This window comes from Ochotona curzoniae, unplaced genomic scaffold (assembly GCF_017591425.1).
Source record: "Ochotona curzoniae isolate NIBS_2020 unplaced genomic scaffold, NIBS_Ocur_1.0 scaffold_3171, whole genome shotgun sequence".
NCBI classification, from domain to species: domain Eukaryota; kingdom Metazoa; phylum Chordata; class Mammalia; order Lagomorpha; family Ochotonidae; genus Ochotona; species Ochotona curzoniae.
This window is the reverse complement of record NW_024467104.1, coordinates 2,435,556-2,488,056: the sequence shown is the minus strand read 5'-3', so window position 1 is coordinate 2,488,056 and position 52,501 is coordinate 2,435,556. Positions and strand designations below refer to the sequence as shown.

The 52,501-nt window shown below is 41.7% G+C and overlaps 2 protein-coding genes across 2 annotated transcripts; one reads left to right on the top strand and one right to left on the bottom strand.

Moving 5' to 3' along the window:
* Positions 1–1,219: 1,219 nt before the first annotated feature.
* Positions 1,220–2,161, bottom strand: LOC121172277 (olfactory receptor 9I1-like). Its single transcript, XM_041004128.1, has one exon. It carries the CDS (start codon positions 2,159–2,161, stop codon positions 1,220–1,222), a length of 942 nt encoding a protein of 313 aa, XP_040860062.1.
* A 21,750-nt stretch (positions 2,162–23,911) lies between these two features.
* On the top strand, positions 23,912–24,856 carry LOC121172368 (olfactory receptor 9I1). Its single transcript, XM_041004231.1, has one exon. The coding sequence runs from the start codon at positions 23,912–23,914 to the stop codon at positions 24,854–24,856; it is 945 nt and encodes a 314-aa protein (XP_040860165.1).
* Positions 24,857–52,501: the final 27,645 nt, after the last annotated feature.

The following is a 52,501-nucleotide window of genomic DNA, read 5'->3' as shown; positions in this document are numbered from 1 at the left end:
TGACAATGTGACAATATCCTGTGTTGTTTCTTTTGCTCCACTTGCCAAAATGTAAAATAAAATTAATTACCTGTGTAATGACTTAATATCTGTCTATTCTGCAGATCCAAATCCTTCTGTGTACCTGTGTTATTCTTACTTTTTCCTGTATTCTGAATTTCATATCTTGTCTAATACATACTGGATAGTCAATAAATATTTGGCTGACTTAATGGATAAGATTGTGGGTCTCCATGGAGATGTTTCTTTACCAATATTTCTTGCAAATGTGGAGGTCATAAAAGGTGACAGTAGATTCAGAACTATCTGCCTTCTGACAATAAAGTAAATTTCCTAGAGGAGATGAAAGAAGACAGAGGCTTTCATTACTGGAGAATAAGAAATAACTCGAGTGCTTGAGTTCACTCTGGCAGATGGTACAAGAGCAATGAATGCTTCAGAAATAAAATAGAGCTTCTGACCTTAGCTATGCAAGAAATATTACAAAGTAATATGTGGAATTCTGTTGAGCCCTACTTCAAGATCAAATTGTTTCCAATAATTCATGCAAACTATTTCATCTCCAATTTGTTCTACAGTATTTTGTTCCTTTGAGCCAACTGGGAGGTAACCTACGGTATTCTAATTGAACATTTTCCAATGCAGGTCTCCTTGCTCTATTTTTTTATCCATGTGTTCAACTAATGTATCTGTCCGTGACAAATTCCCAAATTGGTTATGACTTAAATTTTAAAATTTCCTTTGGTCAAGATCTTGATCCACTCCGCCATCCACAAGCAACAAATGTAGCTGTTCTTATTATGAAAACAGTGAGCTACTGGTTTATGACCATTATAGGGAATCAAAAGATGAGCTTAGCAGAAAAAATTCACATACCTGAGAAAATACTCAATAATATTCAGGACAAAGAAGAAAAATAAATGTTATACTTTACAACATATTACTATATACAAAGCTTTTTGTCACTCTGTCTCACTTGATCCTAGTTACTTGACCTTTAATCAAAACAAAGAAGAAATTTTTATTTACAAAACAATCGGGGGAGCATGCTTCTGATGCAAGGTCACAGAACTAAGAAAGAAGATATTGGAACCCAAATCCATGTGCTTCTGCCTCAATGTATCTTTGCAATGATGAAGTCTGGTTCATGTGTTAAGGGGACTAAGCAGGAGACCAGAGGATGGTTTGCAGCAACTCCTGTACTGACAGAGCACATTTCCTATTCTGCTTGGAAACCCCTCATCCTATGGAAAGCTTTCCTCAGGGCCTCCTGCACCTCCTTGTTTCTCAAGCTGTAAATCATTGGATTGAGCATGGGAATGACCACGGTGTAGAATACTGACACAATCTTGTCTTCCCAGAGGGATTTTCCCATGTTACCTTTCAGGTACATGAATATGAGTGTCCCAAAGAAAAGAGCCACCGCAGTCATATGAGAAGCACAAGTAGAGAAGGTCTTGGCTTTGCCACCTGCTGTACGAATCTTCAGAATAGCCCGAATGATGAATACGTAAGACATAGCAATCACCGAAATGCTGATTGTGATGACCAAGAAAGCCAAGAGGTAAATTACCTGCTCCCGTGGTCCAGTCTCACTACAGGCAAGTTTCAGCAGCGGTGGGAGATCGCAAAAAAAGAAATCCACCTGATTGGACTTACAGAAAGAGATAGAGAAGGTGCACCCTGTACGAACCACAGAATTGATCATGGCACCTGCGTAAGCTGCAGCCACCAGCCCCAGGCAGGTCTGGGTTGTCATGGCTGTAGCATAGAGGAGAGGGTTGCACACAGCCACGTAGCGGTCATAGGCCATCACTGCCAAAAGAAAACACTCTGTACTAGCATAGAGAGTGAAAAAGAAGAACTGAATGGCACAGCGCTCGTAGGTGATGACCATTTTATCAGTCCTCAAGGTCTCAAGCAACTGAGGGACAATAACGGAAGAGTAGCAAATATCCAGGAAGGAAAGGTGACTTAGGAAGAAGTACATGGGAGTGTGGAGCCTAGAGTCATTATGAATTAGCATGATCATGCCCAGGTTGCCCCCCATGGTAATGAGATAAAAAGCCAGAAATGCAAGAAAGAGACCTGTCTGAAGGTGCCCCTGAAGCTGGAATCCCATCAGAACAAAATCAGTCACCACGGTGCCATTCTCTGCCATGAAGCCACGGTCTCCTGCTGAAATAAAAGAAAGCAAAGTCTCATTGAAGACGAATTTAGGTGACCATGGTTTGATATGATCATGGTTCAGTAATGATAATGATGTTTCAGATTTACATTTTTTCACCAACTTTATCTCTGTTGATTCAGATATCCTTGGAAGCGCATATTGTCAATTTTGTTGCTACAGAAGAATATGAGGGACATAGAGGGAAAGTGACTAGTCCAAGATGTCGTGGTAAATAAGCAAGCAGAGCGAGGGGCAGCACTCCCTTGTAGGGACCTCCGAGCCTCTGACCAGTCCCACCTCGGAAAGCCACATCAGTCTCAGACAGAAAATGCTTTGTCGGGGAGACCTGGATGATACAGAACAACATGGTCTTTCAACTCAGATGTTTAGTATCTTTGCACCTTGAGAAAGTAAATCAATCTCAGCCTCTTTGATGATTAAATGAAAATTACAGTGCCAAAGTCACAAGATGCCTTGTAAAAGGTATCATTTACATACTGTGCATGTCATATAATTCAACTCACACACATAAAATTATTTTTAAATGTAGTAGTGCATTTGCAAAATAAACCGCTATCCAACCTTAAAAAGCAAGGAAATCTTGCCTTATATCTCATTTATGCATGTAATCTAAAACAATTGAATTAAGAAAAGCAGAGTTGCAAATGGTGAAAGGTAAAAGGGAGCATTAAGCTCAAAGATGTATTGCACGACATCGTGACTATAGTTAATAGCAGTGTGTTATGCAAAGAACTTCCAGTTTATGGAAAATGAAATCAAAAAACAAGGTTATTTTGGCACAATGAATGTATTTGGAAATTTCTAAGAGAATCAATTTTAAAAGTTCTCACCACCAAAAAAAAATAAACAAATAAAAGAATATGAGAATATGAATTAGCTTGATCCAATCATTCCACATTCCATAATGTACACATATTCCAAAACTTCAAGTGATAGACATTAAACATACACAATTTTTTATTTGCCTATTATTTTAAAAATGGTTAATCCATAAAAAAGTATTTTTTCCAATTGCTAGGAAAATGTGAAAGAGAGGCTTATGAGTCTTTATGGGCACTGGGGGCACTTTATCTCCAAGTCCACAGCCTCCTGAAGTGACAATATTAACTCTATCTTTCTTTGGGGTTTTCTCAGCGTGCCCGTGAGCACAGTGGATCTGGATGCTGTACGTGGAGTCATAAAGGACCAGCACTGTTAGAACCTCTGCAACCTATTACCTGCTGAGTCACTTCTTCTCTGTTCCTGCCAGGCCACACGGCCTGGTTTCCAGCATCTCTTGTTCCAGAGGATCTGCCCCATTTTTTAAATGCCAGATCATTATTAATCAGTGAGATGTGGAAATCAAAGCAATCTAGAATTAGCTTGCTAAGCTCATAAAGGGATAACACCACCATATTGAATCCCAAATTCTGGTACAGATGGGGCTCTAGCCAGGCAATAAGACAAGCCAGTCTCATGGCTTTTAGATGCTCACAATTTGGGTTAATAAAAATACCAAGCAGGGACTTCAAAGGTGATTCTTCTTGCCCACTCCATCCTTTAAAAAAAAAAAAAAAACTGAAAAGTCTTATAGAATTTGAAATAAAGTAAAATTTTGATCAATATTTGGGAAAAGCTAGTTTAATGATGGAATAAACATCAGTACGTGGTAGGGTTTCTTTTCCATTGAATTATTGATAGTGTAAATATTCAGATGTTTTTCCCATCTAGAGACAAATCTCATCCTGATACTCTCCCAAAACAATTGTTTACCATATTCTCAAGAATTTATAAGAATCATCTTGGCCAAAGGGGGAAAAAAGAGGATAAATTCAGTTTAATTATTTAGAAACAATTTACTGAGAACTTACCACGTACAAAATAACTTGTTTAATAATTTGGAACAAAGAAAACATCTCACTTTTAAGATTAGTTTTCTAGCAGAGGTAGACCTAGGCAATATATCTTTAAAAAAACAGAGATGTATTCTAAAGACCACAGTGAGTAATCAGCACTAGGACTTTTGCTTCCAAACTCACTGTGCCTTTCACCAGCCTGCACCATCACCGTCACCTCAGCCCCAAAAGTGGGATGCTTTTGCCAAGCTTTAGAAAGCACAGATCAGGAGACCCCCTTTGCTCCACTTCTTGCCTGAGAGAGGCTTTTAGGGCTCGGGGTAGCTGCCTAAGTAGCTCCCAATTTATTGGGAGAGGGTGGCATAGTGGGAACTCACAATTGGTCTTGATGAGCAGAAATAATTACGGTAGGAAGGCTGGGAACTACATCTAGAGAAGTGAGTTCAAGTCTGGGCTCCACTACTAAAACCAGAGACTCTAATCTGCAGGTCTGTGAAGTAAAGACTAAAGGGTCTCGGATTCTACACTCTGTTCTGTGCTATGAGGCTCTTTCTTCTACTCTTAATAGTCCAATTAAAAGAGTATCTGTTGGGCCCGGCACGGTGGCGCAGTGGCACAGTGGTTAAGGTCCTCGCCTTGCACGCCCAGGATCCCATATGGGCGCCGATTCTAATCCCGGCCACCCCGCTTCCCTTCCAGCTCCCTGCCTGTGGCCCAGGAAGGCAGCAGAGGACGGCCCAAAGCTTTGGGTCCCTGCACCCACGTGGGAGACCCGGAAGAGGCTCCTGGCTTCGGATTGGCATAGCATCGACCATTGCGTTCACTTGGGGAGTGAATCATCGGACGGAAGATCTTCCTCTCTGTCTCTCCTCTCTGTGTATCCGCCTTTCCAATAAAAAAATAATAATAATAAAAATAAATCTTTTTTAAAAAAAAAAGAGTATCTATTCATGTGAAATGAAAACTTATAGGAAGCCATTGGTTTGGCCTAAACTCCTGCACTAAGTACCGCAAATCAAATCTATATGGAATCACCCATGCCAAACCTCCAGGAAAACAAAAAAATAAGATGTTCATCTGACTTTCCAAGAAATCAAGAGAGATACAATATCATACACCCAAATAGGCCAGGTTCAACCAGCATGGTAACTTTTACAAGAAAATGACTCTGAAGTGACTATGCCACTTCTTTATCTTTTCTGCCTTTTTCAGATTTCTCTATCAAAACGTTTCCTCTGCTTAATTCATTGGAGCATTCCTGTTTCATAGAATAGGTTACTGCTCAATTCTAGAACTGCAACTGAAAACCAACTGAATCATCAAATGTATTGTGTCTTTGGCTGTATAAGTATTGTTCCAGGAACTTTATATAAATAGCCCACATGCCTCTCAAAATGACCAAATACAGGACTTGTTCTTATTATCCCCTTTCCTAGAGTAGAAAAGCAGGGGCTTGCAGAGATGGATTAACGTGTTTTGCATATACTGCTGAAGCTGAGATTTCAAGCGTGATCCGTTGGGTTCCAGTTGTGCTCCCATTGCTCATGAGTCTGGTGACAGCAAGAATCACCCTGCAGTAGCACCTTCCTTATGCCCAGGGCTTCTCTAACGGCTTTACATACATGGCCCTCTTCCACTTTGGCAAGAAGGAGAGTGACACAAATTAGATAAGTGATTTTGCCAAGAAACCTCAATTCTGAGTTGGAAACACTGCACATGTTTTCCTTTTTGTAGTATCACTTTATTCATCACATTGTATGTACAGAGATGACAGAGGAAAGAGATGCTCAAAGACACAATCACTCAACTTTAGTAAAGGTCTGTGCCCACCATCACATCGAGGCAGGATTGCACTTGCAAGACAAAAGTCATAGAAGCCAGCTATGCTCCTATCTTGAGTCTCCTTTTGCCCAAATCTTATTTCTCATTTTTACTTCATTTTATCTTACTGCATGTTATGCATGCTTGTAAGTCATTTTAAATCTCTTGGGGAGAGAAGTCTTGATTAGTACATAAATATAAAATAAGATTGACTGTTTGCTGGATGCCAAAATAGTCAGAATAATTAGCCCCATCAGCATCAGACCAGCAACAGGGTCAGCAAAGGACTTTGCCAAATGGGTTCTGGAAGCAAGGTGCACAAACAGTGGTTACAGAGAAAGGCAGGCACTATAGGGAGAAACTGGAAAAGCTCAGGGGAGACTCCAGGCCTGTGCTGTAATAACCATCTCCTGAAATTAAAATACCAAGATATCCTTCATCCTGAAACACAACAAAGCATGAAGACGCCTGGGAGAGGATATCCTAATCCACAGAGCCACGTAACATGGTCCCACTGAGCATCAGCCACATCCATTTCTCAATAGGTAAAGAAATTGCTGCTTTTTAAAGTAAGAGTATTTGCTTACTGCTGATCTTCAAAGAAGCTAGAAAAATCAGTTACCTCCAAAACTTTGTTTTTGGGTATTTAAATTCTTGAACTGATCTGGAATGAGTTATCACTCTAGATGGAACAACAGATCGATGTCCCTGTGACAAAGATTCTGAAACAAAAACAACATATCCACAAAAGTCTCCAAGCACATAGAACTATGAATCCAGGTGGCTTCAGGGGAAAATGTACTATGTCCCAGGCAGTTCAGATAAACTAAGTAGTTTGGAAGGTATGAAAAGAACCCTAAGGAATTGTTTCTTGATTTTGAAAACCATAAAGTAGTTGACATTATGGGCTATGAGAATATGGGAATAAAGAATCCTTAATGCTACCTGAAATCCAGCATACAACAAGATACTGACCAACAACAATATCACCTGTTATTGAATGTGAAGCAGGCACATAAACATTCCACTTCCAGAGAGACCTCTTCTGGTGAACTTATGGAACTCTAGATAACACTTCTCCAACATTAGTTATCTCTATCCAGGATTCAAAGACTTATATCATCCAATGGTAAGCACATCTGTGGTGTATAATACACATTCCAAAGGTAAAGGACAAAGACCTTGAGACCATGTGCTCTTAGAGATTGTTAAGCTCCCAAAACCTCCACTAAACCTCAGAAAACTGAAGGTTTCAGAAGAGAAAAAGACCAGTAGACTTTAATAGATCCCATCTGTCATCTTAGAGCAGAAAAAATCTGATGCAGGAACCCGGAGGCTTCTATGGACCAAATTAAAAGATGCATCTGAAGATGACTCTGAAAATAATTTAAAAAAAAAAGTTTGCACTAGGAAGGGATTGCTATAAGCGTACAGGGACAAACTTCATAATATCACATACTTCAGGAAATACAAAGCTATGGATCTAAAGAGCGTTTATGTAACTCATCAAAACTAATCCAGTTAGATCCTTGAAGCCAGGTTTAGAGTTATTTTTAAATGGTAAAGCATAAAGGTTATGTGGTATGCCCAGAGCTGTGCAGTCAGTGTTCCCAGCTGGAATTATGCAACAAAGATTTATAAAGCCTCTGCCCATTTACTCTGTGCCAGGAAGCATGCTGGACACTGGGAAGATCGTGATAAATATTCAGTCATAGATGACAGTAGTTCTCCTTCTGCCCCTATAATCAACTGGCATATTCCACCTGTGCTGACTTGAGGAGGAAAGAGGGGTCAAGTATAAAATGTTCTGACTGCTCTTGGTGAGTCATAGTGGACTTGGGTCTTGAGAATGCTCAAAAGATGAAAAATAATAAGAGCTCCTTCCACCTACATACACGCTGTATTCAAGTAGAGAGGCAGTCCAAGCTAGAGATGAAAACTATCTTTCAAGAACTGCCTCTTTCCTTCAGAAACTTATTTAAGAATAAAGCCCTAGCTGACCATTTTCTGCTTGACAAAAAGCTCTTACAGGCATAGGACAATCTCTTCTGGTGGTACATTTGAGTTAAAAATAGCAGAAGAGCAGAACCAACATGATGTCAGGGAAGTAGAATGCTTTGAAGTTTTTTGTCAAGTGAGGTCAAAGCCCAGCCGATCATCTACATAAAGTCCCTGGACTCCAGTTACTTGCTGTAGAAGAAGGGTGTGACACCACCAAACTCCCAAGAGTGCGTTGTGAGGATGAAATGAGATGACCGTTTGTGTGTTTAACAAAGTAGGTTCTGGTGCACATAACAGAGGTTGTGAATCTCCCCCTTCCCCAAACCACAAATTACTTCCATGATCTCTCACTTTAGAATCTTGTACTCATAAATGCAGCTGATTCTCACACAACCCATTTTCAGATGAGGAAGGCAGGATTCGGAGAAATCAACCAACACGCTCGGAGGCCACATAGCAGAAAGAAAAGCAGCCAGTATTGGACCTTAGGCTATTCCCACCATAGCACAAGACCACTCCCCAAGGTACCAAAGATGCAGCTGACTTATTTGAAAATGAAAGGTGGACAGAAAGCATGGAAAACTGAAAAGATTAAGGTGCTTACTCACTTTGTGTTCCTTAAATCAAGCCTCTACAATGGCGTATAAAGTCTATTCAAACACTGATGTGCTTATCTATTAACTTTTTCTTCCGCAAGGCCTGCCTGCTCACTCTGTCCATCTGCATCCCGGACTGAGTGTACAGAACCTTGTAACTGAAAAGAGTCTATAAAGGTCACGGATTCCTCCTGGCTTCTGTCTTCAGACACACAGCACCATCTATAGCCTGAATATAAAGAAGGAGAGGTCTTGAAACAAAGAAGGTCTTGCCCAGATACAATTCGCCAGTGAGAAGCTTGGGGAATAACGAAGCCTAGAGATCCTGCAGCCAGCAGAGACATTCTACTGCTTGGGCTCCATCTACTTTCAGAGTCTAAGTGCAGCTTTTCTGTTTCCCAGATCTACTCAGGCTCTCTGCTTACCAGTGTCAGGGGGAAACTGGGATGCCTGTCTTCCAAGAAGGATTGGCAAAGAGCCGTGATGAGGATTACCAGGAAGACAGATCCTTACAAAACTGAAATTTGGGCATCAAACTCACTCCCCAACATTCCAAAGGCAGCTGACCAGTTCCTGAAGGGAAGATCTGAATTCTCAATGCAGTAGGGGTGGCTCAGTCAAGCAACCACAGAAAAAAAAAAAAGCTTCCCAAATTATGAACTGGAAGGATCTGAGATATATCTGCCACCCAGAGCACAAATCCTTTCTCTGCCATCAGTGACAGCTGATTTCTGAGCTAAGTAGGAGTAACCCTTTCTCACCAACCACATTTATGTTACCAGAACATTGCCAAGGACAGAGAATCTACTCTCCCACTAACAACTTATTCTGTCACAGAGTCTACCTTCAGCTTCCATCTCTTTCTGCCATCTCAACGCCATCATGCCAAATCGTGCCTAATATTTCTCAGAATTTGGCAAGTTTTTTTTAGAATTTCAACAAGAGTTGTGACTTGTTCTTTCCACTGTATCAGTATTACCTCTTCCAGTTAAACAACCTTCCGAGTTTTCAACATGATCTCTCACCTGCCTTGTTTTTTCTGATTCTGAAAAACATGAGAAGTAGATGTGAGGGGCGTTATCAGTGCCAAGCTGAAGATGGGGAACCAGACTCAGAGATGCTAAGGATCTTGCATTACAGCAGGGAGAAATGAAAGAAATTATTCATATCGTGCTCACCAAATCACACTGAGCCTTGATGCTACTTTCTAAAGAAAGTTCCGATATAGCTGAGATGATACTAAGGTCCACTTTGTCAAGTACATTTCCAATCCTCTTCTGGTCTACTGTGGCCACACTCACCTGCAACAACTCCTATGGCCTACTCCCATCCAGAAGGCTGCGCTGAGTGCGGACAGAGAGTGGAAGCTACGCGGTGCTTTGGGGCATCACCAACATCTGCAACTCATGCAGCCAGCAGCCCCAGGAGTTTATCCATTAATATATACTGTTTCCTGCCCCATCCTGGGCTAGATCCTTCACCCCAGAAAGGCAATTAGAAGAATGAAGCAAAGGGATTTGCCATCGATTGGGGTAATCTAATCAGGCCCTAAGCTTCTAATTAAACTTCTCAAATTCCTAGAGGAAACAAACTTTCAGGAAAAGGCCATGCTGGCAACTCTGAATTCCCATCCATTCAACCATCGTCCTGTCTGGTGGCTTCCTCCACCACAATCCAACCTCATCACTGGGAATAAGACACACACACTGTTCTACTCTCTGAAAAAACTCTAATCAACCCAAAGATTAATCTCTTTCATGAAGCATCAGTGAAAAATGTGACCAGGTGAATTTCCAGCAGTCTGCGTATTCATTTATCCAATTAGTACTTCATTTGCTATGTTAAAAGTTCTCAAGCAGTGTCTGGCACACCATGCTAATATTCTCTAACCTGAGCCCATATCGGAGTAATAGTCATCTTATGACGTCTGTAGGATCATTGTCCTGCTTGTCAGTGAGGAACTTGAACCTGTAAGAGATGAAATAAGCACTGAAGCTCACTCAGGTAGTAACAGGAAGAACTGAGCTGGGAACCAGGGCAGGCTAGATCCACACTCCTGGCTTTTAGCCTCTATGCTGTGCTATCAGGCATCATTTAATTCTTTATAAATATGATCGGCTTATTACAGAAAAAAGGACATTGTTAAAAAAAATATATAAGGGTAGAAATTCAAACCACTAGGATCACACATTTCAATAAGCACTGCCAACAGTCGGAGAGAAATGCATTAGGGCATACTCAGTTAGCACGTGAGTTCTGCCAATAGACTGCTTTGAGTTCACATCCTCCCTGTGCCTCCCGAATTTAAGTGCGTTATGTCACTTCTTACACCCACCTCCCAGAGCGGTCATGGAAGTTAACAAGATGATGCATATAAAACACTCGCAACAGGGTCTGGTGCTATTAATATCCTTCCAGATTGTTTCCATACACACTCCATATTTTTCTAAATAGATATTGAAGTAGATGTGTTGGATTTACATTTAAGGTAATAAGATAAACTAGCATAATTTTATTTGAGTGGCAGTGACCTACCCCAGGGAACTATTCTGGAAAGTGTTAGACCCCCTCATTGGGCAGTTCATCAATGCTGGGATCACTGAACACTACACTCTGAAAGTTTGTATCCTAAAACTATATGACTCAGGGGCCTGGCATGGTGGCCTAGCAGATAAAGTTCTCACCTTTGAATGTGCTGGGATCCCATATGGGTGCTGGTTCTAATACCAGCAACCCCACTTTCCATCCAGCTCCCTGCTTGTGGCCTGGGAAAGCAGTTCAGGGCAGCCCAAAGCCTTGTGACCCTGCACCCATGTGGGAGACCCTGAGGAGGGTTCCTGACTTTGGATAGGAGCTCAGCTCCAACCATTGTGACCCTCTGGGAAGTGAACCAGTGGATGGGAGATCTTTCTTTCTGTCTCTCCTTCTTTCTGTAAATCTGACTTCCCTATGAAAATAATAAATTAATCCTTTAAAAAAAACTATATGAGACCACAAGAAAAGAAAAACACTGGGAATTGGCCAAAAATTGGTGACTGCCTTCTTCAAAGAATCACACACACACTTGTTCAAGCTAACAAGCACCTAAAGGCCACAGACACCTCCCCAAATACTATGAAATGTGAAAATTCTAAAAGATCTCAAGTAGAAGAGAGATACCCACAAAAAAGTTCTGCTTATGTAATATATATAATAGTTACAGAAACCACTTTTATACAATGTTACAACTTTATGTAAATATGATACATAAGCATTATACATAGAGAGGGACAGGAGATAGGTTTAAATAGGTAAAAGACAGATCACCGATAATGATGGTGACTGATTCCTTTGAGAAATGGAGAGACACAAAGAACTCCCATTGCTGGTAACCAAGGTTGGGGCTGATTGAAACTTGGGAGCCAGAAACTCTATCCAGATGTCCCCACAAGGGTGATAGGAATCAAACTACTTGTAGTCTTTGACAGATAGGGAATTTTAACATTTAGTTAGAAGACATATTAATGAAGACATGTGTTTTGTATCTGCACGTGTGGTAAAGAAAATGTATCCACCCAGAAATGTTTTGCCTTGTCTGATACCAACACGTCAGCACTATCTCCACTTGTGGAAACACGCCCACCAACAACACTCCTCCTTCCTTTAGGATGGATGCTCTGCAGGTCCACTCCCCCTTGGGTCGGCTCAGCACAGCTCACACCTTCAGTACTCTAGAGATCTGAGTTGGAATCCCTTCTCTCAGGAGAAATCCCCCAGCTTCCTGAATTCCACTTATGCAGCATTCGGGAACTGATAACAAATGTTTGTGGTGGGAGAGTCTTACAGCATTTGAATCTGAGATCTCTCACATCCAAAGCACCTTACTTACAGCAGGGAGGTGCTGTGGTACATGAGGTCAAGCCACAACGTGGGGCAACCACACCATGTGTTGGAGTGCTGGCTTGAGCCCTAGATGCTCTGCTTTTGTTTTCTCCTTCCCTTTTACATAAATCTTTACAAAATATTTACTATACCTAAATAATTTGAGATATTTTGATATTATGATTTTTTTCTAATTTCTTCATTTTTATTTGAAAGAGAAAGAGAGAAATGAGAAAGATCTTCCATCCCCTGGTTCATTTAAATGGCTGCAATGGCTGGAGCTAAGCCAGTCCAAATCCAGGAGCCAAGAGCTTCTTTTTGGGTCTCCCACATGGGTGCGGGGGCCCAAAGACTTGAACTATCCTCCGCTCCCATCCCAGTCCATAAGCAAGGAGTTGGATCAGAAGAGGAGAAGCTGGGACTAGAACTGGTACCGATACAGGATTCAGATGCTTAGCCTATTGAGCGACCATACCACTGTGATATTCTGAATTTTTATTAGAAAATAAAAGATCATGATGGCTTGTCTTTATGTTATTATTTCTTTAGTGTCATTTCTAAAAGGTTGAATTGTAGGGAAAAGGGCATCTTAATTTCTAAGAACTTTCATAAAAATTAGTAAACTGACTCAGGACATTCCTCCAGCACTCTGCTATACATGAAAGTGTTGGCTTCCCAGCACATTTATTAATAAGCAATAATTCACTTTTCTTTTAAATAATTGATGATTCTGAAGACAAACACAGTGACATAAATTTATAATTTTTACATCCTATGACATTAAAATTCCTGCATGTGTTTAGACATATTTATTTCTTTAATAAATTAAACATTCTTAGCTTTTGCCTGTTTTTTCTATGGGGGTTTTGATTTTTCTCTGAATCTGAGTGGTCTCGCACCTGTTTAATATATGTGTCCTACATGTCTGATACATTCTAAGAAATGCCCTAGGCATTGGAGGTGTGACAATGAACAAGACAAAATTCCTGTTCCCATAGAGTTTACTTTCCAATAGACAGAGATTTGTGTCACAATAAATAGAAAACTGATGTGATACAAATTGTTAGGGTAGCAGTAGCGAAAGGGAATTCCTGGAGGTCAGAAAAAAAAACCTCTCTGATGCAGTGCTGATTTCAACATCTGCATGGAAGGAAGCCATAAAGTACCCTTCATCTGAAAAGCATTTCAGACATGGGGAACAGCAAGCCAACACCCTGAGGCAGATTTGCTGATCTCTGTGGGGACAGATGGAGAAACAGTGAAGAAAAATAGTCAAGCTTGGGGGGCAGCATTTGGTCAAGCAGTTAACATCCCCACCTCCCCTATGCAAGGGCCTGGCTCACTTTCCCACTCCACCTCCAGATCCCTGCTCTCTGCCAATGCACCCCTGGGAGGTAAGCAGGTGATAGCACAAGTACCTGAGTCCTCGTCACCTATGTAGGAGATCTGAGCTTAGTATCTGGCTCCTTACTCTCAGCACAGTCTAGTCCTACCTGGCTGTTGCTGGCATTTGGGAAGAGAAATAGCCGATGAAAACAGTCATATTTATTCTCGTTCTCTCTCTCTCTCTCTCTCCCTTTAAAAAACAAAGAAGTGACATTTGTTCCTAAATGTGATAGGAAGCCATGGAAACTATTTAATATGGAAATTGTAGAATTTGGTGCTGATTTTCCATATTAGAAAATTGATTGTAGGGGAAGTAAAAGCAGGGAGACATTTGGAAGGCTTCTGTGGGAGTGAGAGTCCCAAGATGTAGGACTTGGCAGAAATAAAATCAGTATTCTACATCACAGAGAGAGAGAATACTACATGGTCCCTTGGTTTAATATGACTCTATGACTTTGAGCCAATCAGTACTATTGTGATGCTGAATGGACCATTGGCAAGCCTGGGTCCCTGAGCTGCTCTATTAAGTAAACCTGTAAGAGCCCTGTGCCAGGAGCAAGAAATAAATCTCAAGTGAATGGAACCACTGAGATTTTTGTTATTTCTATCTCCAGCATAACCTAAGTTATGCAGCAAGGAGTGCTAGAAAAGGACAATGGAATAAAATTGGGATGCTGGGAGGTGCATCAATTGGGATTTGTCTTCTGTATCGGAAATAGCCTTCAGTATACATTGTATAGTTTTACACAACATTTTTGACACATGGAATTTGTAGCATTTTACGTAGGCAAGCATATATGACATTTATGGTTTCTTTCTGTGTTTAAAGTTTCAAAAAGTATATTTCCACCCTAAGAGATGGAAAAATGACAAAGATGACCTAAATATCCTTTGTAACATTGGACACATCTGAAATTCGCTTTTATGTAAGCTATAAGACACCATTCAAATTTCTCCAAGTATTTAACCCATGATTTTATTCTCAGGGGTTCATTAAACTTTCTTTTCCCGGTGTTGTAAACTACTGGCTTTATTATACATCAGCATCTCCTGCACACTTTAATAGGCTTCTAAGCTTTGCAATTTTTCCTGCTGATAGATCTGCCAGTTTTTTTATGTCTGAAAAGCATTGGTTCAATTACTAGAACTTTGTAGAAAGCTTTTATGTCAGGTAGGTTGACTGTCCTCTCCATACTATATCCTGTTTTTTCCAGCTTTCGTAACTACCTCATCCTTTTACCCTTTCTGTTGTAAGTACTGAAATATTTCCTTTTCAGTAATATTATTTCTCTAATACATCCCCAAGCAAAGATGCTTAAAGTGGCTCTCTTCTCATGACATTTAGTGATACTCATTTTCTACAGTCTGACACAGATTTGTCTGTATATTCCAGTGACAATGTAGAGATTTAAAACAGTAAAATACCCCATAATTGGTATTAGGGCATTATTTAGCTGAGATTATCAGAAGCCCCCCAAAAAGTTAAACGTATCAGTCTTTGTAACTAAAAACAATGGATCTGGGTGTCTTCATGTATTATTTACTCCAGGAATTCCAATGCTCTCATTAAATCACAGTCTTTCTTGCTGCACCCCTTAACCTCCCTCTTGGCTATTTCCATTCACATAGTGGAATCAGAAGACTCAGCTATAAATATTCAAAAGTCTATCGGGGAGAAAAAAAGAACAAGTTTAGGTATCCTAGTTACCAGATCAGTACACCCACCTGCAGCTGCTGTGCTAACAGCTCACAGCTATATCCTTCACTAAGGGATACATGTTCTCCAGAAATTCCCAGGAAGCCACATCCCCATCCCTTGGGGACATCCTACAGTGCAGACCAAGCTAAGCTCCAGCTGAAACTGTGCCTTTTGTTCCCTATTTCTCACATCACTCACTTCCTTGCAGATTTCCTCTGTGCATGCTCCAACAGGAGAACCCTTACTCAAAAACCTCTCTCACTTGTCACTTTTTAAAGATTTATTTTTATTTGAAAGGTGGATTTACAGAGAGAAGGAGAGACAGAGATCTTCCATCTGCTGGTTTGCTCCCCAGATGACTGCAACAGCCAAAGCTGTGCTGAACCGAAACCAGGAACCAGGAGCTTCTTCCATGGTCTCCCAACGTGAGCACAGGGGCCCAAGGACTTGAACCATCCTCCACTACCATTCCAGGCCATAAGCAGAGAGTTGGATTGGAAGTGGAGCAACCAGGAAACAAACAGGTGCATATGAGATGCAGATGTTACAGGGGGAAGATTAGCATATACCACCACAATGTCAGTCCTGGTCAGTCTTATGAAATCTAACGTAAGGAATATCTCTTAGCAGTGTAAGTGCAATAGCATTTCAGGCTAATCCTTCACCATGTGGCGCCAGCAACTCATAAGGGTGCCAGCTCATGTTCCAACTGCTGCACTTCAGATCCAGGTCTGTGCTGATGACCTGGGAAAGCAGAAGAGAACAGCCCAAGTGCCTGGGCCTCTAAGTCCATGTTGGGAGACCAGGAAGAAGCTCCCGCTCCCTGGCTTCCAATCAGTTCATCTTGTCCATTGCAGCCATTTGAGGAGTGAACCAGCAGATGGAAGACTCTATCTCTCCTCTCTGTGCGAAATTTACCTTTCAAATAAAAATAAATGTCTTTTTAAAAATCAAAACTATTTTTTTAAAAATACATCTCTTCCCAAAAGTTTTCCCAATATTTCTGAGACTATTTAATATTGGTACTAACAGTAACAATAATGTGGATTACACCAAAGAACTCCGGACTATCAAAAGAAGCAAAATAATAAAACTCACTATGCAGTCACTCCTTTCCACAAGTTCCCTAGGTGGTGTTGAACAGAATATTCTCATTGCCAGCATATCTTCCTCTTTCCTTCTACATTGCTCAAATTGTTACTGTATCTTTTAAACCACTAAAGAAATCATCTGAATACAAAACCGCACATACTGTTATTCAAGAAAAGGAAACGATAATGTTGTCAGAAATGCACTGTGAGATAGAATTCACTGTAAGATAGAAGCTCTGATTTGTTGCTGCCTCCCTTCTTTGTAATATATTCTTGCACCATTTGGCACCTGCAGTGGCGAAACCTACACTGCTAGGCTGCATGCTAGGCTTGCTTGTTGTCAAAGGATTTTCTCCCAGCCATGTCACTAAGCTGTGAATGTGGCACCTGGCCTCTTTGAAGTGCATCCTGCTGGATGTGCTCTGTTCCTGTAATAATGAGCAGCTGAAAATGACCAGGACACAATGGTTCTACCGAAGCAGGACACAGCCATGAGCAGGAAGCAAAGTGCATTCTCCAGGAACCCAGCTCGTAACAGGAGAAATGAGACCAAGCCCCAAAATAATAATGAAGAACATGTAAGACAAGTGGGATAAACACCAAATGATGCTGTTCTAAGAAAAAGATTGTGGACTTCAGAGAATAGGATAGGGACGAGAGCTGGAGTGGCCAGAGAAAGCCACTCATAAAAATGGAGCTAATGGCTACTAAGTATGTAGAGATGGAAATGGTGCTTAGACCAGCCCAGAATCATTCCCTCCTGAGCCACTCATCAGTATGAAGCCTTGTGCATACAGCACCCTTGTTTTCAGCCTCTGAAAGAGGGCTTGCTGTTAGGACTAAGAAAATGTCGGAAGGTATCCTCAGATCTCGTTCCAGTACTGACATTTCCAGCGAGTAACCAGATGAAGGAGCACGAGTGCCAGTGACAAAGAACGAGTCCATTCCCTGCAGAACAGCCTGGAGACTAACGAGGCTTGTGCCATGAAATCCCACCTGGCTTGCTTCTATCCTGTCAGGTGTGTGCACAAGTTGAGATAATGAGCCTTCACTGGAGCGTGTTCTCCCAGGAGTTTTGAGGTTGTCCCAGGTGCTGACATGTGATTCAGGGAGTACTTTTGAGCTCAATGCTTCCAGCCCACGGAACCACCCCCAAAAGTCCTTTAAATGTCCTGTTGGTTTGGTTAGTAAGAAGGAAATCTTAAATCAGTCAGTTGTAGTCATCTATTTGTGGACTCCTAGCTGATTTCTACAGAATGTTTCAGCCACCTTAGCTTTGCTTAAATCCAAACCCAAGATTGATCTAACTGTTCCACCAGATAATTAAGAAATAATTATCACCCTGATAACCTTGGAAAGACATTGGCCTTGAAGCAGGGTCCATACAAACTAGGAAAAGTGAAACTTGGCAGAGAATCTGACCTTTGTTGTCAGAAATTACCATCTGATAAGACCATGTCTAGACAGGGATCTTGGTTCTAACACAAACTACATGGGCAAGACTCAAGCAATTGTTTTTTGAGATCTGCAACTTCAATATCTTTGGGCTTATGTGTTACCAGGTAAACTTTGGAAAATATGAATAGATTATGAGGGGGCTTTAACGAGAGATTTCCCTAAAAACTGCTGTACTTCCTATAATTGTTCTGGGAGTAATGTTAGATGAAGTATAGCTCTGGCTTTGCAATAGACATGAGGTAGATGCCAGATTCTTTCACCCACTGGTTTTGTGAACTTGGCATCTTGGCCATTTCTAGAACAAGGCAATACCTATTTCATAAAGGTATTCTAAGGTTTATGTGAGATGGTGTGTACATAACCTATAATCTTGGTTTCTTAGAGCCTAGCTACAATAAGTGTTTACCAGTGTTGGGAAAAACACCACGTTATGTTAGCTCAGTATCCCCACTCCGGCACCAGGGTATAGGACAGAGCCTAAACATCTTCTGTTCCTACTTGTAAACCTCAGGCAAAATGCTAAATGCTTCTACGTCTCCATTTCCTCCGCTGTAAAATAAAAATCAGCGTTCCTTTTTCATAATCTTAGTGTTAGGTGGAAAGGAAATGTAATCCCTAGCATCTACGGACTCTGAGCGAGAGCTCAGTAAAGGTCAGCAAGATTTTGAAGGATCAAACCCAGTAAGAAGAGGAAAGTTAGCTGTGTTGAGCTCCTTCTGTCTGCCCTTAGGATTCAACTACTCAAGCAAGCAGGAAGAGTTTGGAAGAAGACTTCCAAGTAAGTACAAACTTGAGAGACTATCTTCCATGGGATTTTTCCTGAGTAAGGCATCTCTTATCTCCAGAATTCCAAATTTCCTCCAGAATTTCATGTTCTTCTACATTACACATCACAATCAAAACATATTACAGATATTAATGTTAATTCACCTATGCCCCCAGATAATCCCTTTTAAACCATTTACTTATTTGAAAGACAAACTGCTGGGAGGATGGCAAGAGGAAGAGATATCTTCCATCCATTGGTTTACTCCCATAACGGTTGCAGCGATCAAAGCTGGAATAGGCTGCAGCCAGTAGCCTAGAACTCCATCTGGTTCTCCCATAAGAGAGACAGGAGTCCTATCCATTGATCCATATTCTGCTGCTTTCCTAGGTGCAATAAAAGGAACCTGGTTCAGAAGCAAACTGGTGCTCTGAAATAGGATGTTGGCATTGTAAACAGCAATTCAGCTAGCTGTGCCATGACGCTGGTCCTGTAGGGATCCTTAAGATGCTCACTGGTTGTAAGTCTTTGCTTACCCTTTTGGAATGTTTTTCTGGGTTCAAGGAGTGTACTGCTTCCTATTACTTGCAGCTCAACCTAAGCTGGTACTATCCCAAAACCCTTCTGAAATCAGGCCATGCAAACTTGGGTGCCATTAGTTATATCCTGAAAATTTTTACTCTGAAAATACCTGATAAATTTCCTTTCCAAAAAAAAAAAAAAGCAAAATTAAAAAAAAAAAACTCTCCAGTTCATTAGGTTAAAGATACTACTGTATTTATTGAGAAAATTCAGGTTCTAATGGGTTAAGTGACTTCCCAGGAATACATCATAAATTAAGTCTGTCTCAAATAATAAAAAGAAGAAGAAAAAGAAGAAAAACATGGACCAAATCACTCCAAATCAAGCATAATTCTCTTCTCCCAAAGAAGTTTGGAATTTGCCTAACGGTCTTAGAAGAGGGATGCTTTGATTTTTAACAGTCTGGTGCTAGGATCTGCAGAAAAACTAATCCCCTTATTCTGAGAATGAAACATAACATGCTTGAAAGAGAACAGAAATTAGAAAGTCTTAGATCCAGAAACTGATTCTGTTCTTGTTTAAATGTACAGCAAGTTGGACAATTTCCTTATTGGCTTTAAGCTTTGTTTTTGCTATTCCATTGAATAACCATTGCTGTATCTAATTTGAAGGCTGCAGGTAACATGAAAGATAGGCTTGATATGCATGAGACATAAATCTTGTGCTCTTATTCCCACACCTGAACAAGCTGCTTCTAAGCTCTGATCAGGCAGCTTGAGCAATTTTGTTGGTAAACAGAGGAGACCTCTGGAATCCAGCTATGAGAAAGACAGAAAATGGACTGTGGTGATTTCAGAATTAGGTGCTAAGAAAGACAGTGAAATTTTCCAGGTTTTCCCAAGCTATACAAGTAAGAAGAATTCCATAAATCATAAACATGCAGTAAAATGTTAGGAGATAATAAAAGAAAACCCATAGCAAAAAGAAGTTGTCATCAAGCAACTCCTCACTTCCAGTTTAACCAAGTAGAGTTAGATAACTTAATCTCTCAGAAGTTTAAAGCACACTTTAGGGGACTAAATAAAATAATATATGCCACGTCTCCAGCAGAATGGATAAGTAGAATATGCTAAAAGAATATCAAGAATCATAACAGAATCAAAAGTAACTAGATTTACCAAGACTTTATAATCACAAAAATATAACATATGAAAATATATAAAAATAACATAGCACCGCCATACATGTAAAGTTTAAAAAACACAAAAGTCATTACATTTTTAAAGATGCAGGTGTTTCTAAAAAAATATAGAATGATACATATTTTTTAAAAGATCTTTTTATTTTTATTGGAAAGTCAGATATACAGAGAGGAATATTTCCCATCCATTGACTCACTCCCCAACCGGTCGAAACAGCCAGAGCTAAACCAATCCGAAGCCAGGAGCCCAGAGCCTCTTCTGGATTTCCCATGCAGGTGCTAAGCCCCAAAATTTTAGGCCATCCTCACCTGCTTTCCCAGGCCACAAGTAGGGAGCTGAATGGGAAGCAAGGCTACCAGGATTAGAACCAGCACCCATATGGGATCCAGGCACGTGCAAGGCGAGTACTTTATCCTCTAGGCTGCTGAATCCCAGACCCAGGATATGTGTTTCTAAAACATTGGAATGGACATCACCTACAAGAAATAAGAGTGGAGATAAAAGGGGAAGCAGGAAAACAATTAAATGATATGAAAAAAAGCCTTGCCTTAAGAATGATGATGAGTTATCAGAAACTATGGACCTAAGATCCCATACATCATGATTAAGTGACAATAATCCACTTTAAATAGTGTCTGCATACTTTTATAGAGTCCATAATTGGTAACTAAAGAGCACATATGTTTCTATTATCACTGACATTAGGAAAATCCTTTTAAGAGCCCACATTTAGCCTATAGACCTAGACAAGCAACTAAAGGACTATGAGAGACAAAAAAATTTTTTTTAGGATCACATGATCCAGTTTCACCACTTTCCAAGCAGGTGGAAAAGCAGGGGAGTGAGCTTTGGAAGATCCTCCAATTGCTGTCGTACAAATGGCAACTGTGGAGCCTGAACCATCCCAAGAGGACCTTCAAAAGAAGTTAACTCACTTCAAAACTCTACTTCTGGAGTGGGGTAAAATGGGAAGCCCTAGGGCATACTTTTAAGTGATTTTTCAATATCTGAAGCCCGCTAGAGACCCTTCTTAGATATAGAGGGAGCCCTGGGCCCACGACCAACTTCTACCAACACTCATGAAGGTGTGTGCTGCTTGCTTCTCTACCAATGTAATGGATAAAACTATCATAATTATTTATGGTGACTCAGGCTCACTGGAGGTCTCTTTGCAAATGTGAAGCCTGTTACTGCTAGATTCCATTGGACTTACAGCTCATGTTAGAGGAAAGGACAGCCAAGTCCCAGCAAATCAGGTGACCTGTCTACTATCTCCAGGCTTTCAAATGACTAGTTCTTTAATCTGTGAACAAATCATTAACCTCTGAGTGCCAACTTTCCTACCACCACCCCCAAAAAAAGATAATATAAATTAACATCAACCACTTCGTTTCACAGGAGACGATCCCAGATATTTATGAAAATAAAATGTATAAAAAAGTATAAGGAGAGTGGCGATTAGCTGTTTTGATTACTGCAGATTTTTATTCAAAACTGGCAATCCACAGATTGCTTTAGAAAATAAAATTCTTAACTGTGCTACAAAGAAGTATTTCTTAATAATTTAATCTTTATGTTCATAGGCTTGATGACAGACTCAAGAACTCTAAATTATCAAGTTCAAACCTAAGGGAATTAATAATATATTCCCAATAACTATTGTAATCCCAGAAAGATGTCAGGAAAATGGCTCAAGTGGAACAGTGGGGAAATAGTTCCTGGATCCTCCATCGTTCAACATGTCTAGTCTTTTTCTGGTATATAAATAAAATGAATGTCATATATTAGTTGGTTATTACCTGGGGTTCATAAAACATCATATGTGGAAGGTTCTAGAAGAGTAGAGCAGCCTTTGGAGAAATGAAATATGAATCTTGGCTTCCTTGCAAAATCTCCCAAGAACTACTTGGATTTGAACCACTTTAATGAGGATCCTAATAGACTTGGAAAATGGTCAGTGGCAAGCACGTGGAATTCTGATGTGACTCAGATTTTATGCCATATGGCAATGAGAAATTTTAGGAAATACAAAAATTGTTATGACTCAAATATAAAAGTAAGTGAGCATAATTATTTTGAGCAAGTGTAGGGTACAAGAAAAGAGCATTCATTTGACTTGATGCTTGGAAGTTTCTCTTACAGGCACTAGCACTTAAGTTACATTTCTCCTTCTGTAGTTCCAATCATAATGCTTAGTCTTTTAGTGTACAATTATGTAACCATAATCAGGAAACATCATTTACCATCAACCTGTAGAAAAGTACAAAAGACTTGACTAGAATAGAAAGCATTGCTCCATGAATGAGATAAAAGGCAGAAGGTGTTTTTTAAGTGGGGTAAAAGCAAGGAGAGAGGATAGAACAGGAAATTTCTTTTTCATCTTTCTTAGTGAGAGCCCAAATTTGGGCACAATTATTAAAAAAAAATATATATATAGTGTATACATAATTTTGAAATATGTAAATATATTATTTAAAGGAACTCAGACAGCAATATAACCATTTGTATGAAGAAAAGTCATTCCTTGTAAGACTAGAAAGTCAATAGATGCTTTTAAAATGCATGAAAATAACACTAGCAATAATAATAACTGACATTAGTTCTTTCTGGGTGCCAATCACTGTTCTACATCTTCTACAGATATTAATTAATGCTCAAAACAGCCCTGTGAGACAGACATGTTTTTCCAGCATGTTTGTTGTAGACAAGAAATAGAAGAACAGCAGGATTATGCAACGTGCCCAAGATCACATAATTAAAAGAGGGCAAGACCACATATTTGCACATATCATTTACAATCAGGATGCTATAAATAATTTTTAAAATTTTAAATGCCATCTTGAATAGAATGACCTCTTAGGGTAATAAAGATCAAAATGAAAAGATAGACTTTTATTCATTACTTAATACTATCACCTAAGCAGTTTAATTGCTTGCCTGGACAATTAACACAATATAAAACAAAGATGTGTCCATGTGTATTGATCACCATGGAAAGCAGCTTCAGCATGTTCCAACTTCCACAAGGCTTTCATGAGAAGAGATTGCAACTGTTGTGTGAGAAAGACATAAAAATCTGCTCAGTATGTAGAAGATGCAAAAAGAAATAATAACCCAGACCCAGAACGAAGAAACAGGTGGAACTGTCCACAATGGCTCAAGCAGCAGCTGGATGACCATCGATTAGGAGAGATTTCAGTTCCAGGTGAGCATTGAATCTTCCAAATCTGAGAATTGTATGTCTCTTATCTTCACAGAAATGCCAATTCTAAGCCAGAAACAGGTCAACGCTCAGCTCCATGAAATGTGTGAGATGTCCAAAGAGAATCATCTGGGTTCAAGATTTCTGTGAAAAAAAAAAATCTCTATGAATACATCCAGAATTTTAAGCCTAATTTTCACCTCAGAAAGAGTCTGTCCCTCAGCTTTTAGAGGCTGAAAATTTCATTATCCTGAAACCCACCACAGTCCATATCATATCCATGGCCAGCAATAATCTCACCACAGTAACTGAGTTCATTCTTATGGGCTTTAATGATCACCCCAATATGAAAATTCCCCTCTTCCTGGTGTTTCTGGGTTTCTACCTAATCTCCATTCTAGGCAATGTGGGGATGTTCATTTTGATCCAAGTGGATATCCAACTCCATACCCCAATGTACTTCTTTCTGAGCCATCTCTCCCTGCTGGATGCCTGCTACACCTCAGTCATCACCCCTCAAATCCTGGCCACGTTAACCACAAGCAAAACCATCATCTCCTATTGTCGCTGTGCTGCCCAGTTCTTCTTCTTCACCATCTGTGCAGGGACAGAATGTTTCCTGTTAGCAGTGATGGCCTATGACCGCTACATTGCTATCAGCAACCCACTGCTCTATACTGTAACCATGAATCCTAGAATCTGCTGGGCTTTAGTACTGGGAGCCTATATCTGTGGGCTGTCAGGAGCCATTCTTCGTACCACATGCACCTTTAGCCTCTCTTTTTGTGACAACAATCAGATCAACTTCTTCTTCTGTGACCTCCCACCCCTGCTAAAGCTTGCCTGCAGTGACACTACAAACTCTGAGATTGTCATTGTCTTCTTTGGCAACTTTGTGATTGTGGCCAATGCCTTGGTCATCCTTATTTCCTACCTACTCATCATCAAAGCCATTTTAAAGGTCAAGTCTTCAGGTGGCAGGGCCAAGACGTTCTCCACGTGTGCCTCCCACCTCACTGCTGTGGCCCTTTTCTTTGGAACCCTCATCTTCATGTATATTCGAAGTAGCTCGGGCAAATCCCTGGAAGAAGAGAAAGTCGTATCTGTTTTCTACACTATGGTCATCCCCATGCTGAACCCCCTGATCTACAGTCTGAGAAACAAGGATGTGAAAACTGCCTTTACAAAGATCACTAGTAGATTTCAGGTGGTGCATAGCGTGTAGATCTGGATAAAAGAACTTCACTCATTTTGTGCCGATAACAATTTACCTTAATTGGCACATGCATTATATACAACATATACCTACGAACACAAACAAAGCATAGGAGAAAACTACAAATGTGGTGAACTTTATTTCTGAAAATCTTGTGATACTTTCTTCTTCAGTCCCTCCCCAACGTCCGCTGTGTTCTTTGCTACTCGCAGTCTCCTTCTTCCCTGTGATGTGTAGCTTACAGAACAAGAGGTCTAAAAAGTCTTGAGCTGATTGCATCCACCCCAATACTATTCGCACCTATACTTGAATTTATCATCTTTCCACTATTAATTTATTCCCATGAATTCTACATTTTTCTCCTTATCAAGATTCTATCTAAATAGCCCTGTAAACTGTGCTAATAGGTGTTTTGTTTACTATGTGAGTTATTGATCACCTTAATAAACAGGAAATATTGACTAAAACTGAGTGTCAAACTGGCTAAGGAGAGGAAAGGTTTGGGAAACAGCCTTCTCTCCTCGCTCCTCTGGGTCATCTTTCCCCTTGAAGCATCTTCCATCACACGCAGGCCAGAACAATGGAAGCTGAAAATTGCCTTACCATTGGGTAACACCCTGGTTTGATTGCTCCTGATTTAATGGTGCTTTTTCAGATGAAATAAGCCATCTTCCTTTCGGAAATGTCTCTAAAAGGCCAAGCTGTCTTGTTCCTGAAGGACATGGTGCCAGACTTCTCCTCATTCCAATTGCCTGCATCATAGATAGCTCTAGCCCACTAAGAACTGACTGAAGCAGTGAAACCACATTCTAGCTTCAACAACAAAGACTTGGTGAGAGGAGGAAATAAAAGTAACTCCTGCAGCAGAATGCAAAACCCTAAAAGTCAGACTGTTTTCTTCATGGCTCAATCCAAAATCTAACCCAGAGGAGTGCTCAATATTTTGTTTTGGAAGAATGTTTATGGCACGTTGCATGATCTCATTTGAATTGCATGGTGTCTGTTCAAGAGGAGGTTGTTAAAAATAAGTAAGATGGGAGGCTCAATAAGTTAATCTTCTGCCTGTAGCACAAGCACCCCATATGGGTGCCAGTTCATTTCCTGGCTGCTTCACTTCCAATCCAGCTCTCTGCTTATAGTCTTGGAAGGCAGCAAAAGATAGTTCAAGTCTTTAGTACCTGTACCCATGCGGGAAACCCAGAAAGAACTCCTGGTTCCTGGTTTCAAATCAATTTAGGTCTGGCCAAGGCCAATTTAACCATTTGGGGAGTAAACCAGCAGATAGAGGATCTCGATATCTCTCTCTCTCTCTCTCTCTCTCTCTCTCTCTTCTTCTCTTTGTAAATTTCCCTTTCAAATTTCAAATTTCAAATAAAAATACATAAATATTTAAATGAATGAACAAATAAATAAAATGATAATTTCCTGGCTCAGGAAGATGCTCAATCTATGTTTTTCTCTTCCTTCTCTTTCAATCAAATTCTGAAGTTAACCCTGGGAACTTGTCACGATACCATGGCAATTGAAAAAAGATAAAATATATGATGATCTGCTGATAGTGAAGACGATGAGAGCAGTGAATGGAAGATTAGTAAAGCAGTCATTTGTTTAGGTGTTTAAGGGTTTAACATCTCACGTACAGATAACAAAAGATTGTCTTTTTTGTTGAACATACTGTTCTGTGTCCAGTGAATTCCTATCCTAAACCTTGAGCTTAGAGATGATTCTCCTCTCCCTTCCATTTGAAAACAACCAATTTATGAAAAATACCTGCCATTCTGGCTCCTAGCAGCAAGGAGCAGGGGCCCCTGTGGCCATTCCCACACAGCTGCAGCTGGAGGAGGTCAGCTCATGGGGGCCAGGGGATGTGGGCTTGCAGGGCCCAGGGGCAGGGATAGCACCAACAAAAGCATTTGGAGAACTGAGCGCTCCTGTGCAGACAGGAAGAGCAAGCCAGGGTTCTTGGTTCCAGGCAACATGAAGGGAGGAGAGAGGAGAGACGCAGCTCAGCATGCTGTCCCAGAGTGTTGGTGTACTGGGTTTGGGGAACTTCGAGTAGGCCAGGATCTTGGGGCACAGTGGTGGGGGGAGGGATAAAGTCCCAGGTCAGCTCACATCCCAGAAGCCTGGGATCCCGGTGGGTGAGCAAAGCTCTAGGCCTGCACACAACCCTGCTTCAGAAGGCAGGGCTGGGAAACCAATGCTTTCCTGGGCACAGGGACTATGGCTTGATTAGGAAAAGGGCAAAAGGATATGAGGGAGGACCATTGAGGGAAGGTGTTGCAGGTGAGGAATGATTACTGAGGGACTTCCACCAACAAAGCCACTGTACCTGCAGGGAAATGAGAGGACTGCGACCAAGCGGTTTAGACGGGAGAGGCCAGAGGACTGTTATGGATCAGACCAATGCACTCACCTATGTGGGAGACTTGAGCTGGGCTAGAGAGCATGGAATACCATTGACTACCACTCACAAGCCCACACAAGAGGTAGGGCTGGTAACATGCCTGGTAGAGTTAGATCACACCAGTGAGTGTCAGAATAGGGATGGGTCATGTTAGGCTGGGCCATGACACTAACGAGCAAGCAAGAGAACCAGGTCCAGGGCCAGGCCAGATTCTGTAGGGATATGTGGGCCCACCCCTATGGAACTACAATTTCCACTAGTTAGCTTAAGAGCTAGGTGTAGTGATAAGCTGAGCTAGTCATAACTATGGAACCCTCTGACACTCGTGGATGCTAAGTTTAAGCACTGGCCAGGCAGGTCCAGGGTGCAGCATCTGCAGGGAAACCCAAGAATGGGGTGTGGGATGACCTAGGCCAAAACATCCATCAGCTCATATGTGGGCCAAGATGGAGGGGTCCAACCACTGGCATGCAAAAGAGCTGTGGTGGGAAACAAGCCAGCTGGGTTGTGATTCCCACTGGTGAGCGTGAGAGCCGAAATGGAGGGCAATGATCTGGGCTGGAAATGACCACAATGTCATTCGGCACAAATGTGGACTGCATCTGGGGTATTCCAGACTAGGATAGACTCTGGAACCTACTGGTATTCATGAGAGCCAGGGTGGGTAAAGGACAAGCTAGGCTGGTTTGGTACTATCTGAACCATGCAAGAGCTGGGTCCAGTGGTGGACCAGGTGTGGCTGGGCTGCAACACCCAAAAGTAAGAACCGGAATAGGTATGGGTCAGGTGGGAGAAGCCACTGTTTTTGTCAACACAGGAGGTGGACTAAGTTGGGCTAGGCCAAGGACCCACTGGTGTTTGTGAGATCTGCCACTGGGCAGTGACCTAATGGAGGAGCTTGAGGAACTCCTCTGTCAGGATACAGTCCCTGCAGGTAAGCACAAGAACCAAGAAAGGGAGCAAGCCAGGTTACAGTACCCACTGGCATATGCATGGGTCAGGCCTGGTAGCAGATGTGAGAACCAGGATGGGATGCAGGACAGGCTAGGTTGGGACACAACATTAGCTGGTTCACATTAGGGCTGGGACTGGGAGATGATTGGGCTGGAATAGACCATCGCACCAACCAACATGAGTTGGATCTGTGGGTAGCCAGGGCCAGGCCAGGCTATAGCACCCACTGGCAAATGCTGAACTGAGACAGACAATGCCAGACTGGGCTGCAGAACCCACCAGCACACATAAGACCTAGCAAGGGGAGGAGCAGGGGAGGCAGCTATGAGTCCAGTAGGAGGGCTGTGGTGGGCTCTTCCGCTGGGCCACTGCTCCCACAAGCATTGGGGGCAGACCAGGTCAGGTAGGGCTACAACACCTGTTGGCCTGTATGTGTACTGGGTTGGGGGAGAGTTAAGCTAAACTGACCAACTGTGTCCCCTGGTGCATGCATAAGCCACAGTAAGTACAGGCTGGTTGGGCTTTGCTGAAATATTAGCTGGCAAGTGCTGGGACTCAGGGGGAAATCCTGTCAAGCTAGATTGCAGAACCACCTGGAGAGTGCAAGATCCAGTACTGGAAATGGATCCAGTTGGGAAACTGTGGGCCCCTCTGTTGGGCTGCAACTCTCACTGGTGAGTATGAGACCCAGGGCTGAATGTGTACTTGATAGATAGGTGGTGGCCCCTGCTAGCATGAGTGTGGGCTGGATAATGGGGTAGATTGGGTCAAACTAGGTTTCAATGCCCATTGATATACATGAGAGTTAAATGGGATTATGGGACAGACTGGGCCAATCTGCTGCACATACCATCATGCACAGGAACCAGGGCTGGGGGTAGGCCTACTGGGGGCTATTGGGAGTCGCTCTTACTAGCAGTTCCCACTAGTGCATGTGAGGGCCGAGTGTGTGATGGGCAGGGTTGAGCTCAGCTGCAGCTTCCATTGGTTTATGTAAGAGTCAGGCCTGGAGAGAGCAATTGCAACCACCAGTGCGTGTGTAGGTTGATGTGGGTGATGGACAGAGCTGGACCCCATATCTGCAAGCACACACAGAAGTCAGATCTGGCATCACCTCAGATGAGGTTTCTTTGGGGATTCCCCCAAGTGCACCACTGGATTCAATTTCAACCATGAGGAGAATGGTAGGATCTGTGCTCTCCATGGAGTGTATGTATCAGAGCTGGACCTCCTCAGGAGCTTTGACAGAGCAGTGGACAGCATACCAAGATTCACATAGAGGACATGGCAGTTCTCTGGGGCCTGCAGAGGACATCTGGTACAATAGCAGAGGAAAGAGGACAGAACAAATTGATCAACTACCCCAGCCAAGCAATGACAGCAAATATCTGGGCAAATAGAAAATGTATTATGATAGCCAACCGACCTTGGAAAGATTTCCTCATCCTTGGACTGGCAAGATTGACAGCATTTCAAAACTACCAAAACCACTTGGGCAGAGCTCTCTGATTATGCACCACATCAGGGAGCCTCACTCCTGTAGGCTGCCCTTTCCCCACCCAGCTGGACCTTATAGCCAGAATGATCATAAAGCAGAAGAATAAGACATGGTTCACAAACTCATGCCAATCATCAACAATACTAAGCAGTTCCCCAACCCCACTACTGAGACAGCTGGGAGGCTGGGTGTGGCTTCTTTCCTTACATCCCCTCTTCCCCCAGACAAAGGAAGAAGAAAAAGAAAATTTGGAAACAATGCTCTCACCCACTTTCACTTAAACCATGACCCTTCCCACCCTAATCATTTATGTAAATATAATCAAAAATTAAAAATTTTAAATGAAAATGACCTTCGACAGACTGCAGTTGATTCATAAGTAAGGGCCTCAAAGTAAGGGAAATAAAAAACCATGAGTATGTGAAGCTAAACACATAAAAAAGATGCAGAATAGGGACAAAACTGATCACAGTAGAGAATATACAAATAGCTACTACATCCATAAAAAGATCTTAATTCTTGTAAGGATTTAGGAAAATGTGCATTTAAAACTACAGTACAGTCATCAAATTTACAAAAATTTAATGTAATGACACCATCATGTTGACAGAAAAAAAACGAAAAAGAGGTAACATAAACCTCTTCGGCAGCTTTGTAAACTTTTGGCATCATCCTTTAAAGATCATAGCTGCACTTATCCAGTGATTCCATCCTTTCAATGACCTAGCCTTCCACACTGCAGAATCTGTTGACCATGTGCATGAGGATATGGCCAGGGTTATGCCCAATCCCAGTACCAGTTAAAAGAATCCATACGAGGGCCCAACACAGTGGTGGCCTAGCTAAAGTCTTCACCCTGAATGAGCCAGGATCCCATATGGGCCTGGTTCTAATCCCGGCTGCTTCACTTTCCATCCAGCTCCGTGTCTGTGGCCTGGGAAAGCAGTCGAGGACAGCCCAAATCCTGGGGACCCTGCACCCTCATGCGAGGCCCAGAAGAGGATCTGGGCTTCTGACTTCGGATTAGCGCAGTGCCAGCCGTTGCAGTCACTTGGGGAGTGAATCATCCAACGGAAGATCTTTCTGTCTCTCCTCCTCTCTGTATATTTGACTTTGCAATACAAATAAATAAATCTTAAAAAAAAAAAAAGAATCTGTATGAAACAAAGGTTCGGCTCAAAGTGCGCTTTATTGGAAGTGCTTCCAGACAAGGTTTACCAGTCCAACACATAGACACATGGCCAGGGAAATCACACCCAAGGATCATGAACCCGAGCTTTTACATTCAGGTCAAAACAGTAAGCTGTGTGGGGCCTAGTAGGGGAAAGAACTTCTCCTTATAAGATAATGTGAGTGCTGGTAGGTTCCCTCTGGCCTGGTCAGGCCCAGATATCACTGCTTGTCCAGGCAGGGGCTTCCGGGTGTTGCAGTCCCTTGGCCTCATTGCATCAGCCAATCTCCCCTCCCACCTGCCTCACTCCTATAGGCTGCCCTTTCTCCACCCAGCTGGGCCTTATAGCCAGAATGATCATAAAGTAAGAGAACAGGACATGGATCACAAACTCATGCCATTCTTTAAATCCCAGAGTCATAAAACGATGATGCTGCGAGCAGAAACTTAACTGAATGATGGTATCTAGGAAGTGGCCAAGTATGAAGTCCTTAGGTCCCTGAAGGTGTGCCCTGGGAATGCAGTTCTAGGGACAGAGTCGGTTATGAAAAACTGGGTTGAATTCAGCTATTCTCTTGACTTACTGGATTAGCATGAGATCATTCACTCACATTCCACCACTGCCATTCTCCAACCTACCACATCAAAGAAGTCAACCCAGCCTTGGAGTGTGAACTTCCAAATCTGTGAGGGAAAATAATCCTCACTCCTTCCTAATGAAGCTTCTCTAGGATAGTTTATCACATAGAAAGCATTATTATAAAGCACAAGCTCAGAAATTCTTATTTTTATGTAATTATTGCTATTTTATCTGGGATGACTGGAAGCTACTGTGGCTCATAAAATGACCCTAAAGATAAAAAGTCACACATAGAAGGTAGCAGAGTAGAAAGAGAAGCCTATTTCCTGTTCACGTTGTTGATAAGCCATGTGGATCCTTGGCTTCCGATCTTCGGGTTTCTTTACATAGTAATAGATGAACATTTCCTGGTTAGCACTGTGGCACAACAGGTTAAACACCCAGTTACAACACCAGTATCCTGTATCAGACTGCTCCCTACACTTCCAATCCAGTTCCCTACTCAAGTATTTCAGATAACAGTGGAAAACAGCCCAGTACCTCGTCCCATGCCATACATGTGGGAGACCCAGATGGAATTCCTGGCTCCAGGCTTCAGACTTGCCCAGTTCCAACTATTGTGGACAGTTGAGGGGTTGACCCAGTGAATGCAAGAATCTATGTATCTTATTCTTTCTCGCTTTCTCTCTACCTCTCCAATAAGAAAGTGAATCTTTAAAATAAATAAAGACATATCTTATTCAAGAAAACACATACTCACAACCTTCCAAATCCAATGATTCTGCATCTGCAGGTTCAATGAAGCACAAATCAAAAGTAATCAGAAAAAAAGAACACATCTGTACTGAATGTGTACAGATGTTCCTTTTTTGACATACTCTAAATTCATTTTTTTTATTACATTGCATTATATGACACAGTTTTATAGGCACTGGGAGTCCCCCCATCCCTCCTCAAACCCTCCCCCCATGGTGGATTCCTCCACCTTGTTGTATTACCACAGTTCAAATTCAGTTGAAATTCTTTCATTGCAAGCTTATATCAAGCATAGAGTCCAGCATCTTATTGTCCAGATAGGTTCAATGGCTTCTTGGGGAGACCATCTCTGTTCTGAAGAAAGAGCCAGCAAAGTATCATCCCAATCAATTAAAAGCACCAACATAACATCAGCAACAATTTATAATGTTATGGAATTAATTGACATAATATTGAGTAACCAATATGTTAAAAAAAATGCAAGGTCCCAATGACATCCTGTGATTTCTTCATTGACATTTCAATTTTAGTTTATATATAACCAGGTTCTATACACCTTAAAATGGCTCTGGATTACTATTCAGCTGTCTCGTGTCTATTTTCATTATAGTGTTTAGCATTTTATAGCATTGAAGCATAATTTTGCTAAACCTGGCTGTTTTTCAGGCAGTCTAGACTGGCTTATAACTCTAACAAGACATATGTCAACAGTTTAGGTATGGAACAGTTTTAGGAGGGGTGTGCAGAGAAATCTTTAATACCCTAGTGAGGAGTAACTAATCTTTGTGTCCCACTTAGTGAGGTATAAGTGAATCCATGCTGACCATTTCCTGTCTGATTCTAAGCTTTCCTTGTTGTTTTCTATCTATTCCAGATTGTTTGTTTGTTTGTTTGTTTGTTGTTTGTTTTGAGGGGTTTCTGGAGTGATCCTGATGGTCATTGCCAGAGAGGGTGGGGACCCAAAGTCAGAACCAGGCAAGGACCAGAGAAAGCTCGCCTCCCTATTCCCAAAGGAAGTTTACTGTTCTTCCGTTTCTGCAGACTGCTCAGGACTCTTGACTGTTGTTCTGATGCCCTTGGATCCTGCAAGGAAGGATTTGGACTTCTTCCATCCCATGTGGTAGATCCATGTGGGAGTGAATGACCTCAGAGTTCCTGGCCTCCGAGGGCACTCCAATCCCCAGTGGTCTTTTTGGCAGTTGGGATGTAGTCCTTGGTGCTCATACTGATAGTCCTTGGTGAGGATCCGGGAGTCTTCAGGATTGGGATTCAAGCCTCCTCCTGTCCCCCTGCTCTGCTCCGGGGTCCCCCCTGCTCTGTGCATAGATGTTCTTTTAAACAACAGAGTACAACAGCTATCTAATGGCACTGACATTGTATGGACTCACAAAGTAATGCTTAAAAACTCTAAAGATAACTTAAAGCATAAATGAGGATTTGCAGAGTATATGAAAAGTTAATTTCATTTTATATAAGGGATTTGAGCAACTGATCCTAGAACCAATCACCTCCAACCACGAAGGAATAGCTGTGTTTCAAAAGTAGACTGTTGTTGGAAATACACAAATGACAAGCCTTTGAATTAAACAACTAGATAATTACAACACCAGTCAATATGTAAGAATTGGAGAGGCATAGGAAGAAGTAGGGCCTCATAGGAACTTCTAGAGAATGGGAAGTCTATTTTGATCTAATAGAATTTACCTTGTATTTGCTTTGCAATTTTTTAAACTATATCCATTTTACACACTTGTCCTTTGGCATATTATCTTTCACAACAAAAATACAAAGTAGAAATAGCTGAAACTTCACCTCCATCCTAAGCTAACCCTGTGTCATGGGTTCCAACAATTAAATATCCACATCCTCCCTTAACAACAAAATGGGACAAACAAGGGGCTCCCTTCTGTATGACTTTTTCTCTGCTCTGTTATTGCCCATAATTTCCCACCAGAACAAGCTTATTAGCATATTCATTACCTCATACATTTTTTTTTCTGTGATGAAACAGCCTAAAAGCTACTGTCTTTGTATTTCTCAAATTCCAAAGCAACCCTTTACTTCAAAGTTAAATATCCTGTAAAACTGCACATTCTCCCCCAAAGAACATTCTGGAATGTTAAGCTGAAGCCAGCCTGGTGCTCAAGGCTCTGTTACACAGTACAGAATAGAGAGGCAAGTCAAGTATGGCACACTGAGGGCTGAAGAACCGCCGGTGAGGAGTCCATTCAGATTTTCTAGCAGAGACGGGGACTGGGTTGAGAAGAAAGTAGAATCCTTCAGTAAACCAGGCTAATTGGCCAAACCAATCCGATCAAAGCTACCTCCCACTCCTGGCCACGCCCATCCCGTCAGCCCAGAAGATGCTCTCACACACCTCCGGCTGCCAGCTGGAAAGGTGAAGGACAGTGGCCTAGGACTCACAACCCCTCTACGTCTGCTTCCTCCACTGCAATACTCATGTCGGTCTAGATTTTCTCTCTTTCTATCATGGAAGGAAGTGGCACCAAGACTACAAAGCTGGTTCTCAGACAGCACATGGAGGAAATGATGTCATTCCATGTCAGTCACTTACCCCTTGAGCCTTTCAACTCCCTGACTCATTGCTTCCTATCCCATGCCGGGGCTGGAACCAGGGAAACATGGAAATAGTATTCCTGCTTTCAGATCTAAAGAAAAAAAACTGGCATCTCACAGCTCCAACATCACACACTGAAAGCACCATGAGGTAAATCACCGGAGAACTGCAGTCAAAGAGAAACAGGCCCTCTAGTTCCCGTATCACCTTATGCGCAAGCAGCATCTCAGAACACGTGATAGTCTGTATGTACAAGATGATAAAGCCTCCAATGGGTTCGATAGGATCAGAAAGCTTCATAATTCAAAAACAAATGACACTAACAGACTGCTTGAGCAAGATGGCAAAAGAGTTGACCCCCTGGAGAAAGAGTGACGTGATAAACTCTGAATCTCTTCTGACAACACCAGAGAAAACTGGGCACACTGGCCCTGTTTCCTGGTAGGATGCATGCAAAGGTTGTTTTCCAATACCCACGAAGAATCAGCCCAAAGAAGATGAGTCATTGCCTTTTCCATGGATTTATGGTCCCTACAGTTTGTATTTGGCTTAGCTTTACAGGTGTCCCTCTCAGGAACACAAGAGCCAGCTCTTTGTCTATGAGGTAATGTGAATAATGCAATTCTATTACATTGAGAGATAAAGTATATTCCAGAAACTATTGAACATGCTTTCCAAATGTTTCTAACAGCATTTAAATTTTATCTCTGTGACCTTTTGGACAAGTTGTTTATCTTTCCAACACTTCAAAACTGTCTTCCATAAAATGGAATAGGAATACATACTTTGCCAAGGCAGTAATCAGCACCTAATACATCAACCAGGGAATAATAGTTAGCAGAGATATTAATGCTCCCCTGGTGCCAGACGATCACAAGATATTGAGAGCATGGGCAGCAATTGTCAGAACTGGTAAGTTCAGAAAGAAATACATTTGTAACAAGAACTCTGGAGAAGCTAATGTGGAAAATGGATATTCCTGGAAGAGAGAATCCCACAATGTAATTGGTGGTGTGGGAAGTGCTGCCTCCTGGCATCTCAGTGTCTCAGCCGGGCTGCAGGTGCCATCCTCACGGCCCTGTTCTGGACTTGCGTCTTCTGGTTTTTACTTTCATGAATCCATGACTCCTCCTGAAACAACAAGTGAAGTGCTGGTGTTACAACCCCATTGACAAGAATTTGGGAAGGAATGTTTTCTGAGGAATAGGGTTAAGTAACTTCTCTGGGCTTAAATGTTCTCTTCCGATAAAGCAAATGTAGCAAACCAGATGTGCTCAAATGCCTTTTTCATGGTGGAATCCTACTTGCAAACAAAATGAACTTTAAAAACACACTCTTCAAGAATTGGAAAAACTGCTGCTTTTTTTTCTTCTTTTTTTTTTTTTTTCTTTTGTAAGCCGGGATGAAGAGGACAGCATCACCATCGTCACTTCCTGCTCAGCCGCTCCTTCACTTCTCACTGCCATTCCCTCTTCTGGCGTCTGTAGAAGGCAGAGGCCTCAGGACAGCAGAGCTAAATCCATAGAACAACATCCCAGAGCTTCTGTCCAACCAATGAATTCTGAATCTGTAAGTGATGGGTCTGTGATGAGGGTCAGGAATCCTTTCAACATGTATGGAAAGCAGCTCACTGAGTCACCACTTCAGTGTGTAGGGCCTCGTTGAGCCCTCGCAAGCAGTCCTGTACGAGTGACCCTTCACTGTTGGACAGAAATAGAAAGCAGTCTCTGAATGCTCACCTGGACATACGCCATTCAAAAGTGAAATACTAGACAAACATGGGCACAGAAAGCACTAGCCAAGCTTGATAATTCAAGAGATGTTCTTGTTGTGGAGTGTTTCCTGTTGAGACAATGACCATCTGATGTATGTGTGAGCTGTAGCTACCACCATCCAGGAGATAACTGCCGGATGAATAAATTCCTCCAGGCGAAAGAGATCAATTAGAGCATGACGGTAAAGCTTTACAAGTATAATGGAACAAGCCCAAGAGCTGATCTCAAAGATTATGACTATTCTGGAAAAATAGGTGCTGCGGTTGGCCAATTATGACATCATAAATCCAAGTAGGTAGTGAAATATTGCTGCAAGTCTATAAACCATATGATTATTCAAAAATATGAGTTTTATGGCTATTTACTCCACATATTGAAACATTTGTAATAATTTTTTAAGGGCCTCAAAGACATTTACGTTTCTAATCTTGGGACTGAGAATCAGGCCCAGCCAAAACAAGCCCGTGGAGACCATTTTGTCAGTCGGGCCCTAAAACATGGGTTGATCCTACAATACGAATTTCCATCAAAGACCATCAAAGACTCTGTTGCTTAATGAAAATGAATAATTCCCCAAAGTAATAAATTCTTATATCACAGAGCAAAATAATATATTTGAGTAATAATTAAGACAACTACAAGAGAAAATTCCAAATTGAGTTACGGCCCCAGTGAAGACCTGAATGGATGTCAGAGTGGTAGCCCTATGCATAGTTGCATTCACAAAAGTTGTGTTTTGCGTCATTTAACTATCATTTGGCCATAGAAGACAGTTGATGTCTAGGCCAGCTATATATTTTCTACTTTTTTAAAGGTTGCTTTATTTCACTTGAATATCAGAGTTACATCAGAGAAACAAAGAGAAAGATCTTCTATTCACTGGATCACTCCCCAAAAGCCTGCAGCAGCCACAGCTGACCTAGTCCAGAGCCTGGAACCAGGATCTCCCTGCAGGTCTCCCACATGGGTGCAGGGGCCCAAAGCTTTGGGCCATCCTCCACTTTTTCCTCAGGCAATTAGCTCCCACATGGGATGCTGTCACTGCAGACAGAGGATTCGCGTGCTATGCACCACTCTGTCCCCTCAACAATTTTAATTTACAAACTGATTCCTCCCAAAAGGCAGCTGGATAAACTGAATCCTCTTTAAAATATTTGAACTAAGAAATCCCGAAATAATTCTTACATTTTAATGGAAGTAAACGTAGTGGCTCTTCCAAGATGATGTGCTACAACTATGTAGCAGAGTAATAAGGAAGTAGAGAAGATAATGTGGTGCGAAGTTCCTTTTAAGGACAGAAAGAAGCAAACATTTGGAGCACAGAACAGTCATAGCAAAAAGTGTTCCAGAGAAAACATGCTTAAACTCCTGCACTTAAGGTCTTGAGAATCGCCTTAAGTTCAGGGATCTAAGACTTCCGTTTAACAGCAGGTCATAGAAGATGGGAGCAAGGGGAGAAACCAGAGTAGTTCATGCCCAACTTACCACTAATCAATAACTTTGATATGTATTCATTCCCGCACATTATTGGAATTGTTATTAGAAATATGATTGTTCAGGTGCTACATCTGCCTGTGAAAATCCAGGACTTTAATTTCACTTTGTCAGTTGTTCCTGGTAAAATCCCACTGATGTTTCTGAAAGAAACTGTAAACTGTAGAAAGAACTGTAAACTGTAAACTGTAGAAAGAACTGTAAAACTCAACAGGAACAACCAACATCCCAAAATAGCTGAATCAATCTGGAGGAGGAAAAAAAGAAGCTATAACCATCATACTCTCTAACGTGAAAATGTGTTATAGAGCTATAGAATTAAAACAGTCTGGTACTGCTGTAAAGACAGACCTATGGCCCAATGGAATCCACCAAACATTTCAGAAATAAACCCATATACAAAGATGGCCAATCTTCATTTAACAAAGGTGTCAAGAATACACAATGGAAAAATGACAGCATCTTTAAAAGATAATGTTGGGGAAATTGGCTATTCACATGGGAAAGAATAGAGTTGCATCCTTTCTTATTCAATACAAAAGCCAACTTGGAGTAAAAACTTAAATATAAGATTTGAAACTATAAAATTTCTAGGAAAAAATCTTCAGAACACTGGTATTGGTATGACTGCATAAATATGACTCCACAACTGCAGTCAAAAGAACAATTGTCAAGTGGGACTATACCAGACTAAATGATTTAGCCCAACAAAGGAAGGCAACAAAAATGGGAGAAAAATATTTGTGGATTGTATGTTGTAGAAAGAACAAGATGTGGCTCCTCAAGCTCATGCAGATGTTTAAGCTCCAGCATCTTATGCTAACACGAATTGATTAAGAGTGAAGCATTGGTCCAATTATAACACCTAATAGTTGAATCTTGTGGGAAGTCATCAGTAACTGGAGGCGTGCCCTTGACGTACAGCTCTGGAGAGAAGGCTGGTTATATGAGAAGAGCTTTTGCCCAGTGCCTCTATGCTTCTCCACTGGCTGTGTGATCATTCCTCCATACACACTGTGCCATTCATAGCTTCCTCCAGACACCACTTAGTCTTGGATTGTGAACTTCCAACCCATGAGCCACAACAAGCTCTCTTCCTTCATAAATTGCCTCTCTTGGATATTTCTGTTGAACTAATGACAAACTTGTTATTAACTGCATGTGAAGATGTGGAAGCACCTGTAGGATTGGTTTATGGGAAGAGTGTGTAGGCACTGGGAAAGTCAAAAAGCTAAACCCAATTCAGGCTCATCAGTCAGTTCTAGCCAGAAATGCAAATCACATACCTGGGAAAACATGTTGGATCCTGCAGGAAATGCACCCTCAGAAGCAACTGCAAGTGTGCCTCTTGGAGTGTAGCCTACATTGCAGCCGTAGTCAACTTCTGACTATCCTGCCTATCCACTGCTCCCTTGTAGCAGGTTCAATAAATCTCTGTCACTCTGTCAGACTGCTCTGATGAATTTGTTCACCACTGTTACATCAGCCTCAATGGGTCACATTACACAACAGGTTGAAAGAATTCAGAGGAACAGGCTGGATAAAGCATAGAGTGTTGTCAGCAGAGAATTTTGGCTGATTTTGATGAAAGTTTAAAATTGGAATGCTTATTTTTTTTAATTTTTTTATTGTTAATAACATTGTATTATGTGATACAGTTTTATAGGCACTGGGATTCCCCCCACCCCTCTCACAACCCTCCCCCCATGGTGGATTCTTCCACCTTGCTGCATAACCACAGTTCCAGTTCAGTTGAGATTCCTTCATTGCAAGCTTTTAACTGACTGGGACTTTACTCTGTTAGCTCTACCTTCAGACCAGAGAAAGTCTCCCCAAGAAGCCGCTGAACTTATCTGGACAATAAGATGCTGGACTCTATGCTAGGTATATGCTTGCAAAGATGGAATGCTTATTAAAAAGTGGACCATAAAGGCCAGGCTGATAAGTTTTCAGGTAGAAATGAGAGCTATAGTGCAAATTACATGTGAAGACTAACCATGTAAACAGTGGCAAAAAGAAAAAAACAAAAGTTGGGTTTCTGTGTCTATGAAACACCAGGGGAGGATGAAATTGGAGATGGTGGACTCATTTGTTTAGCAGAGAAGATTTTGAGGAAGCCAGGTCTTCAGGTTTCAGTACGCATGTTACTGGCTGCTGTTACTAAATGGTACAAAGAGACTCGGGAGCAAAAGAGAGCAGAGGAGAAAGATTTGTAAGATTTATAGGCTGTCCAGTGGAAGGACAGAGAAAAAAGCCTATCTGATACAGAACAGTGAAATTGAGAAATAATGCTTGAAAAAATAGTGTGAGATGCTTGCAGGTGGCTGTGTAAATGGTAAAGACAGTCCAAGAATGGCCCTTATCATGTTTCAGAGATCTTGGAGGCTTCCCTTCCCATCACAGGTCCAGGAGCCTGGAAGAGAAAGCTCTGAATTCCAACATGCTGGCAAGTTCTCAGAGATGACTGCAGCTCTGAGTCAGCAGGTCCTGGCACAGCTCCAGCTGGTGGCAGCTCTTGGAATCATCTGCGTGATTCTAGTTCTGCAATCTGCAGAATGCACGCGTTATGGGATCATGGCAGCTTCTGCTGAGATTTCAAATGAAAGCCTGGGATGCCAGATGGGGTTGTGCTGTGAGGTTGAGGTTGATGCTAATGGAACTGCAGAAGAGACCTCAGAAAAGCACTCACCAGTAATGTGATAACACCTATTGGGCAAATGTTGCAAGCAGTGTGCTAGGAAAAAGAAGCTACAGACATCAGCATGAAGCCTCACAGAGGAACTGTGTGGGCAAAAGCCGACAGAGTATGGAGGAACAGAGGCCTCCACTCAGATTTTAAAGGATGTTTCATAATGAGGTTCACACAGAGATTGGTTACAGGGACAGAGCTACTGCCAACAGTCTGTATCAGAACAGAACCTCATAGATGAGGCTGTGCCCTATGAGAAGTGAAGCAGGTTTGGCCAGCAAAGTTGTAGAGGTGGAGCTGCCCAAGCCATGTGAGATCAGCCCTCGTCATAGTCCTCCAGGAAGCTGGGAATGAAGATGCAACTGCTAATTTGGGGTCTTGCTTTAGCCTGATTACTCTTTTGTATTTCCCTGTCTCCTCTTTTCGTACTGGAAATATACATCCTGCACCTGTCCTGCCATTGTATCCTGAAATGTATAGCAATCTGAAAAGTGTAAAAGTCCTCCAATGTATGCAACAGCTGGGGCTGGACAACAAAGTTGGGATCTGGAGGCACCACCTGAAGTCTCCCACATGAGTGGCAGGAACCAAACACTTGGGCATTTACCTGCGACTGCCCGTGATGTACACAAATTGGGAGCCTGAACTGAGAATTGGCGCTTTCACATGGGTTATGAGCAACTGAACTATTCCTAATCTCCCTCCCTCCCTCAAATCCCTGCCTCCTTTCCTTTCTTTTTTTCCTTTAATTTTTGCAATAACATTTTTTTGCAATTCATAGACACAGTTTAAGGACACAATGATATTTCCCAGCCTACCCTCCCTTCTACCCTCTGTTTTTTCTTTCATTTGATTTTTTTTAATAATGACATACTTTTTTCTCTGGTTATAATCAAAAGCTTAAATATCCACTAAATAAACAATTCAACAAGTAGTAAGTAGAGAGGCCAGCACCACTGCATAACAGGCTAAGCCTCTCTCTGCCTGCAGTGACAGCATCCCATATGGGGAGCCAGTTCATGTCCCAGATGATTCATTTCCAACCCAACTCCTTCCTGGTGACCTGGGAAAGCAGCAGAGGATGCCTCAAGTTCTTGAGCATTTGCAATCACATTTTTCAAGTCTTTCAAGCAACCACACATTTCAAGTAGTGTAAATACATTTTAACTCATACTGAAAAAAATTTGTAATATCAAAATGTCACTTTGTTCGCAAATATTACTTATTTATATTATGTATTATTCTTATCTATTGAGGAATAGTGAGTTTTCCACTTACTAATTCGTTTTTGGGGGGATCTTTTAAAAAATATTTACTTACTTTACTTGAAAGTCAGAATTTCAGACAGAGAGAGAGAGATGTTCCATTCATTGGTTCACTCCCCCAAATGGCTGCAAGTGGCCAGAGTTGAGCTGATCCAAAGCCAGGAGCCAGGAGCTTCTTCCAGGTTTCCCAAATTGGTGCAGGATCCCAGAGTTTTGGGTCATGCTCTACTGCTCTCTCAGGCCACAAGCAAGGAGCTGAATGGAACGTGGAGTAGCCAGGATGTGAACTGGCACCCATATGGGATCCTGGCTCTTAGAAGGTGAGGATTTAGCCACTGCGCCATTGCACTGGACCCCTACTTTCTTTTTTATTCTAGCTCCCACACATAATGAAAAGAATGTGGAATTTGTCTTTCTGTGCCTTGTCTATTTCACTCAAGGTGATATCCTCCAGTAGCAACTATTTTGATGCAAATAATAGAATTTAATTTTTGTAACAATAAAATTTAATTGTACATACATATTATCTGTTTATCTAATGGTGGACATCTTGGTTGATTCCATATTTTTCTATTTTGAAAGTTTTTGGTTTTTGATTTATATAAAGTGATTAAATCTCGTAGTTTCATGATACATATTTAAAAGCACAGGAGCTTCCCCCTCCCTGCTTCCCCACTTTCCTCTCTATGTACTCCCTTATTATTTTTTCACAAATTATTACAATATCCTATTCATCCACCTCACTATAACAAGTGTAACTTCCCAATACTTAAAGGGGCCACGGTATAGCAAATAAAGGAAAAAAGAAAAAAGATTACATGTAATTAAGCTAAAGTGAAAAATGAACATCCTGCTATTAATGAACTCTTAGGAACAGTGTTACTATAACCTTGGTGGTGCAGGTGTCTTTAATACAATGTGTTCATGATTTTAGGCATAGACTCAATGAAGGGTTTGCTGGATCATAGAGCAGGGCTCTTTCTGGTTTTCTAGGAATCTCCAATCTGTTTCCCACATGTGTTAATTTATAGTCTCACTCACTGCATATGAGTTCCCCTTTCTCCACTTACTCCTCAGTATCTGCTCTTGCTTGTCATTCTAAGAGGGATGAGGTGGCATCTCATTGGAGTTCTGGTTTGCATTTTCCTGATGGCTAGCGACGTTGAATGCTTTTTTTTCATGTAGCTATTGGCCATTTAAATTTCTTCTTTTGAAAAGTGTCTTTTGAGATCCTTGGCCCATTTTTTTCAAAATGGATTAGCTTTGTTATTGTTGAGTTTTTTTGAGTTGCTGATAGATTCTGGGTATTAAAACTCTGTTCATTAAACAGCTGGAAAGTATTTTTCCCGTTTTGTGGGATGTATCTTCACTCTATTGATAGTTTTCTCTTATGTACAAAAGCTTCTAAGTTTGATGTAATTTTATCTGCCCAGATTTGCTTTTATCCAAGAAACTTTCATCTGCACAAATGTCTTTAAATATACCCCCCACATTTCCTTCCTGCAAATTCATAACCTAAGATCTTAAATTTAGATCTTTGACACATCTTGAGTAGATTTCTCAGTATGGTGAAGCATAGAGATGTATTAATTTTTTAATGACAAGTATTTTTATTTTTGATGATTTTAAGGGCTACAAGAAGGTGGGTGAGACCATTATTTCCACATTTTCTCTCTCTCTCTTTTTTTTCCTTCCTGTGTCTGGGTAAAAGGGGAGATAAGGGGAAAAGCCACACCCACCCTCCCAAATACCTCTCCACCCTGGGACATCCACCTGACACCACCCCAGAGTCCCCGATGTGGGGCATACTCTGAGGGTCCTGCTCAAGAGGTTTTAATAATTCAACAGTCCTGAGCTATTGTCTGTTTCACCACTCCAAATATGATGAAATCTCTCCAGAATCCACTGGTTGACATAGTCCACCTTAGAGTCTCCGTTTGCCCAGATTTTCACTGCCATCACTTGGTTGGAGTAGTTGTTCAATTTGTTCTTTCCTCTGTCCTATGCCATGTTCTCTGCAGATTCCAATAAACTACCATATCCTCCATGTGCACCTGGACATGCTGTCCACTGCTCCATCTTTAAACCACTGAAGAGGCCCAGCTCTAACACATGCATTCCATGATCAGACCATGGAACCTGCAATTCTCCTCAGGGTTGGAGTTTTGAGATCAGCAATTCAGTTGGGAGGATCCCCATAGAAACTTCATCTGATGTGATCCCAGACCTGGTTCTTGTGTGTGCTTGCCAACACAGGGTTAGGCACACACAGTTCATTGTCCCAATTAGCTTATGCACATGCTGGTGATTGCAATTACTGAGTCGGTTCTGTCCCTAGCCCTGCCTTCCACACAAACCAATGGGTGCTGCAGCCCAGCCTGATCCTGCACACCACACACACAACCCTCACACAAACCAATGGGAGCTGCAGCCTAGTCAGAATGACCCAAAATAACCCCACCCCAGGCATACCCCCTGCCCTGATTCCCATGCTTGCCAGTATATGCAGCATACTGCTCCAATCTGTCCCATACCCCATTAAGCTCTCATACATGTCAGTGGACATTAAAGTCTAGATCAATCCAACCAGCCCCACTATCCAACCCACAGAAGTGTCAGCAGGTACCACTCTGTGTCTAGCCGAAATCAGACCTCCCCTAGAGTGGGAGCAGGGGGTCTGCTGACCAGAACCCCACTGCCTGTGACAGGTCCCAGGGACCCCTATCCAGGTACTCACCACCTGGGTTTGTACTGAGGAGCTCTGGTCTCCCTGATGGTGGGCTCTCAAAAGGTCAGTTTCTTGCTAGACACGTGCTCAGTTTTCTGCCTTGCCTTTCTCTCCTGGGCCAAGATCCATTCAAAGTAACTATACAAGACATCTCTGGCCGTGGACTTGTACTTGGGGAGAGCTCCACTTCTACTGCTCTTTCATTGTTATTCCAACGACCCCGGCCCCTTTACTGGGGTGAGATAGATTAGTGAAGATCTTTGTAGGCATAGTCTTAGCCCCTAAAGTGCATGGCTGTTTACCCCTACTGTAGATATTGACTCTGCAGTCTGAGGTCAGCATCCTCTGTCAATCAGATTCTGCAGAACCAACCTGGGAAGCACTGGAGGATTTAAAGCTGCTTTTCAAAAAGCAAATAAGTGCTTTCTATGTGTTCCCCCACATCTTGTCACCCATTACCATCTTTGCAGCTACCAGGATGGGGACCTAAGAACATCATCGTGCAGGCTTATAGAATCAGGCCTATTGTTAAGCAGGCTTTTCAACTTGAGGTTAAAACAAATTTCAGAACATTTTGAATCAGACAGAGGCCTACATCTAGCATGCTCTCACCCTCACTTCCTCCCTCTGTGGTCTTCAGTGCACACCTGGATGCCACCTGCTAGCCATAGGTGTCCTCATTTCAGTACTCCCAGCACATGCTGTTCTGACTAGCGCGTCCAAGTACAAAACCAGGACATATTTGAACTGGCAGGAGTCCCAGAACTAGCATGGTGTAGGAAATGGGGAGGCTGAGCAGAGATGTTTCTGTTTCTGCCACCTTGGATACGAGGATTCTTTTCAGCACCAGAACTTGCTACACCACAGCCTGTCTGCCTGCCTTAAGCTTTGGAATGGAGACAATTAGCCTATGGACCATCTTTGCATCTGTGCTGGCTCCTGCTCCACGTTGAGCATGCAACTAGCTTCTCAACTAGCTTTGTATTCTTTGTTTCCCAACTAGGGGTCTTCAGATTCCAGGAGGCCTTGAACATGCAAACTTGTATGACAACCAGACCAACTTCTGCCACGGCAACTTGGATGACCCGGACTATCTCTTTGTGGATCCCACCCCTCCAGGAACCCCTTTGTTTCAGCAAGAAGCAGCCAGAAGTCATCATCGCCCTTTACCCCTGCAGAAGTAGGATGTGGGATTTCAAGAGGTGGGGTCTGAGACCATCCAGGCCTGTTGAGGTCTTGGCCACACCTTCAGGTGGGCAGCACCAGCACTGCCCACACATTTCCTAAGTGATCAAGAGACCACCAATGGGGAACATCTTACCTGTAGGTTCCCACCTAACAAAGAGGGGTCAGGGAATGCTTAAAATCCCAAAACCCTTCCTCAAACCTTTGGTGTCTCTCTCTCCCTCCCCACCTCCTGGCATTCTCTAGGGAGGTGCTTTCCCCTCCCCTCTCCCTTCCCTGCTCATCTGGTCCCTTCACAAATAAACGTTTCTGTCTGCAACAGATTCCCAGCTTTTTATTTCTATACTAAGCTGAGAAAAGAATCCACCAGGCATTTCTGGTAACAGCCATGCCTGCCCCAGTCCTGGTTCTCAGGCTCACCTGTTAAAGCGGCAATCCAAGAGGGAGGTGCCCACTGTTTCCCTACTGGGCCCACTCCCACATCGTACACTTCCCAGGTGGTTCTGCAGTTTAACTTGACAGTTTTTCCCCCACGCCAGTATCTGCCAAATGATGCTGCAGCAAAGCCCATCCAACCACACAGACTCTGGCTTATGCATGCACCAGTCAGAACAGTCAACCCAGCCTGGCATTCCCCTGATCCAGCTTACATCAGGCCTACAGGTGTTGTAGCCCGCCCTGGTCTGCTGCCATTCCAACACACGCTGCCCAGTGGGAGAGGTAGCCAAGTAGGGGAGCCCCTTGCAGCCCCACTATTGGCTTTGCCCACTACTCCGGGGTCTCACATGTGCTGATTGGGTACTGCAGCCCAGTCTGGCATGGCCCGCCTCACCTCAGTATTTGCCAGTGAGTGCTATAGTCTGGCCACCTCAATTTCCAGCTCCCACTGGTAGGGACTATAGCCTACCCCAACCCAGCCAGACCCAGTTCCAACCTTCATCTGAACTGGCTTGTGTTGCGGGCCAAATCTACCTGATCTACACTCCATCCTGGTTCTCAGGTTCGCCAGCGGGTGATATGAACTGGATCAGCCTGGTTAACCCCCAGTTTGTGCCAAGCATGTGTCAGTTACATTCCCTGGCCTGGTCTGGGCTGTTCCCTTTCTTGATTCTTGAGCTCACCTACAGGCACTGTATCCTACCAGAGGAGTTTCCCAAGCTCCTCCATCAAAACCTCTCCCAATGCCAAATCTCACACACACTGATGTGTCCATGGGACAGCCCTACTTAATCCACCTCCTAGCAGGAACAGTGGCCTCTCCTGACTGGCCATTGCAGGTTTTACTGTTTGGTGTTACAGCCTAGCCAAGCCTGGTCCACACCCAGACACAGTTCACACATGGCTCAGCAGGGACAGAGACCTAGCATAGTTCAGCCTACACCTACCCTGGTTCTCATGAGCATCTGTGGGCACTGGAGTCTACCCCAGTCTGGCATACTTCAGATCTAGTACACACTGTGCCAAGGGATAATGCAGCCATATCCATCCCAGATAGCAGCCCCCACTCTGGCACTGGTGCTCATCAATGGGAATCACAACCCAGATGGGTGTCCCCTTAGCTGTATAACCAGGCTTGTTCCCAGCCATTGATCTTGTGTCTGCCAGTGGTTGCTCTGACCCTGCTTGGCACAGTCCCTCCCCTGTCTTGACCTTTGCCTTTGGACACTATAGCCTGGTCTGACCTGGACTGCCCCCAGGCCCAACTCTCACTGGCCGGTGTTGGTGCCTGGCTCTGCTCAATCTGCTCCCATCCCTGCCTCATGCAAACCAGTAGGTATAACATCCTAGCCCAGCATGACCTGTGCTCCAACCTAGTTTCTGCACTTACCAATAAGCTAAGATGTGCTCAGCCCTGCCTGACGCACTCCCTTCCAAAATCAACTGACACATTTACCAACAGTTGGAGCTACCTTGCCTAGCCTGCCCAACTCCCAGGCCAGGACCACATGCTCACCAGCAGGAGCTATGACCCAGTAGGAAGCCTGACCTTGCAAGGATTCCTCCAGCCACATGGTTGGGAGATTCAGACATCTGTCTCTGCCCAGACTTACCTGGACTCTACCCACCAACATGGCCGCAGTGGGCCAAGATCTATTTCTATTCTAAAAGCACACATCCAGTTTTGCCAATGCATTTTATTGAAAAGATTATCGTTTCTTCAATTTATGGTCTGTGCACTTTGGTAAAGAGGCAGTTGGCTCAATGTACATGTGTTAATTCTGTTCCGTTGGTCCATGTGTCATTGTTTATGCCAGTACCATGACTAGAGCTTTAAAGTATTCTTTGAAGCTAGGTATTGTCTTGCCTTCAGCTTGATTTTTCCCCCCTCAGAACTGCTTTGACTATTGTTGGCTTTTATGATGCCATATAAATTTCAGGATTTTTTCCCCCTTTGGTAAAGAATCTCCTTGGTATTTGGTAGGGATTGTGTTGACTCTGTGGATTGTTTGAAGTAGTGTAGATATTTTACTGATACTAATTCTTTCAATTCATGAGCAAGGAATATCTTTCCATTTATTGAGTCCTTTGTGACTTCTTTTATCAATGTCTAATCATTTTCAATGTAGACATTGTTCTCCTCTTTGGCAAAGTTTATTCATAAATATTTTATTTTGTGGCTATTGTGAAAGGGATTTTTTTTTATTTTCCTTTTGTTAAGTTCATCAATAATGCTATAAAAGCTATTGCTTCTGTACACTGATTTTGTAAACTGGAACTTTGCTGCATTGATTTACCAGTTCTGATTGTTGGTGGCATGTCTGGATTTTGTTCATAAAAGAACAATATGTCATGTGAAAATGTGAATATTTTTACTTCCTCCATTTTAATTTTGATGCATGTATTTCTTTCCTCTGTAATTGGTCTTACTGATGCTTCTAATTCTGTGTTGACTAAGAGTGGTTAAAATGTGTGTATAACATTGTCTTGTTTCAGATCTGAGAGGAAATTGTTTCAGTAGATATAGCTGTTGATTTGTCATTAATAGCCTTTATAATTTTGTGCAGTGTTCCTTTTATGACTAATTTGTGCAGGGTTTTTATCATGAAGGAATGTTGAATACAATCAAGTACTTTTTCCAAATCTATTGAGACAATCAAATAGTTTTTATTCTTCATTCTATTGATGTGATGCATGATGTTTATTAATTTATCAATATTGAATCATCCTTGAATACTGTAATAAATCCCACCAAATCATGAGTTATGATTTTTGTGTGTTTTTCCTTAATTTGGTTTGATAACTTTTTGCTGAGAATATTTGCATCTGTGTTCACCAAGAAATACAGAACTGGAGTTTTCATTCAGTGTCTTTGGTTTTCATATCAGAGTGATGTTGGCCTCATAGAAAGAGTTTGGCAAAGTTCTAGCTTTCTCAGTATTTTGGACTAGTTTGAAAAGGATCAGAGTTAATTCCATTTTAAATATTTTGTAGGATTCAGCAGAAAGTCATGAGATTCTGGACTTTTTCCTTGGTGGAAGACTTCTAGTTACAGCTTCCATCATTTCATTGCTTACTATGGCTCTGTTTCCATACATAGGTCTACATATGGGTAAACAGAATTATTCTTGGATATACATATCCATTTCCTTAAGGTTTTCCTATTTGTTACCATATTCATTCATCGCAGTTTCTTATAACTCTGTATTTCAGTGGTATCAGTTATGTCTCCGTTTTCATTTATATTTTAATTTATTTGGGTTTTTCCTTTTTTATTAACCTGGCCAAAGGTTTGCCTATTTTCTTTAACTTCTCTAAAAGCAGCTTTTCTTATTTAATCCTTCATACTTTTGGATTCACTTCATTTATTTCTTCTCCGGTCTTTATTATTTCTTACTGCTTGCTTATGTGAGGTTTGATTTGACATACTTGAGATGCATCACTATTTAAATTTATTGATTTAAAGATTTATTTAAGACCTTTCTATTTTTAAAAAAAATATTTATTTGTTTTTATTTGAAAACAAGATAGAGAGAATGTCAGAAACAGAGAAAGATCTTCCATCCACTGGTTCATTCCCCAAACAGAATGACCAGAGCTGAGCGAAGTGGAGCAGCCAGAGCTAGAGCAGCACTGCAAGATTGAAAAGCACCACCAGGTGGAGGATTAGTTTGTTGAGCCAACATATCAGCCCCAAGATCTTTCTATTTTTGAGTACCAGCACTTACTTAATCCTACAAACTTTCTTCTTCTGATGCTTTTGCTGTCTCTCAGTCTTTGAAATGTTTTGTTTTCATTTTGTAACATTTTAAAGAGGATGTATTTCCTCTTTAATTTCATCAGTGGCCCTTTTGTAATTCAGTAGCGTGTTATTTAATTTCCATGATTTGTAAATGTTCCATTTTCCTTCTTCTTGGTAATTTCTAGTTCTTGCCCTATTCAATCTGAGAAGAGACATGATATGATTATAGTCTTTTAGATTTTTTTGCGTTTTAAAGTTTTTTATTCTTCGTTTGTGACCTAATACATGGTCTACACTAAAAAATAAATGTTGCATGTGTGTGTGAGAAGAATGTATATTCTACAACTGTTGAGTAAACTGTTCTGTTACTGTCCATTAGGTTGTTTGTTCAATAGGATGATTCAATTTTGATTTTCTCTTTATTGATTTTTCTGTCTTGATAACCTGCCCACTGATGACAGAGTGGTGTAAAAGTTCCCCATTGTGGTAACATTGTGTCTCTCCTTTTAAGCCTCATAGTACTTTCTGTAATACATCTTAGTGTATTTTCATTTTGTGTGTATTTTCATTTAGTGTGTTTTCATTTTGTTTTCTTTGGAGATGGCATTTTGAGTTTTTAGTTTGTATTAACATAAAGAAAACAGATTTTATTTTTTTAAAGGTTGAGTTATGAGAAGATAGAAAGTCCCTCCTCCCTAAATGCCTCTCCATCCTTCCTTTTTTCCTTTAATTTTTGCAAAAGCGTAATTTCAGTCCACTCTGTAATCATGGTTTTAATGCAGCACTAATCAAAATGTTAAACAAATAAAAAGTAGAAGAGCACAGTTCCACAGGAGTATAAGCAAAACTAAAAACCAGCAATCAAATCGCAAAAAAAATTCTTATTTCTATATTTATATTCTATGCTAGCTCCTACATATGAGAGAAGCAAACAATATTTGTCATGGGACTGGCTTATTTCACTAAACATAATGGTTTCCAATTGCCACATTTTGTTGCAGACCACAAGACTTCACTCCAGTTTATGGCTGGGTGTATATCTAGCACATGTCCTTTATCCAATCATCATTCTACTGACATCTGGTGTTGATTCCATATCTCAGCTATTATGAACTGAGCTACAACAAACTCAGGGGTACAGGTAACTCTTTCATATGCAGATACCATTTCCTTGTGGTATATTTCTGGGATTGGGATGACTGTATCATAGGGTAGATCTATTCTCAGATCCCACTCTCCATACTGCCTTCCCTAGTAGTTGTACTAGTTTACATTCCCACCCACAGCAGGTTAAGTGCCTTTTCCCCACATCCTTGGCAGCATTTATTGTTTGTGGGTGTGTTTGTTTTGGATGCTAAGCATCATAAATGAGGTGAGGTGAAGCCTCAATTGTGGTTGGTCATTTGTATTTCATCTTTGAAATATTCCTTTTCATGTCTTTTGTCCATTTCATAATTATATTGTTTTGTGTTCTGTTACCTTCAAGTTTCTTGAGCTCTTTGTAGAGCCTGGATAAATATTTTCTCCAATTTGGGCCAGAGCAATGACATACCAAGCTAAATTTCTGCCTGCACAGACAGCATCCTATATGAGTACTGGTTAAAGTTCCACTAGCTCCACTTTTGATTCAGATCCTGCTGATGATCTGGAAGAGCAGCAGAAGTTGGTTCAAGTCCTTGAGTCACTGCACCAACGTGAGAGACCCAGAAAAGAATTGGAAGTTCAGGAACTTCTAAGACATGCATATTTGGTCATCTGATAATATCACTTACATCCAATAATATTTTCAGCTTTCCTAATTTGCTGGGGGTTTTTTGGTATGATTAAGATGTGTCCAGATTTGTTTTCTAGCTTGGATGTTCTTTCTTCTGCTTCAACAAATCTGTTAAAGTTTTTCAATATATTATTTTATTTGACATACTTAATTCTTCATTTCTAATATTTTAGCTTAATGTCTCCTCAATATCTCCATCTCCTGACAGAATTTTTCATTCTGTGGATTTTTTTCATTAGTATTTTCCATTCTCTTTATTTTTTAATGATCTTCAGAAGGTCAATTTTTTTATTCCTTTTGGGACATTTCATCAATCTGTCTTTACATTCCAATACCGAAGTGCTGTGTTCTTGGGGGAAATGCATGTGGCCTTCCTTGTTCATGTTTCTTGTATTTCTAAATTTACTTTTAGACGTTTGAGGAAACACCTGTTGGCTTTTTCCTCCAGCGGTCTTGTCTTCGGAACGCACCTCTGTGATTGAGTGAAATGCCTGCTTTTTCAGTGACTATCCAGAGATGTATGCTGGGTGGGGTCATGAAGCAAGTGTCCAGGGTGGCACCCATGTCACACATGGTAGATCTCTTTTATCATCAGCAGTGGTCAGGGTATGATCATGTTG

Excerpts from the sequence above, each read along its gene's own strand:
- LOC121172277 (XM_041004128.1), bottom strand. The coding sequence starts at position 2,161 with ATGGCAGAGAATGGCACCGTGGTGACTGATTTTGTTCTGATGGGATTC.
- LOC121172368 (XM_041004231.1), top strand. The coding sequence starts at position 23,912 with ATGGCCAGCAATAATCTCACCACAGTAACTGAGTTCATTCTTATGGGC.